The sequence below is a fragment of the Passer domesticus genome, chromosome 1, assembly GCF_036417665.1.
Source record: "Passer domesticus isolate bPasDom1 chromosome 1, bPasDom1.hap1, whole genome shotgun sequence".
NCBI classification, from domain to species: domain Eukaryota; kingdom Metazoa; phylum Chordata; class Aves; order Passeriformes; family Passeridae; genus Passer; species Passer domesticus.
The window spans coordinates 135,156,482-135,228,570 of NC_087474.1; the positions used below are offsets into that span (position 1 = coordinate 135,156,482).

Here is a 72,089-nt window from a genome sequence, read left to right on the forward strand (position 1 = left end):
GTTCTCGGTGTTGGAGGAGACTGGATAAAAAAAATCATTATTACGTTATTAAGAACTGCCCTTTTTCACTGGTGGCACTCTTTGATTTAATATGCACATTAATTATATGGTGGCACAATCTCACTGGCTACATGGTGCCTAAATGTGTGTTCGATAAGGTAAAAAAATCAGGAAGAAAGGAACAGAAAATAATTTTGTGAAGTACTGCAAGTTCATTAGACACTGGAAATGCAACAATTTAGTTTTAACTAAACAATAAGTTCATTAGCTCTAGAAGACCATATCTTAAAGCAATACATATAAGTGGTTCTGCCATTGGGTGTATTCTGATAATCTCAAGTTTATCTTTTTCACTATATTCTGAAGCTATGTAAAATAAACACACTTAGAAGTGACTGAATTTGAAAATAAGGTATACTTTGTAAACTCTTTATTCAAAAGAAAAGGGGTGGTAGCATTGGTGTGTTTGAGGTTTTATTGTCCTCTGCCTTTTAAATCTGTCAAAAGATAGGAAAGTGATACCTTTGCTCTTCTTCAACAGGAACAATTTTTATTTCTCCTGCTCTATTGCAAGCTTCTAAAGATAGATTTTCTTTTAATTTGCATGAGTATGTATAAAGAGAGGCCACCTGAATAACATTTCTGGGCTGAGGTAGAGGTCCCCAGAACCATGGCTTGCCCAGATGAGAAAGTTGTAACAACTTTCAGACAACTGCAGCTCATTCAGCCACTCATAAGAGCTTTGCTGCAGAGCGTTTATCACTTTCATTGTCCTTCTCTGGACCTGCTCCAGTCCTTCAATGTCTCTCTTGTGGTGAAGGGTCCAAAACTGAGCAGAGAATTTGACTCAGGTCTCACCATTGCCAAGTACAGGGTGACAATCACTGCCCTGGTCTTGCTAGCCACAATACTGTTTGTCACCATGATATTTTATGAAAAGTCCCTTCACCAGGATTTCTTCTTCTGGGAAGCTGGGAAGTTTTGTCTTCTCCCTGTTTTGCTGCTTTGGAATATGATTTGGAGAATTGTTTATCCCAGCATGTGAATTATTTTGATTTAATAGCCAATCACCATCCAGCTGTGTCGGACGCTCTGAGAAGTCATGGGTTTTTATTATTCATTCTTGTCTAGCCTTCTGATGCATCCTTTTCTCTATCGTTTAGTATAGTTTTAGTATATAATTTCTTTTAATAATATAATATAATATAATATAATATAATATAATATAATATAATATAATATAATACAATACAATACAATATAATACAATATAATATAATATAATATAATACAATACAATACAATACAATACAATACAATACAATATAATATAATATAATATAATATAATATAATATAATATAATATAATATAATATAATATAATATAATATAATATCTCAGCCTTCTGAAACATGGAGTCAGATTCATCTCTTCCCTCGTCCTGGGACGCTCTCAACCGCAACAACTGTTGATACAGGCCAGGATGCCATTGGCCTTCTTGGCCACTTGGGCACACCCTGGTTCATGTTCAGTTGCTGTCAAGCAGCACTCCCGGGTCATGTTCTGCCAAGCAGCTTTCCAGGCACTCTTCCCCAAGTCCCAGGGAATGGAATTCACTGTTTCTTCCCCACAAAAAAGTTGAATAGGAACATGTTAAGCAGAAATTAACAGTTTAAGTAAAAAATGTCTGAGCTCTAGATACATAATTATATAGATATATTTTCTTACTCTCCATGCACAAGAGAAATTACTAAGAAGAATTACTATTTCAGTCAGCCTGGTAAAAGCTGCACAACAGCTATTACCTGTTGTAAAGATGACTCTTCCAGGCATATTTACTATGTCCAGTTTCTATATTCTCACAGGGTGGAGGAAACACAATAGCCATATGGATCCATATGGTTTAAAACTCTCCTATAGCTTATAAAGTGTGAGCATGTGTTGCCACATATTCTGAAAGTCTTTGCAATTTTTCCCCATTATAAAGTACACATATCCATGGAACTGTTCACATATTTTTTTAAGGGAGGCTGAAAGCGTTACTGTGTATTGAATCTACTTGTCTCAGTGTTAAATACATGAAAATGTTAAATTTTATTAGCATGCATTATACATGTTTACTGATGTTCTTTAATAAAACAATAATTGTACATAGTCCATCAACACCATTTTGTTACTACCATGTCAGTGAAAAACCAATGCAAGAACCAAAACCTGTGATCACTAAGTAATTTCAGTTTGAAGACTTTTTCAAATTTCTTGTTTATATCCTAGCCTATTAAAAGAGGATCTTCTATTATTCTGTTCCTTAGGGATTCTTTTTCTTGTGGGAATTTCTCTTGTTTCTTCTGTTACACCATATTTTTGTGATATTTTACAATAAAAAAAAAAAAAAATATAATTCACTTATTTTTCTGTCTACAGAAAATAAAACTACACAAGACTTAAAACAGAGGCTGGTGTTTGCTAAAGAGAAATATCATGAATTTTTTTATCACATTTTCAGTAATACATATTGTGTATTTCATTTTCTTCCAACTTATTCTCTTAAATCATAGAATTTATGAGAATGATTCGGGTTGAAAGGGACCTAAAAGAATGTACAGCTCCAGTCCCCCTGACTTGGACAGGGACACTTTCTACTAGACCAGATTGCTCAGAGCCCCTTCCAGCCTGGCCTTGAACACTTCCAGGGATGGGAACCCACCATATCTCTGGGTGACCTGTTCCAGCATCTCACCTCCCTCACAGTAAAGAATTTCATCCTAAAATATATAAACTAAACCTACCCTCTTTGTGACTAAAGCCATAACTACCTCTCCTTGTAAAAAAGTCCCTCTCCATGTTTTTAGGTACTGGAAGACTGCTAGAAGGTCTCCTAGACCCTTCTCTTCTTCAGGCTGAACAATCACAATTTCTTTAGCCTTTCCTCATAGGAGAGGTGCTCCAGCCCTCTGATCATCATTGTGACTCTTCTTTGGACTCACTACAAGAAATCCATGGGGACCCCCAGAGCTGGACACCATTTTATAGGTGGAGTCACACAAGATCTAAGTAGAGGGAAAGAATCGCCTCTCTCAACTTCTTGGTCAGGTTTCTTTTGATGCAGCCAGGATACATTTATTTTCTGGGCTGTGAGATAGTGCACTGACAGGTCATGTTGAGTTTCTACACCCCCAATCCATTGTATCAGGACTGTTCTCAATCCATTCCCCATCCATCTTGTTTTCGTACTTCAAATTTCCCTGACCCAGATGCAGCGCCTTGCCCTTTGCCCTGTTGAATTTCATGGGGTTTGCACAGTCCCACCTTTCAAGGCTATTGAGATCCTTGTGGATGGCTTCTCTTCCCTCCAGCATGTTGATCACACCACACTGCTTGGTGCTGTCAGCAAACTTGCTGAGGGTGAACTCAATCCCACTGTCCATGTTGAAAAAGATGTTAACAAGTGTCAGTCCCATTACCAAGCCCCGAGGAATGCCAGGTGTCACTGATCTCTATTTGGATATCAGGCTGTTGACTGCAAATCTTTAAGTGCAACCCTGCAGCCAGTTCCTTAACCACTGAGTGGTCAGCCATCAAATCTATGTCTCTCTCCAGTTCAGAGCAAGGATGTCATGTGGAACAGTGTCAAACGTTTTGCCCAACTTTGGAAAGAAGATGTCAGTTGCTCCTTCTTCATAGACCAATGCTGTAACCTCCTTGTAGAGGGAGGCTACTAAATTTTTCAGGTACAATTTGCCCTTAGTGAAGCCAGGTGACTGCTAGCGGTCACCTCCTTATTTTCTATGTGTCTTAACAGAGTTTCCAGGGAAACCACTCCATGGTCTCTACAAGCCCAGAAGTGACACTGACAGGTCTGGAGTTCCCCTGCAGGGGTTATGTTTCCCCTTTTCCCATCAGAAGGAATTTCACTGGACTACCGTGAGTTTTCAAATAGGACGCATAGGATGCCTCAGACATTTCATTTGCCAATTGTCTCAGGACCTTCAGATGCATCTTGTCAAGTCTCATGCATAGTCTTGTGCAACTTCAGGTTCCATAGATGTTTGTGGACCATAGATGTTTGTATCCTGTGGTGGGTGGGTCCTCACTGTCTCATCTCTGCCTTTGCCTCCTTGACATGAACAGTTTTACTGGAGCACTTGTCAGTGAAGACTGAGACAAAAAATAATTTGAAAATTCTGAATCAAATTACCTTACAGCAGATGTTTGATTATTCTATTTGAGGTGTTTTATTAAATCATTGTTTAATGATGTTGTCTTAAACAATAACTGAATGTACTTGATAACAAGTATGACAACTGTTTCATTCTCATAACCACTCCTTCTTAGTAAGGTGATGCTGCCATGGAGTATTATGTACTTGCTCCCTGTGGTTTTGACTTTCAAGGAAGGTACTGCCATTCAAGGCAAGTTGCATTTGTAGCAGACCCATTTAGTGAGGAATTGTTGATCATAAGGAGGCAAGTTAATTATTTCATTAGTTATGAAGAACTCTGCTTAAATAGCATTCTTCCTGAAGCCAGCATATGAAAGCTGTCTAACCTTTACTACTTCTACCAAAACTCTTAAATCCCTGAAGTCAAATTATGCTTGCAATGATGTACTTAGCAGCCTTAATATATTGCTGTATGAGATGTGTGGTCCTTCCCAAAACAGTAATGCAATTTGCCTTTGGTATAGTTATGTGTGCTAGCTGCAATTCATCAACAGTACTTTGTGCCTTGTGGCTTTAGAGTGTACTAATTTCCATAGCTGTATGATAAAAACTTGCTCACTATTTAATTTGTACTCCCAGATTATTATATTAACAAAAAATTAATGTCTAATTTCTAAGACATGGTAAAAGAGGTTTGTTGTGAAATACTCATAAGTATATGCTTTTTATGTTTTTTCTTGGTAGTGGGTTTAGGTGTATGCTATAGTGGCAGGATAGAATTGCAAGTTATATATGGCTGTGTGTTCCATAACTTTCATCTAATTTGGTTAAATACTAGCAGCAAAAAAACTATTATTGGCCTAGGATAACCTTGGAAGCAAAACCTTACAAACTGAAGTAAGTTTGCAAGGTCAGGGTTGTTAATCTTATCCCTGGGGCCTTGCTTTTGGTATTTTATAGGACATTTATATGGTATTTTTTAGGGGAAGTTATCTTGAGTTTACTGACCCGTGTTGCAACAAATACGTGGACCAGACTCAAAATTGCTGGTATATTTTAATCATGCCTCCTTACATTATTTTTTCAGTCTTCCTATGTCTGTGATCAGTCAAATTAAGGAACATTTCCCTTTAATATCACTAGATTAAAGTATTAAAACAAATGGCCACTCAACTTCTGTGCATGGGAACCATGTTTCTATTTTCACCTGCTTTGCTTTTCAGGTACAGAACATGTGTTTGATAGTGAAAGAATTCCACTGCAGTTTTAGTAAATTCAGTGACACAGGATAGCAAAATATTTTAAAAGGTGTTATAGTATATAAACAATTTATATGTGGTCTGAAGCAGCAAGGTAAATTAAACTGGCATTTTCTTGCATATATTCTTATGGTATCTAATTCTTTAATTATACTGAATATTGTCCAGTTCCTCCACAGCCTTGATGAAATTAACAGCACTGCTTGAAGAATAAGGCATCATAAATATGACTGAGAATAAGAATGAAAGTGTCTCAGGGAAACCCAGGCTGGAAACATAAGGGTGATCTATACATAACTCAGTGGACCCTAGAGAGAAATACAACATGGGTGTGGGCTATGGTTGAGAGTGAACCTGACTGTTGAAACCATTGCAGGAATTATACAGGAATGCAAAACATGCCATAATTGAGTAAGTCAGATGACTAAAGCGTACATGGTAGAGGATAGTGGCTGTTGGACATCAGTATGTCACACTGCTGCAAGCTCACCAAGGCAAGCATCACGTGCATCATAGCGGAGCTCACCATCAGCTGGCTGGAAACACCCTGTATCCCATCTTACCATTCAAAACAGCATCCCAAGTCTTGAAAAGCAAGGTCTGTGTTGGTATGGCATTTCAGAAAGGGTCAGATCAACCAACAGAACTTTTTTATAAAACAAGTTTCAAGTTTGGGAAGCAAATATTTTGGTTGAGTTTACCAAAAGTATATCCTGGTGTCAGGAAAGAGATGACTTGAGAATGAAGAATCTGTACAAAACAAAAAATCTTGGAATTTAATTTTGTTGTTAATTGTTGCCAGTCTGGAACCTTGAGCCAATCACACAGGGCACACTAAGATTCCTTTAGCACGGCAGGTAGTTGAGACAGAGAGAGAGGTGTGGGAAGCATGCTCACATATTTGCTGCTGGTTATTGCAGTCCAGCTCCCTACGACCCTGAATCTGGTCCAGCTGGGGGGAATGTGACAAAACAGATGGGTGAGAATGATGGACTTGCCCCAAAATAAAAACCTTTAATAGCAAAGTAACGAAAGCAAAACCCGTGTATCTGACAAAGATTCAAAGTCCGGGGGGTGTGATGAACATAACAACATATGGGGATATTCTGAGGGCAGGGGTCCAATCATGAATGCGAACTCGGAACATGACTTTACAAGCGACAGGTTCTGAACCAACTGAGAACAAGAACCAGAACCACGACCTAATATAGAATAGTTCCATTAACATACTATTAACATACCTACTCCCATGACCATGCTCTTCTTGCCATGACCTGACCAGATACCTCTTTTAGTATCCTGTTTCCCAAGGTCTCAGGCTGATGCTTCCTGTATATGCTGCTGAGGCTAAACCACTATTCATCCCAGCCAGTTGCATTCCCACAGCTCCTAGTTCAGTCATTAGCATCATTTGACTCATCTGAGATGTTAGGGGAGTGGTTTCAACCCTTCTTCAACATCTCTTGAAGCAGAGGTTGAGGTCATGAGCTTTTGCAGTCAAACTGAAGGCAGAAGACAAGAGGATATTGGATATTTTAAGATGCACGTTTAATTTTTCTGTTTATGCGGATGAATAGTACTTAATTCTAAGAAAGAATGTGGCATCTGGAATGTGAAAGCTTCTGCTTTGACAAAATGTGGGAATCTTCTACCCCAATACAGTTGTCTTATGTCCAGGTTCATAAAACAAATGCTTTTACAATTTGTTTTGCATTTACTTTCTAAATAAACTTTGCTACTAAAATATTAGTTTTCTTTATCCCAGCTTTCTCTTCTAATTCCATATATATAGGTATAAATATATTTATATTTATTTATTTATATTCATATTTATATTTATATTTATATTTACATTTATATTTATATTTATTTATTTCAGGAAAGGGAATGAAATATTGGAATCAGAGAAGAAAGTGGATAAAACACTCTGGCAAGGAGATATGATAAAATAAAATCCAATTGAAAAAAACAGAAAATTTGGAAGTAGCCAGACTACAAGCAAATGCACTGAGATTAAATGAGGTGCAATGAAAAGCATCAAAACTTGCCAAAATTATTCCCATCACAATCCCAAAATCAGGGAAGAAAGGTAAGCAAAGAGACAGGAGAACATATTGAAGAAATGAAATGAGAAAAAAAAATTAGAAAATTCTGAAACACAATGAAAACAATAAAAGTGACTGTGATGAAAAGAAATGCAGGGAAATGGACTGAAGCTTGACCAATTGATCCTCGTTGAAATCACAAGATTTCATTCCCTTTCCTGAAAGGTACACGTAAATATATACATATTTATGTTTTTGTTTCAGAGAATAGTAGGCAATTTTTAAGATATCCTCTTGGAGACAACATAACTTCCTGTTTTAGAGAAGGACCCCTCAGGGGATTTTGTTATTAAAAAAGGCCTTCAAATCCTTGAAAACTCCAAAGTGAAAGAAAAATATGACTAAATGAAGGGTCATTGTGCGGAAAAATAACCAAGCAAATACTGAATAACAAAACACCTTTACTGGGAGATGCAAAAACTTTTTACATAAATTCCCACTAGTAAAACCCTAAATATATCTCTCTGCATAACACATTATGTTTTCTGAGTACTGGGCCAAAGTTCTGAAGCAGAATATAAGTATCTATGAAGAGAACAGTTAAGTTAAGCTCAAGATGTAAATTATATCTATTTCTGTAATAATGTGGTGTCATCTACTGTAACATTTCTGGCCATCTTGGCCAGATTTTTTACAATCCATCTGCAAAGACACAGTGGGACTGGTGCTTCAGGGAAGTGACAGACTTGCTGCACATGCCTGAGTTGATGGCACTGCATGTGGCAATAATTGTATGACATAAGGACTTCCCTGGCTTGCCACAGAAAATAGTGCATATTCCCACAGCACAAAAATTCACACAGCTTATTCCCAGCTACATTCCTTCCTGAGGATAAATCAGAATATGTGGTGATGTAATTGTAAGCAGCAATAATGACCCTAGCAGTGTGAGCAGGGAGGAAGGTTTTTTTGGTGAGAGTGATTTTCCATTAATAATTTTTAAAGTGTTTTTGATTTTGGCTTTGTTGTATGCTATTTACAGTAAATATTTGATGCTCAGCATTTCAAACAAAAGTTATACTGAACCGATCCTTTAATTAAATATGTCATCAGTATTATTTTTCTTATTTTGATTCACTTATAGTCAGAAATAATTGAAGAAAATAACAGTGTTTGTTTTTTTCTGGTAGGGAAAAGACTTTGTTAATAAAGAGAGATGAGAAGAAACATTTTTTAGATAATGATTTTAGTTTTGTTTCTCTGAATCACTAAACATGGAACATTAGTTTCATTAGTTTCCTGGAAAATTCTTAAAACAAATATATAATTCAAATTTCATTTTCTTCTGCTTCTCACATGTAGTTGACATATGCTCAATTACATTTCTGGCTGCAGGTTTTGTGGCCGGATCATTTTCCATGCATGCTCAGTCTGATTCACAATGTGAAGATTTCCTATTGGCACTAACAGGAGAAGCATTTCAGCCTTTATTGTTTTTATACTGGACATCTGAAGAACAGTTTGTAAACTGTTGTGGCCACCTGCTACATCTGTAAGCCATGTCCTGTCATATCTGAAATGTACCTATCTTAGACAAATATCAAAATAGATGAATTTGGATTTGCTTCCTTTATATTTTATTGCATTATTTTTGGGTCAATAGATGAGAGATAAGAAGCAAAACAAAACCAGACACCTTTTACATAATTTTAAATTAATAATGTTGATATTTAGAACTTAATTCATAGTATAAGGAAGTTACTTCTGCATCTTCTTAAGTTATTTTTCTATAGTATTTTTTTCTATAAAAGAAAGAAGTAAAATGTTTTTTTCTAAAAATTGTATATTTTTTAAAAAACGTGTTTTGAATTTCTGAGAAAAAATATTTGGTTAGCTGAATGTAGATATGTTAAAAGCATAATTTATAATTAGGATGAATTTCCACCATGTTATTTTGAAACCATTTTTTAAATTGCCAACAAAAAATAATCTTTTGTATTTTTAACAGAAATTATAAAATAAATTGGGAAATATAAAGAAGATTGGCACTTCAAAAAGAAAATATTTCAAAGATTGGAGCAGCAATGGAGCTGGTAAAGGGTCTGGAGTACAAGTTCTATGAAGAGTCACTGAGGGAGCTGGAGTTGTTTAGACTGGAGGAAAAGATGCTCAGAGGGGACCTTATCACTCTCACCAACTACCTAGGTGTCGGAACCCAGGACATCTCTCTGGATGTCCTGGATGTCTCAAAGCCCTGACAGGGGCTCGGAGACCCTGGCAGGAAGCCAAAGACACCTAGAAATTCGATCTTAATTCATGGAGCAAATTGCCAACCTTATATAAAGAATTATGGGCCACAAAAGTTTAAGTAGCATAGGAATCACAGGGTGAAGAGAAAAATTTTGGAGCACTGTACAGGGGGGTTTTGAACCTTGTACAGGGGGGTTTGAAATTCTGTACATGGGGGTCAGGAGTCCCAAGATGGAGGGATTTGGGCGTGCCTTGTCCTTTTTCTTTCTTCTCCTTGGCATCCATGTTCAGGGTGATGTTGGCATGTGTGGATTGGTTCATGGTGAAGGTACACTTGCCAACAAGGGTGAAAAGTATTGGAAATAGAAGGTAAATATCTTATACGTAGTTTTCACTATAAAAGAGACAACCGCCCCGTGGGCGGGAGAGAGTGCCCTTGGCTGTCTTGCTAATCAGACCTCGGCTGGACAGACAGAAAAACTTTGTAGATAAGGAACAATAAACTCAACTGAAGACCGAAAAGCAAGAGTCCAGACTCCTCTTCAAAAGCGTAGCCTGCCCAGAACCACCTTTTCCCGTGCTGGGGCAGAGACAAGTAACAGCCAGCACCTAGGGAATGGAATGAGACCATGCCATGTACCAAATGAAGGGATGAGAGAAAATGGCCTCAGGTTGTTCCAAAGCAGGTTTAGATTGAATATTAGGAGAAGTTTTTTCATCAAAACACTGCTTAAGCATTGTAACTAACTGCCCATATAAATGGTGTAGTCAGTATCCCTAAAGGTATTCAAATGATATGTAGATGTGGCATTTAGGGACATGGTTTAACAGTGGACTTGGCAGTGTTAGGTATGGTGGTTGGGCTGATGATCTTAAGGGTCCTTTATAAACTGAATGATTCTATGATTCTATATAAACTGATAAAATTCTGTGTTGTACATCATCCTTGGTTTGGAAACATCCTCTCTGGTGTCTTTGATAATGTCTGTTGTTCACAAACACTTTCCTATGAGCTTCCAGCAATGAAATCCTTTTAAACAAAAGAGACAATCAAAAATATTTGCTATGAGATCCTGCACAGAGGTTGTTTATCAACTACTGTTTCAAAGTGAACTTCATTATCATACTATTCTAATTTCACTATCCTTAATTGCCACATGATTACATGTTTAATGCATAAAATATCAGTCATTGACAAAGAGTACAATTTGTCTGTGTTTTGCAAAATCAAAATAGATCAAGAATCAGCATAGACAACAGCATTAAAATATTTGGCTGCTTAGAAAATAATCCATGAAAGTGGTGACACAAAAAAAATCTATTCGTTTATTAAATAGGGAAGCAAAGAATTTACCTTTGTTATATTTATAGTTTAATTTGTTGATTTCTGGTGATTTGTGCAAAGAAGCTCTTTTGGAATGCTCCTGTCAAAAGTGCAGTTATCAATTAATTGATAACTATCCAGTTATCAATCATTACAGAGAACTGTAAAATTCTTTAAATTTCCTGCTCAGATTATCTGAGAGTGAAAGATGTAAACTCTGGTAATACTATAACTTTAGAGCCTCTTCATATATATATATTTTATAGTTCATTTGTAAGCTGAAATATCTGTAACATAAATTATATTTTAATTTTTTTATATTTCTGGTTATAGTCTCAGACTTAAGCCACTCATCTTAAGTGTGTAGAAAAAGTAGATTTTAATTACATTACACTGTGTACTGTTTAAACCTAGGTCAAAATCTAAAATTACAATAATAACTTTCCTTCCCCATAATGTTAAAAGTCCAAACCCAGTTTCAAACTGCTTCATTCAGACCCCTAAAATACATTATCCAGTCCGTGGTGTATCCTCAATCATTACTTACTACAGGCTTTTCCTGCTGTGAATTTGTTCTGTTTCCCTGCCAAGTGCATTAACAAGACAGCACCTAGTTCTCAACCTCATCAGTACTCACCTGACACCTCACAAATTGTCAGATGCCAGTTGAGGCACTGAAAACCAGAGGTCTCTGTGGAGTTTTAACCTAAACTGAAAATCAGTAGTAATGTGCCTACCTGTGGCTAATCAAATGACATGAAAAATTAATTTTTATTGAGTGCTAAAAAAGGCTGGCTGAAAGGTTTTGCTAGTTCTTCATTCCCCAGCTAAGTTTGAACTTGTGAACTTTCTGATTTAGAATGTAGTTCCATGAACCTTGGCAGCAAGGTTGGAGACCCTTCCCCTTCTTTCTTCTCATGACTACCTCTTTCCCCTTTCCCCCCTTCCTCTTTTTTTTTCTCCCAGTTAATTAACCATTTATCTGTAAGATCCCATAAAGCATTTGTGCTGCCACTAGTGCCAGAAGAAGGTGTACATGGCATAAAATTGTAGTCAAGCAGGAGGAGCTAGAAGAAAGCAGGAAGTTTTGAAATGGGGTGCTAGAGGAAAAGCATCCAGGAAAAATTGTGTCCAGGAATTTGAGATATGTTTATAGTGACATTTTATTTAGGATTTAACTTGGTGTGCCACAATGTAGAACATAAGTTCCAGGCTTTCAGATCAAGGTTCAAAGGCCGTCAGAATTCTCACAGATGAAAGGCCTTTGGAAAATAAAATATAAAAGTCACTAAAACTGCAAAAAAATTATGTGTCATTGTAGTCCTTTAAATTACTAACAGGTATATAGTCGTCTTAGCAATAAGAGGAATTATTGCACAGTCCAAATGTTCCCCATGTTCAAATATAAGACCAATAACCAGAAAATACCAATTGCTAACATGGGAAATTGTGTTCAAGTATGCATTATATATCTTCAGTTTTTGTGCAAAAATATGTTATTTTCCACTAGGGTCTATGTTTCTACTAGGATACTTGAAAATGTGACAGCTCAGAAAAAGAGACTCCTTAGTCTCTCTGCTTCTGATTAGTTATAAGAGATATGACTAAGATTAAGTGGCTGTGCAGTCATGTACCTAAATGCTCATGGAAACATGACTACTGAAAGTCTTGTAGCTGCAGCTGCTGCTGAGACTCAGCTGAGCTGCTCTGTTCTGACCAGATTCCACCAGTGGGTGTTTCTCTGGTGAGTCCCAGGGAAGTGCACAGGCTGACTTGTCAAGACTGCACCAAGAAATTTTCCAGGACTTGGATTTCCCATTTTATTTTGTAGTTCCTTATGTACAGAGAGTGACTATGATCTTCTAAAAGTGCTCAGAAACTTAGAAGAGGCACCATAAATTTCCCAATGATGGCTATTATTCAGTAGAGTACACAGTTCAGATTTTAACAGTGATTGAATAGGTTAAAAATTTTATCAGTAGACTTGGAACAACCATATACTCCTGTAAAAGAAAGTTTCAAATTGGTAATAGATTAATTTCTTAAGAAAGAAAGTTTAAAACCAGCAGTTGCTGGATTTCCAAGTTACATGAATATGAATTTTATATTGATGATAGAAATGATGGGCCAACATTTCTTTGAGAAGGTCATTACTCTTCTCATTCTTTCTTCCTATATGTTCTACCAAATATTTTTTGATAGGTTTTCTCTCTTGAGTAAGGTAAGTTGTTGTGTGCTAAAAGGTAAGGTAATGAGTAAAGGAAATGCAGGTGATTATGGGGTATCATAGAGTGTAGTGTCTTTTTTGAAAGATCTCAGCATTCAGACATTTTATGCTGTGTTGAAATATTATTTAAAGAGCACCAAAGGACATTTTGTTGATACCTAGAAGTATCATCTTGTAGCTGCATGTCAGCTGTACTTGATTTGCTAAAGAAAACCTTAATACTTCAAAGAATCAGTAGCTCTGTACTGAAAATTACAAAAATTGGCTTTTGTATTTAATTTCTGCAGCAGGAACAGGATTTGAGAATAGTATTTTATTCACCAAGAAAAATGAACCCAACGAATTTCACAATTAGAAATATTAATATCAAATAGGCATTCCTCAGGTGGTATTTACTAACTCTTAATAGATTAAACTATGCTGTAGTAAATGTTTTAAAGATAAAATGAATGCTAATGAAAACTTTCTTTGCTACATAGAAGTTTTAAAAAGCAAATATTTTTTCTTTATTCTTTGGTATCCTAGCTCTTTTCAGTTTATTTTCTGTGTTGCCTTTATATGTTTTTTATGTTGTCTAATGTTGCTGCCTGAATATTTTTCTGGAAGTTACTAAGAGTTCAAGAGTTGCTAAGGAAGAATTAATTCAGAATTGCTCATGTTATCAGGGCCAAGCACAGCTGTATATACTCCAGTTAACACCTCATTTGCAATGGAGACAGTTTCCTACAAGCCATGGTTAGTTAGTCTCATTTTATTTTTTGGTTAGGCTGTAAATTCACAAAACAAAGTTAGTTTTGTGAACATCTAGAGTAAAATAATAGGCTATACATAACTGATAAAGGATTAATGTAAGTTTTTGTTCTCTTACACTATTTTTCAACTATTTCTCATCCTTACTCTAAGTGTGCAATATAGACATAATTAGGTAAGATTGGAATCTATTAAGTTCATATGAAGATTGAAAGAAGCCTTTAATCAGCTAGCTAGTGCTGCAATGAAATATATTTATAATCTGCACCAAAATGAGAAAGCACCAACCTTATCAAAAGATGTTGATAAATATGCTATTAAAAATGCCTATTCGCCTATGCATAGTTTCAAATGTTGCTCTTGAAGGTTATCAAATTCTCTATATGTGTGTACATTCAGAGTCTGAATGATTAGGTAAGAAAATAAATTTTAAATAAATAGCTTATAATTTCTACAGAGGATATGCAAATAACCTTATTAGAAATCATCATCCTTTTCATCTCTAATTTGATCTCTACAATTATTTTATTAGGTAAGTTCTTTGTAATGTTTTAGAAAGGCTTCTCTAGTTTTGAGACAAGCAATTACTCAAATGAGTCAGTGAAACCAAGTTAGATGTAGATGTTCGTGATCAGCATCATTGATCAAAGAGAACTTTTTTGTATTACAGCTATAAGATTTCCACACATGCTTTATATCACACAGAAGTAAGATCTGCAAAGGATGCCTGTGGTTATTTTTCAGGCTCTCAGCTGCACATTACTTTTAGGAATAAAAAGTGTTCATAACAGCATTCCTGTGTTAGTCCTATCCATCAGGTACCTTTTTTATAATGGGAAGGTAAGTCATTAATTTTGGTTTGTGATTACAATCAGTTAAAAATTATTAATAATCATGGTGAAAAAGGAGAACAAAATTTTAATTTGCAGGGTAGCTGGAGGAAAGCACATTACTACAACGCTCTCCATTTTTCTCCTGGCTCTCAAAGCATTTTCAAGCTTCCTTAAAGATCATGTCCTCTTCTCTACGAAAGGATGACGCATGATGCAGGGCAGTTCAATGATGCATCCCACACAGTCACAGACACTCACAGATGTATTATTCACAGACCTACATCCACTTGGACACTTGTTTTTCATGATGCTTATCCCACTCAGTAGCTCGTTTGGGTGCATGTCACCCCATGCTTCGGTTTCTGGCACTCCAGAGAGACATCCCCACACGGCCCCTGTGAGCCATAACTGCAGTACTCAGACACGCACACACAAGCACATTCACCAAATAGAAATCTTCTCACTGAGGGTATGACTTCCACCCCACAGAGATGATGACTCTCCTCTGACAGACCTGGGAGAAGGTGAGGCAAAGTGTTATTTCTCCGAATGGATTTCCCCACATTCTGTTTGCTATTTTGGAACCCTTAACATGTTTTGGAACCCTTAACATGTTTTGGTACCCTTAACATGTTTTGGAACCCTTGCAGGACTTTTATCACATAATCTAACAATATTTTCAGTGTCAAAAAAGCATGTAACATCATGCTGCAGTGAGCAGCATTTCAGGAATTTTTTATCTCCATGCCTTTTCAGCTTTGAAAATGTAGGAAAAGCTTGTCTACGGATGTCTACCCCAAAGTGAAGATCAGCTCAAACAAAGATTTAAAGAACTAGTCAAGCAGACAATATAGTTTCTTTCTATACATATATTTTAAGAAACAATTTTGCTTTTAATTTGGTATGCATACTTTTAGTTGTCCACATAAGCATTCAATAAAACTTTGCAGCTAAGAAGAGAGGGCATTGATTTAAACCAAACTTTTGATGCTGCGCATGCCTGACTGAGTTTAGAGCTTTTGTACAATACTCTCAGCCACGATGGTGTGACTCTTGGGTCTCCTGTGCAGGGCAGGGAGCTGGATTCACTGATCCTTCTGAGTCCTTTCCAACTCAGCGTGTTCTGTGATAATCTTGGCCAAATGTTGGTTTTTGGCTCCCAGTACAAGCTGTGTCTTACCACTAGGGCTCAGCAGTGCTGTAACAATAGTCTTAACCCCAGGCATCTCATTATGTTATGATTGCAGATCTTCCTATTAACATAATAATTTTTTTTCCCCCTGAAAACACACACCATAAAATTGCTTTTAGAAGTAGTTGTGATTGAAGCACTTGGCCTTTCCTTTTAGATGACTAATTTTAACAATATGTGAGCAATAGGATATATTTCCTGATGGAAGCTTAACTAGTAACATATAACATCATTAATTCGTGTAGGGGGCAAATAAAAATACCCCCTTATGTATGCCAAACAACAGCTTTAAATGATAATATATTCACAAGAATTTTTTTTTTTCCAAAAAAGGTGAATATCTGGAGAAGAATAATTGCACTTTTTAGAGAACAGGTACTGCAAAATCATTACCTTCTTCCCAAATACAAAGCACCAGACATAATTTGCAATGAATGGACCACACCACAGAAAAACACTGTTTAAATGTGTATGGTTTTATTTAGGTTTCATATTTCTGCATTCACTTGTCCTGTTCCTTTCCTAACCTAATTTCCATCTCTACCTGCTGTCTTTGTGCATCTGCCTTTCAATTAAACCTCACACCTGCAGTGGCTTCAGTCTACTGACCATAGCAATTAGCTCTTTCCAATTTAGCTGAGCTCATTGAGTACTTGTGTGACTTAGAAATAAAAATTTTAAAAAAGGAAGAAATTAAAATGAAATGGGGTGGTTCTTTTATTTTTTTTCAAATATTCTTGGTAGACAATATGCTTTGTTGACAAAACAATTTCTCAAATACCTTTACCATTTAACAATTCCATAACAGGATAAAACACATTGTTTTGTGCAATGACAGATCTTAAAATCATTAGTGTCATTTCTCAGTTAAATGGACAGAGAGTGAGCACACATATCTACAGATTAAGATTGAGGGATGCTTTTTTTTTATAACTGGATGCTAAATTTTGCTACTTTTTGCTGAGTGCATAGGAAGAACCTCAAAGATTTAATAAAGAAAAAGTGGGAGGGGATATATTTTTTTAAGACACAGTGTTTTTGAGTGATTTAAAAAAAACTGTGACAGGGTGCAGCCACAAAAATCTTTGTATTCTACTGGAGGTGTGTAACTAGTTTAAGAAACATATTTGATGTATTTAAGGTCCCTTCAAATTTGAGTCATACATTTTGGATTTTAGCCCCATTGTAGGCACTCCAGGCTGTATTTAGGCAAAAGAAACACTATAATGGATAAAATATTGAGGCTACTGAAGAGAATTCATATCAATATAATTCTGGAGTCATGTTGTTTTTTCTTCAAAATCTGAAAAATGTCTGTTGCATGATATGAGAATAGGACTTTGCCCACTGTTGTGAGAAATTCCCCACTGTGAAGTAGAATAATTTGACAGTTAGCTGCTGCCCTTTTTCCAAGGGGCCTGCTGTGATTTAGCATGGCTCTCTCAGCCTAATTGGTCAAATGCCAAATGTAAAGTGCTGTATAAATGTAAAATATTATTACAGAATACTTTACTTAATTGGAGTAAGTTTTTTATTGAATTCTTCAGTAGTAATTAATTTAACCTAGTGATAGTAGACTGTAATGACTTATTTTCAATTGGTTGATATTAGCATATATTCTGCAGAACAGCTACATGTACATATGTAGCTGATGTCAAGTAGTTAAATAGTACTTTGACAAAAAATGGACTTTAAGGAGATAGGGTGGAATCCTGTACCCTTTAAACAAGTGATGAATCATGCTGTGATGACCCATATTGTATCCATAATTTCTGAGCATCTCTTTCACAACTTAAGCTGGAAAGATCTTTTACAGGGCACATGGGTTCTGTTTTCTGGAAAAGTCCAACTAAATATCATTAATATTTACATACGTGCTATTTCAGGTTTACTCATTGGTATAAGATGAAGAAGTTAGGTGTTTTTTCCTGATTGAAATTAATCAGGCACCCTAGGTTCACTCACTGTAGTAACACTTCCATCCTTAACAATGCCTCTTCAGGCAGACCTTCAGATCTGTAGGGGGGGACCTGCAATCAAAAGTGCTAAGATGCTGAGCATTAATATGCTGTTCAGAAAGACGATGAGTCACAGCTGAGTTTCTCAGTGTGCTAGTTGGATGACAAAGCTGATTTAAAAAGCTCTTGCCACATGCTGCATTTCATTGTTCACTCAGTTGTGCTAGTATAATTGTGTATGGATCCCATTGTCAGCAAGGTTACTGAAATTGTTGAAGTTAAAGAAATCTGCAAAACGAATAGCTCGTAATAAGGATTAAGCTAGTCACCATCTCTAGAGTCCCATAAGTGTTGTATTGACAGAGCTGGCCTGATGATGAGTGCCAGTTCAGGCATGTGCACTTTTAGAAGGCTTTGTTCTCAAAATCAGTAGACTGAAGAGCTAATGAGTAAACTGCTTCTGAGCATTCCTTGATGCTAGTTATCAGTTTATGGATGAGATGAGAATCAATTATTAAAAGGAGACACATGGAATTGCTGTGGTGACTGTTGATTGGCTCTGTCTTTTAGGAAGGGCAAAAAAAAAAAAAGACTCACGCGGCTGTAATTTGGGCTCTGGATTCAGCTGGGAAGCAGGAACTTAGAGCAGGACTAGCTGAAGCTTTCTTCTCCAGTTCCATCCAAGAGGGTTAACAGTATATATTTTCCACTGAAAACAAAATTTTCCTGGCTCACCAAAGTCTCTGGTGGGAAGGAAGATCTACCTTTGAGGTTGTTATCTACTATGTGTTGTGTGAGACCTCCTTGAATGTTTGCATGACTGTGAAATCAGAAGTCTAGAAGAGTCAAATTTTAGGCTTAAACCCAGTCTGAGTAAAGCATAAGCTGAACCCTAGATTGTCAGTTCCAGTGTCCAAACAAATTGCAATAAGATGGTGTAAACATCTTCCACATCTTGTCTTTTCCCCAGTTTCTGTGTACTTTTGACCTGCATCTGCTCTGGACATGTGACCTTTTCAAGATGAAGACCACGCCTTTGTGCGGAAAAATGAGCACATCGTGGCTATTGCTGTGAGCAATGGATAGTGCCATTGCAGAAATCACAGCTCCTTAACGGCTCCCCCAGGGAGCTCCTAACTGGGAAAGTGCAGAAGGAAGTGTTGGAGACAGGCTTATCTGAAAAGATAGTCACATATTTGGCAGTTAAGTGACAGTTATCAGAAATGAGCTCTTTAAAAAAAACAGTCTGATCCAAACACAGATAATATTTATTATCTCTTTCTATTATGTCAGTTTGGATGGAAATGTATAATGGCATAAGTTTTCTTCTAATTAACATGGTAAATCACACACTGTAAACCAAGATTTTCTTATCAAATTCTATTTACAAATGCATGTACTTCTTCAGGCATGTTCTCGTTTCCTTTGATGACTGGGATTTATAATACAGATAAAGATAACCAAGAAAAGTCCTCAATCAACAGTTTTGAAGTATTCGGTATTTAGGTTTGAGTTTATCTTCACTGTGAAATGCTTCTGCAGCTAAGATGAAATTTAAATACTGAACAGTTTGATAATAATACATTTATAGAGGAAAATGGTCTTATAAGAAATGTAAAAGAATTGTATTCATTACTCTGGGGGCAGTTTTACCACCACATTATTTTTATTGTAGACATATTTCTCTGGATATTGAACCAGCTCAACACACAGAAGAGCCATAGCCTACTCTTGTTATTAACTTTCTTTTTTTTTTTTGATCAGGAAGCACACGTTTCCTGGTTAGGAAGTTACTTGATTCCAAATTCTATACAGAAATCATAAGCCTACGCTTTCATGCACAATACTTATCTATCTGGTACTTTTCCTTATTTTTTTAAGCAATTATTAATACCTCTCAAGGTCTTAAGGTAGTCTAGGTATCTGTGCATACAGATTTTTAAGACACATATTTAGTTAAATATCTCTTAAAATTATTGTGGAATAAGTTGAATTTTGTGGCGCCTTGAACAATGACAAATCTGTAGATTTCCTTTGAATACCATCTCCATTCTAGCCAGACTGAGACTTTGTTTTCTTTCACTTGTCTTACTGAAGATGAATTATATTTTGATAGCAGTAATGATTTTTTTCAATGTAAAGAACATGATTGCCCTTTTTGTCAGTATTTCAAACTATTCTCTTTGTAAAATTAATTAATTTCTGCATGCTTGTCTCTGTATTTTTTGTGATTTTTTTTCCTTTCTTTGGAAAAAAAGAATTCCATTCTTTGTTGTCTTTTTTACTTCTTTTTCTCTCAGGAAATTTTACCTGAGTCTCCATGTCAATGGAGGTGATCCCTAGGGAGACATCAATAATGTGATTCCTTGTGTCTTCTTTCAAGCTTTTGTACCAACATTTGGGAAATTGAACAAGACAGAGTTTCTGATCATTTCAAACTGAGGACTAGGAATTAAGGACATAATTATTGTCACTCTGCTTATTGGCAGAATACATTTTCCTGTAACTTCCTTTATCCTTGATTTTAGAAAGGAGCAGAAGTGTATGAATTTTTGTATCTTCACGTCCCCATACAAGAATTAAATAAAAAGATTAATTAATCAAATGAAGAAAGGAAAAGAGCCAGAAGCAGAAGCTAGACAAATTGCAATGATGAATAAAACTTTTTTTTCTTTTTGGACACCAAGAATAAATGAAAAGACACCATATTAAAGGAAAAATTTTCTCACTTATTCTTTTTCTTATTCAAGTCTGGAGACTTTTATTCTGGAGGTATATTGTAATTTGATGTATTTTATCATGTTCAGGATTAACTGGATGGAATTAAAAGACTTTTTAAAACTGGCTATTAACAGGGCAATGACAGCAGTGAATGGCTGAAGAAAACAACTGTAATGGTATTTTGTGTGGAATGGAGTCAAGTCACTGTGGTTTGAGGTTGCCTACTGGATTAATGCTTTTCACTGTAGATGAAAGGTAATGATAATTTTCAAATTGTGAAGGTGTTTATGGCTGAAACTTGCATTTATTTGCAATGTGATATTAAAGCTAAAAAACCACCTGTAGATGCATAGGAATATAAATTTAAAGACTGAAGACTTGATTGTTGGCAACCTCATTCTTAAGTATTTAAAGGTTTTTAAGTCTCTGTGTTCTGAGCTGATGTGCTTCCATCTGTCTTGGATATTCAGTAAGAAATATTTGTCTTATTTTTTATTCAGGTTATAAATTCACAGGTAAAGCAGAGTGGAATATCTTTCCCTACATTTTCTATTTTCTAGATCATTATTTATGTGACTTGGTATCCCTGAGTTCTTGATACGGGAGATGTGACAAGGGTGCTACTAGTGTCATTCTAACTCAGTTGAAAGTTTTTGAGTTTTCCTGTGGGCAATCATTTGAAATGTCAGGTTCTTTTTTTCTCCTGTTTCATCTCCGTAATGGTTGGAAACTAGAATTTAATGGGACTCTTTGAGGGAAAAAAGGTTTTGTTATCAGTTCCAATGTTCATCTTTCATTTCTATTCTTTTCTGATCATATTTTTCCTTCAATAACTTTTCTACCTTTGATACCATGTTAGGTCACCTTGTTATGTTAAGGACTGTAGAAGGGGTCCTCTTCTTTTTTAAAAAAGGAACCACTGAAACATGTAGCAACAGACATGGAATCCCTGCCATCCCAGTATATAAAAAAAAACTGGAATTGCCCCTAGCACCATTTTTATCATATAAATGTTCTCATTACAATAATACTTCATTTTCTGTTGGTTTTGTTGACTAATAATTTGCTATATAGGAAGTGTATGTACAACACATTGGAACATAAAAGGTTTGGTATAAAAAATAGGATAATTTTGATACATTAGACAACTGCCTAAATACAACTATTCTGCTGAATTTAGTCATCAGTTAGAAATGGTTGCAAATTTTTGTTGGACAATTTGACAATTTTATCTTCATCAACCTGTAACAGGATTAAGTATATATTTTTATGTGTGGGGAACCTGTTTTTACTTTGGTCAGTATTGTGAAGAGAATGGACATACTGGACCATAGAGGATATCTTAGAGAATTTGTCAACATCTTGTGCCTCATACAAATCCATTGAATTCACTTAGAATTAATCTCACCTTCTTCATTCACGTCATTATGATTAAATGATAAAGAAAAAGAGCAAAAAACCTCCTCATCAAGACCTGATCCTGCACATTCATTATGCAAATTGTAGCTTGTAAATTTACCTGGAGTATCCTGGTTTCCATGAAAGCACACAGCACAATTGTTCTCATATGCAGACCCACTTATGGAAGTAAAACCCACAGTAGTTTGTTCTGTGAACAATGTCAGAAATCCTAAGTAAAATGTGGTGATCTATTTTTCTGATAGTATATTTGTGGGCAAATATTAACCCCATGGAAACGGCAATGCTGAATAATTTTGGTTTGAGAGCTACTTAAGCCTAAATATGTTTGGCTAGCTTCCTATGTAAAACAGTCTCAGTATTTTTTTTTTTTACTATTTCAGCATCAAGGCCAAGAACAAGTGGTTGCAACAAACATATTTTCTACTAAAGAGATTTCAGTGTTCCTCTAAAGTGCTAATTCACTTTTCATACTCTTTAACAAATTTATTTCAGTGCCAGATTGGTCTCTATTTTAATTAAATTTTAAAATTCACATATTTAATTTCACCTTCCTCTACTTTTAGCTAAGTCATTGACTGCTAAATCCATATTCAAAGAATTTCCATTACTTTGAAAGAGAATATTAGTGTAATGCAACTGGAAGTAATAAAGAGTAGGAGTTTAGTTGTAATAGTATATCAGATTGTGGTTGCCAGAGAAATCAAACAAATGGCAACATAGATTTCAGCTGGTTGTCACAAAACTGAAAAATGACCAATATTAGATTTTTGCATTCTCACTGTAAGATTTTAAAAGAACTTCTGTCAGTAATGATGTAGTGCATTACTGCTTTCTGTTAAGGACATTATTAATCTGATTAGCAATCTTTCCATGAAATAGAAAGCAAACATTAAAAATTCATTCTTCCCCTTTTATATTTTGGTATTGACATTTGGTGTTGTTCCAAGTAAAAAAAGTGTGTTTCATCTTCTAAATAAGTGAAACACAATGAATTTTAGAAAACAACAGCTATACCCAAAAACTGAGTATTTCTTTGCTTTCATATAAAACATGTATTGCATATATAGAATATCTATTTTGTTGCTTTTGGATTGATTATATTTATATTTATTGAGAGCTAGATATTTTTCAAGTAAAACTATAATTTCTTTCCTGTGAAAGAGCTGGCACTCATGCTATCATTTTATTTGTTGTTGTTGTTCTCTTGCTATATCTTCTCTCTAGATTCCCATAAATGACCTGGAAACATTAGAGCCTTTGTCCTGTTGCTTTTAGAAACAAAGTAGTTTGCATGGGAGGATATGGGAGGATATCACAGTCTTCAGAGGGTATATAAAATGGAAGTAAAAATGTCCCACTTACACCAACATGGTGTATTCCAGCCTCAAAACTTTCAAATTTTAAACTTCAGTTAAATGGCTAAAAATGTGTTGTTTGGAGGCTTTTAGTTTTGTTTTATTTTTCCCTGCTTTAGATTTTATTGTTTGTTTTCTGGCTTTTTTTTTTGTGTAACTTGTTTAGGTTTGTAAGTTTTTAGAGCTTTTTTTTTTTAATGAACAGTTAAGAGAGTGAGTGGTGGGGGTCTAATGTAATCAACTTATTGAGAGTGAGAAAAGTTCAAGGACCAAATACATGTAGGTCTACTGAGAGTACATTTAGTGCATGACATATAAGTAAATAAATTGTTTCATTGCCTAATATTATATTTATAGAACAAGTGAGACTAGAGGTCTTATCATTAATGAAAGTCGTGAAGCTGGTTTCTGCTTTTCTTGAAAAAACATGAGAAAGAGAGGTGCTGAGATTAAATAAAACATTATTAAGGTGATCATCATCTTTCACAGGCACTGTTGCCTTTTGCCTAACCTGGAAATGAAACTCAAGATAATTTTAGTAAGGAGGTAGGAGGCAATCTTTACTTGAAGGCTTTCAGAGGCAGTTATGGAAAGATGTCCATAAAAGCCCACTCCCTCCAGAGATGACTACATATTTATAGGTTTTAGGAAATTAGCATAACTGAATAAAAACACGAATTAGGAGGACAAATGATGATGCAATTCACCCCCCAGTTCAAACCCCTTCTCTGGAGTCCCTCCCTCAGCACTGGCTTTCCCTATGAAAATGTATCTCAAAGAGTTGTTTTGAGCCTTGGTTCCCAGGAATAACCAAGATAGCACTGGTGCCTTGTACCCATGGGGCTTGGAATTTCTTTTGCTTTCTGTCTAGGGAAAGACTGTGAAAAAGTACTGGGAAAACTAGCCACTTTTATGATAGGCTACAAAGCTACAAATGTATGTGCAAAAATACAAAGAACATACAAAGGAAAAAAGGAAAATCCAAACCGGCATCACACTACAACTATGTTTACACTTTTCATTTTCACCACAGTCTAGATGGAATTATTAATGGATTTAGTGATTAATTAAGTCAAGAATGACTTAAAACTTTGCTCTCTTCTTATATTTATTTGGACGACTTATTTTGGTCATCAACTTAGCAATGGATGGCTGATTTCTGCCTTAGAAACCTCTCCATTTAAGTCTTAGAACACCTGATCTTTCAGCAGAATAGCACAGATTATCCTGTACACACTTGAAAATAAGCCCTTTTATGAAGACACAGTCACTGGAGAAGGTGGTCTCTCTATGTTCTTTATGGGACAGTTGATCACCAGATCAAGTAAAACATGGAGTAGTTCCAGATTCAATCCCTTCTTTTCCCTCAAACTGCAAATTAACTCCATGAGGCTATGAAAGAACCTTAACCCACCAATCACTTGGGTGTTTTGTGAGGTGGAGTTGGCCAGCATTTCTCTTTAAATTACCCATGTTGGATGGCAGCTTGAATGCTGACTACAGTTTTGTGAGGTGTGAAGAATTGGGGTGAAACTATAAATATTCTGTGATGGTGTACAGTGGTGCTGGCTGAGAGGCAACCTCTGTGAGGGCAAGTCAGGGCTGCCCTGTGCTTCACCCAGCGAAATCCAACTGGGACATGGTGGGCTTCTCCAGGAGATATATTTAAGAGCAAAATGCAGAGCAAGCAATGAGGAGTAAGGCAAAAAAAAAAAAAAGAAAAATAACAATGTGAGCACCAAGGCCAGAAAACAATCAAGGGAAGGAGTTTTCCCAGGCAGCAGAAGAGAGGTTGCCCAGCAGCCCATGGAGATGGCATAGCAGAGCAGATATTTACACTGCAGCCTGTAGTGGACCCTCTGCTGGAATGGGTGGATATTTCTTGCAGGGACTGATGACCATGGAGAGTCCATGCTGGTCTTTGTCCTAAAGGATTGCAGCCCATGTTAGAGCAGGGGAAGGAGCAAGGAGAAGTTTTATGGATGGATCCCATTTCCCATCTCCCTCCAAGTAGGGTTGATGGAATCAGAAATGAAGAAATGAAGTTGAGACTGGAAAGGAAGGAGAGAGGGGGTGAAGGAATGCTATTTTAAGTTTTGATTCATATAATTGAAATATACTTTTAATTGGCAATAAATAAAATTAATTTTTCCCCTAGAAAAGGCTGATTTGTTCATGTTGGTAGCCAGTAATAAATTATCTTATCTTTATCTCAACCTATGATCTTTTACATCCTAATTCCTCCCCCTTTCATTTTAAGAAAGTAGAGAGAGAGAGCAGGTAGGTGAACTTTTGGCAGCCAGCCCAGGTAAACCCATCACAGAATATTATGTCATTTCTGTCAAAAGGTTTCATTTACTGCTCTACAGAGCACTTATATGAAGTTGTTTGCTTTTTAAAAACTTTAGGGCCAATACATTTCGGTTTTCCTTTTGGAATGTATTTATTTATTTGCTTTTTGGCATGTCTCTTTGTGGAATGGGACAGACATAACTGCATTAAAAAATGAATCTGGGTAGATGGATATGGTGACTTTTTCTATACTGTTAAAAACTTTTATGAAATATGAGTTACTCTAGGCCTTGCTAGGCTGTGTTCTGCGACAGATCTTATTCACCTGGGTTTTATTTGCATAAGTTTCCTGAATGTAAATTATTTAAGACTGATTATTAAAGGTTGAGTGAACTGGATTTTTCCAGTGAAAATTTGGCTTGATCTCCAGTGCTTATATAATTACCTTAATCCCAAATTTGTCATAGACTTGACATGTTTATCCATATTAAATTCATTTATATGGGTAGCACTTGCACACCACTTCTGAAGCAGCAGACAGTAACTGACTGCTGAGAGGTACAGAGGATAAATGGCCTGAACAGCTTTTTGAACTGCTTCTCAGCTGTTTCCTGGCTCTTTGAGTACTCACAGTCCATTTCATGGCAAAATTAAACATTAGTTCAAACCACTACTGTAGGTAGTTTGAGACAACATGCTTTACTTAGCTTTGAAACAGTCACTTAGAGATAAGAGGAATCTTACTGTTTCTCAGATGCTAGATGGTACTGGGTAATTGAGACAGTTTCTAATTGTGTGAGAACATTTCCTTGATTCTGTAACAGCTTAAATGACCCCTTTCTTGTTCCAGCTCAAGCTGCTTCAGAGGAGGAGTACCCCTGCGATCAGATACCCATTCCCACTGTGATTCTGTGGGCACCAGCAGCTGCTGCTTTCTCTAATTGTCCAGCACTGGATGGTAGGGTTTGTGTAGTGCTGTGCATTCCCTCCTCACCTTTGTGCCACAAACCAGGAATGGAAAGAGTTAGAGAAGGCTGACATACACACTGACATCCACAGAGGGATCACAGATTAAGAGTGGTGGTTTTCTTTGGACTGGAGCTGATGGCAGATGGTGCAAAGAGTCTTCCCAGAGCTTCTGATCTTGATTTTTATGCCGGAGCTACTCAGAGCAGTACCACTAGCACAGCCTGTTTCTGATGGTTGCCTACTTAAGCAATACTAACAGATGAGAAATAAAAAAACTTCTTAAGAGGCACAGATTAAATTTACATTTGCCTGTCTCTTCATAGTTAGACTCAGCTGATTTTCTCTGTAGAGAAGGGAAAGGTGAAAATCATTGTTACATAGTAATCTCCTTTGAAGCATTGAGAGGTGTATGCCACATGTTAAAATGAGACCAGGACAGGGGTTTCAAAATGTAACCTTTATTCTAGAAAATAATTAAATCTATCATCACAGACATACAGATGAAATTCTAGTTGTGTTTGAAGAGTGGATGACAGGAGCACTGACTACATCTTTATGTGTACATCTTGTAGCATATGATCAACTCACAGTCAACCCCAAAACTGTGCAGGATCTGCTGCTCCATCTGAATTGTTTCAAATCTATAGGGCCTGATGGGATTCACCCAAGAATCCTCAAAGAGCTAGTTGATATCATCACAAAACCTCTCCTGATGATTTTTGAGTGGTCTTAGAAATCCAGAAATGTCCTAGCATTGGAAACTGACAAATGTGCTGATTTTCAAGAACAGAAAGAAGGAGGACCCTGGACGCTCCAGGCTTGTCAGTCTCCCTTCAGTGCCTGGTAAAGTTATGGAGAAGATTATTCTGGGAGGTATTGAAATTCACCTGAAAGAGAATGCAGTCGTTGGCCACAAACAGCACAGCTTCATTAGAGGACAATCCTGCTTGTCAAACGTTATTTTTACAAGGTTAGAAGGTAACCCACTTTGTTGACCAAGGGAAGCCAGTTGATCGTTTTGGATTTCAGTGAAGCTGTCAATGCTGTCTCCCACAGAATCCTGGGGAGACAACATTGACAAAATATCCAGCACACAGCTGGATAAACCCATCCTGTGACGGGTGAGCAACTGGCCCACAGTTACACAAAGGGGTGTAGAGAATGGGGTGACATCAGACTGGGGACCTGTCACTAGTGGGGTTCCACAGGGCTCCACCTTTGGCCCTGTGCTCTTCAACATCTTCATGAATAACCTAGATGTGGGACTGGGAGGGTCACTGAGCAAGTTTACAGATACAAAACTGGGAGGAGCTGTTGACACCCTTGAAGACAGGGAGGCCCAGCAGAGAGACCTCGATAAATCAGAGGGCTGGGCAATCACCAATTGTATGAAGTTTAACAAGGGAAAAGTGATGGATTCTGCACCTGGGATGGGCAACCCAGGATGTGCAGACAGAGTGGGGAATGAGATGCTGGAAAGCAGTGCAGGGGAAAGGGACCTGGGGGTTATGGTCCAGGGAAAGCTGAACATGAGAGCAGTGCCCTGGCAGCCAGGAGGGCCAAGGGTGTCCTGGGGGCATCAGGCACAACATCACCAGCTGGACAAGGGAGGGAATTGTCCCATTCTGCTCTACACTGGGGTGGTCTCAGCTCAAGTCCTGTGGGCAGTTCTGGGCACTACAATATAAGAAAGATATTAAGCAATTAAAGACTTCCCAAAAGAGAGCAGTGAAGATGATGAAGGGCCTGGACAGGGGGCTGAATGAAGAGCAGCTAAGATCACTTGGTCTGTTCAACCTGGAGGAGACTAAGGGGAGACCTCATTGCAGTCTCCAACTTCCTTGTGAGGGGAAGAGGAGGGGCAGACACTGATCTCTTCTTTTTGGTGACCAGGGACAGGACATGAGGGAAAAATCTTAAGCTGTGTCAGGTGGGGTGTAGTTTGGATATTAGAAAATGGTTCTTCAGCCAGAGGGTGGCTGGGCACTGGAATAGGACCCTCAGGGAAGTGGTCAGAGCATCAAGTCTGCCAGAGCTGAAAGGGGCATTTGGAAAATACTCGGAGGCACATGGTGTGACTCTTGGGAATGGTGCTGTGCAGGGTCAAGAGTTGGACTTGGTGATCATTATGGGTCCATTTCAATTTAGCTTGTTCTCTGATTCCGTGATATTTTGTTGCACTTGCTGCTCTATTTGACAAAACAGTCTTCCTCAGATAGCAGGCCATGGGAATATCGCCTATCTGTTTTTTTTTTGGGAAGTTTTTATGACATATCCTCTAACTGGCACTTAATGTTTTCCTTACAGCTCAGAATGTGCACCCTTACTGAGTTAGAAAGTTAATTCTCTGCTGTCCCTTGGAGAGAAGTTTGATTGTCAGATTAGATGAAGTGAACATTGAACAAAATGAATGGGTCTGCAGTAAGGAAAATTAGACCAGTGAATACTGGATTGATGCCAATGTCTCAGAAGTAAAAGTGCTTGGTAAAAAGTAAGGTTTGTTCTCTTGTTTTTATATCAGGAATATATTGATGTCATGTTTCTGACCTTAAACAGCAAGGAGAGGACTTTGATTTTAATGATAAGGAAAGGACTTGGATTTTAGTGGTGCTCAGCATATTCATCTTGGATCTTTTATTGGGATTTTGGTTCTTATCACCTGAGTTTAATATTTGATAAGTTTACTCATATGTTGTCGATAACATGTGTTAGGTTGACCCTGGAAGCCCAGAGCCTAAAGGCCCACTAAAGCTGATATCAGTGTCTTCCTTAGCTGGACAGGGGAAAGAAAATATTACAAAAGGCTCATGGGTTGAGTTGAGAGCAGGGAGAGTTCACTCACCAGTTGCCATCATGGGCAAAACAGTCTCTACTGGGGGAAATTATTTTAATTTATTACCAATCAAATCAGAGAAGGACAATGAAAGACAAAACCAAATCTTAAAAGCATCATTCTCCCTCTCTCAACTCCACCCTCCTTCTTCTGAGATTTAACTCCACTACCTTCTCCCTGACAGTGGCACAGGAGCATGGGGAATGGAGGATGCCGCCAGGTCATCCACAAGCTGTCTCTGCTTCTCCTTTCTCTTCTGGGAGAGAACTCCTCACAGTCTGCCCCTGCTCCACTGTGGGGTCCCCACCATGTGAGAGAGTGATCTGTGAACTTCTCCAAGGTGAGTCCTTCCCACAGACTGCAGTTCTTCATAAACTGTTGTGGGGTCACAAGTCCTGCCAGCAAACCTGCTCCAGTCTGAGCTCCTCTTTCTATTGGGACACAATTCCTGTCAGGAGCCTGCTCCAATGCAGGCTTTTGTACAGAGTCACAGCCTCATTTGGGCATCCACCCACTCTAGAGTGGGGTTGTCCATGGGCTGTAGGTGGATCTCTCCTGCCGTGTGAATTTCCATGGGCTGCAGGGCACAGCTGCCTCACCATGGAGCGCACCAGGAGCTGCAGAGGAATCTCAGCTATGGCGCCTGGAGGAACTTCTCTCCCTCCTTAACTGACCTCGGTGTCAGCAATGTTGTTGCTCACATATTCTCACTCCTTTCGTCATCTGCAAATGCTGTGGAAATTGAAATGCAGCAACTTCGTCCCTTTCTTATGTCTGTTACCCCAGAGCACTATCACTGTTGCTGATGGTCTTGGCCTTGGCAAGCAGCAGGTCCTCGTTCAAAATGTCCCAGTTAGGTTATAGTTTTTGGACTTATTTCAATGAAAATTTCTCCTGTCACAATAAAACTTTTAAGTACTGTCTAGTTATATATAAAATTTTGAAATAACATAATGAAATTGTTGCAGCTAGAGAAATTAAATACTTGCAATTAATTCACCTGTTTCTTTTTCTTTTCATTTTGATCTCTAACAGAAAGAAACCTTACTGAAGTCTTAAAATCAGGAAAGAGACCTGATTTTCAGTGGGCTCTTCTCTGTGATTGTTAAATTGAGATTTTAAAATATTGACATACTCATAACTTGAATACTAGTTTTAATTTTCCTTGTAATTTTTTGTTAGTGCCACATAAAATACTCTCTCTAGTTCTTAGTTAAGACTAAAAGGAACACTAGTGAGGACAAAGGTTGAATACATTGAAAATGGTACACAATTTTTATTAGTATTTAAAAATAAGGAACTCAAAATCACTAGTAAGAATAAGCTTATTCTGTATATAGAATACTGAAATTGACTAAGGTAAGTCTCTAAATTATACATTTAAGTCTGGAATATATTTTTGAGGAATAAAAATAGTAATATATTTTTCAGTATATAAAAATAAAAAAGGTTGTAGAAACAGACCAATTTAAGGAAATAGACCCATTGCTTAATTCAGTTTCTCATGAATCAAAATAAAATATATTCTGCAAGCCACCGGTGCTCTCCTAAGAAAACAGAAACTGAACAAAATCATATTAAAAAAATATTTTTCTTCAACATACTTACTTGTTTGGTGGCTGTTTATTGTACACATCTATTAGTGTTCCAATTTATTTCAATGGCCTATAAAAAGAAAAAATAGACAGGCAACATTTTTCCCTCCCAGACTCCTTCCTGTATTCCCAGCAGCACCCCATCAGTCTCCTTGCAGAAAAGCTCTCATTCATCAACATCTTTGGGAACACAGAACCACAGAGGCTTGAGTTTTTATCTGGCAGCTTCACAGAATGTGCGGCTAAAGCAGTATTTTAGAAACTCCCTAGCACTTGGTATATACTAATTTACAGGAATTTGAAAAAATTCCCAGCATAACACAGCTTATATAAATACTTTGACTGAAAACTTTCAAAACCAATTTCAGTCTGAGAAAGCAGCGTTTCTCTCCTGCCTCTGTATATGTTCTTTAATAGTATTATTCTAAACTTTGGCAGAGCATAAGATTATTTTTTAAAGAAGCTGAAGAAAGTATTTACTGAGTATTAGAAACCAAAGTGTTTGGGGAGGCTTGAAACAATTACGCAGTTTGATAAAAACGGGATAAACTTTTACTACTACCAGTGTATATATTAATAAATAGGAAATGTAAAGGAAAAAAGTCTTTTAAAACATTTCACAAGAGCAACAAGATATATTATGGGGAAGAGGATGCATGCTCCTGATCTTTCTCAGTTAAGAGGATCATTTAAGAGGAAGACTTTTTTGTGCTGCAATGATCACAGGGTAATCCTTGAAAATACCAACACTAGAGTACATGGCATTCTGCATTCCAGTATTCACTTCTATCATGGGATCTAAAGGATGCTGTTTGTCTAAGTGCAAACTGAATCATGTTCTGAACCTTCTGCCTGGGAAAAACAAAGAGCTGCCAGCCTCTGTTCACCACCTCTCAGAAGTTATAGGTATTCCATGAAACACATTTTTTCCTCTGACAAATTTGTGTACATGTTTCAGCCTATAGCACTTCAAACATTGCTGTTTGTCCAGATAATATTTAGTTTCTTGTATTTTGAGAACAAAATAGTAATAATAATAATAATAATAATAAAAACAACAATAAAAATAAAATACATTCTGCTTATTCAAGTAAAGGATTATTCCTAACACAATATGCAGAATTCAAGGATGTGAAAATGCAGCGATAAATTTTTCACAACTGATTTTTTAATCTGTTGTAACGTTTATCACATATTTGATTATCCAAAAGAACAAAAATATTCTATTATGTATTCTGGAGAGGAAAAAAAAAAGATAATTAAGACAACCTCTCATGTAATGCTTACCTGGTAAGTTTCTGATTGTTCATCTGTGAAAGGCCATCACTGTTAATAAAAATGTGCCATGTAGTACAATGTAGCTATGGGAATCTTGATTTAATTTCTCAATACACTATTAAATTGGAATTTATGACACCTTTAAACTAAATGAAAGCACAGACATCTAATAATTGTTTAGAGAACACCTGCTAAATAAAGATGAATCTTGAACATTGTCCAGATCTTAAGTTACCAAAAGAGTGCATTATCACTGATCTTGATGGCAGCTGAGAAGATCACTAAGGAACTTTATTAATATTAGCTGCAGACTCAGACAAAGCTTGGACTTTTATTCATTCAAAGCCCTGCGTAGTTCTGACTAGACTTTCATTTACTCTGATTTGGCTCTTTGCTCTAATCTTCAATGTCATTCAGAGTTTGTTTTCCACATTTGTCCTTTTACCCATTTTCATTGCTTTAATTTCCTCTAATTTCCTGTTTTAATTTCTTTCAGTCTATCTTCAACTAGCTTTAGGTACCCTTCACCCTATTGGAAATGTGAATTAAAACACTCTTGCTAGTCAGTTGTGTCTGTTTTTTTTCTTCTGCCTTCCTTTTTTTCAATTATTTTAGCTCAGAGCCCTTTTGGAAAGAAATCCCTTATATTTCCCCAAGAAAAAGAGCTAAAATACTGGGGCTCTGTGCTATGCTGATCCTTGGTTAAAATCCTAAAAGGCATGATTCACTTACTATCCACAATAATACTTGTTGTCAGCTTGAATTAAATACACCACAGTCTGTGTTTCATACATCCTTCCTTTTTATGTCTGTAGGTTTAAATTAGTCTCGAAGATGAGACTGTCACATAGGTAGAAGAAATCTGCTAAGTTATTACAAATTACTTACCCCAAAACCAACATTTCTGGTCTTATAAATATGGCCCAGAGCAAGAATTTTTTATTCCATTCTTAGACCTGTCTATCTGCATCTGCAATTGACACCTATATTTGAAAGTATAATTTCAGTACCAAGAAGATAACAAATTACATTCTCAATACCTTTCAATAGTGAAAGTTAACCTAATAGTTATCTGCTAAGGATTATTCTGGACTTGTGTTTTGTGTCACAGAACATGGGCAGGTAACTCAGTAGGTTAGATACAAACTAAATTTGTTAAGAGTCCAGAGTCCAATAATTCACTAAGACTGTGGACATAATTCCACTGAAATGCAGAGGAATTTCATTACAGGAATTCAGTTGATGTGGTGCTGTGAATAATGAAATGTTTCTGGGTTATATACATTTCATTAGAAAATTCATATCATGTTGTCCTTGTATGAGGATGTCACTGTACCTATTGTGATGCAGACCTAAAAAAGTGTTATCATTATTCAAGACATAATAAAATCAACAGGAGATCATGTCTTTTTTTTCATTTCTTTGTCATTAAGCATGGGGGATAAAAGAAATTCTCATCTAATGTAGGTATTTTAATGGTTAACATCTCTGTAATAGTTGAGCATGTAATTTGTGTACAGATTTAGGCTGAGTATCATTATATGGCACAAGAACTGTGTTTTGGCAAGAATAAGCCATTGTCTGGGAACACCTGTGAGAAGACCAGAATGCAGGCAGATCACAGTGGGAAACTTGGGCTTCTTTATAGCTTCCTTGGAGATTCTTTCACTGGGATCTAATACCAGTGATAGGCTGCAAATGTAATTCAAGTTAGTGTTATATAATTATCAGTGGAAGTAAAATAACAATGCATTAAATTTAGGCTAAACTATAACTGAAACCCTTTATTCATTATATGTGTACAAAAACTCATTGAGTATGTTTTACCTCTAAAATAAATCCCAAAGAAATTCCAGAAACAATTGTTAAACTGGTGTTTTAAAGTGTCATCTGTTGAGTCAGCCTCTGAAACTAGAGATTGTCCTTGATCCCTTTTCAAAAGTAACTAATCATTTAACTCTTATAGTGGTAAAACACTTCAACATAAAGAAGTAAACCTCCCTCCCTTTCCAAAATAAATGTATTTTAAATGTATTTAAGGTTTGGGTTTGCTTTTCTTTTTTTCTGTGAGGGTGACGGAGCACAGACACATGTTGCCTAGGCTGTACAGTTTTCATCTTGGAGATTTTCAAGAGTGTCTAGACAATGCTCTGGGCACTGCTCTAAATGATCCTCTTTCAGCAGATGGGGTTGAACCTTCCAACTTCAATCATTCTGTGATTAAATGATAAATTACATTTGTTGTTGGAATCAGCTTCTTATTTCCTCTCAGTGTTCTCAGGCAACATATGTGTTGCTCACTGGGCAATGACAAAAAATGCACAGCTGTAGATGGTGAGAAGAAAGGACCTGGGTGCATACCAGCTGCTGGCAGTATCCACACCAGAGTCAGTACTTACATTTCAGGAAATATTTTCTGTCACTAGAGATAAGAATTACTATATTATTTGAAAGAACTGCTATTTTACCACAGCATATGTTAAGATCTTAAAATATTAATCAGTGATCTTCTGTTATTTATATACAAGGTTGCAGTCAAAATTATTAAATAGAATGCGGGAGATTTAACAAAGACACTTTCTGTACATAGTTTCATGCAACAGTCAGTCTGACACTTCTCATGTATAAGCTCCTGCTGTATTTGACATTTATTGGTTAAAATCTTCACTTTGATATGCAAGAGAAATAGTTATTATAAAGAATCCCGGATTTAAATCTATTTTGCATATGACAGTTTCTATTTAGATAGTTCTTTATGACTAAATCAGACCTTCTTTAGTAGCATGATGAAAAGCACCCCTATAAGAAGCTTGTCTCTGCCAAATTTCAGCTTCCTAGATACAGCTAATTCTGTGCTAGATGTTTTCAAAAAGTGGCAATGAAATATATGATATTGAAAAGTTTTGTTCAGTAGTTGTAATTTCATTCAGGCTGAAATGTTTCAACTCCCCCTTCCCATGTCCACAAAATTTCCCCTGAACAGATACCAGATCATGATATTTGGACGGGCTTAGAAAGGATTACTGGAGGAAATGTCAGACAGCCTTTACTTTGTGAGAAATATTTTCACTGAAAATATCTGAGTATAAAATAAATGCAATGGCCAGGGTGTCTCCTTTTCCAAAATGAGGACTTGGTAATACAGCCACCTTTTCCTCCAGATGGAAGGACAGCACGGACTGTTCAGAAGCATCTCAACACATTCATATGTACAAATAGAAAGTTCTGAATGGTTTACCAGTGATCTTCTTTCTTTCCCACTGCACACAACTGCACAGAGGTCACTGCATTACCAAGCGAATAAGGTCCTGCTTTGCTTGGAAAACTGACAAGACATAGAAGGGTCCTTACATCTATAGCTGAACTGGTAGTGTAGGATGCATCTGTGCTCTGTATGGGACCTGATTTTCTCTAGATGTGCATTATCTACTTCTCCCTTCTTGAGAGAGAAGAAAAAAAAAGACAATGGTAGAAGAAGATATTGCACTGCACTTTAGATTAGAGTCTCATCTAAAGGAACATGGCACTGGGATGTGAGGCATTGAGACTGAGTTCTGGGAAATCTGTTTGACTTTGACTGAGACCTTGAAAGGTCTTTGCTGTAAGCACAGAACATTTTCTGTGTTCAGAAGTGTTATCCTGCTGCTTACTTCATCCTCCAACCACATACTAATTCAGGTTATCTTTACTGGTTTTGTTTTGTTCTATGAACCCTCTGCTAGGTCTAAAAGATTTGAAAGACTTGTCAGTATTCTCCATTGTTTGAATTTCAACATCCAGCCTATTTTGCCCCACAATACGATGCAATGTGAGGAACACCAACTGATGTCCACACAACAGTGAAAAAATCCCAATCTGACTACTTAAATCTCACTGATAAAGAAGCTTGGGAATGGTTGTATGCCATTTCTGTTAGGTTGACAAGAGCTGCCAAACCAGGACTCAGTGAATTATGTGAAGCAAATGAACATTCTGTCACATTGTTTATTTTGTCAAGTTGTTGGAATGGATAAACTTTTTTCATAGTTTTATAATTTTCCCATTTCAGACTGTGATAGTTTTTATGGAAATATTTGTCATTGCCATGAGTCATAGCCACATGGGTAGAATAAAACTGGCTTATATATTAGCAGAACATTTATGTAAAGGTTTGTGAACTAATAAAGATTTTTACAATATTTGTGGCTGTTCATATGTGTGCATGTTCAAAAATACATGTATATATATATATAATTCACAAAGCTGATTTATACAGCTTTTTATCCATGTGGGCTTGAAAGGAAGGTAAATTATATGAGTTGTCCTAAGAAGCACTCTGGTAATAATATTTTTAAAGTATTTGGACAACACTCTGGGGCCCTTCATGTGATTCTTGGCCTGTCCTGCCCAAGACCAGGAGCTTTGCTGGATGATCCTAATGGGTCCCTTCCAACTCAGGAAATTCAATGATTCTGTGATTTGCCTTATGACCACATCTTATATTTTTGATGTCATATATTTTGAAGTAAATTATTTTTGGAGATATTTTAGGGCTGTGAAAGATATGTAAGAAATACATTTATACATACCTAATTTTCCATATTGTCTTCTTTGTGGTAATTTTTTAGTGCATTTAGAATAGCAAATCCACAACTCTAGAGCTACACACTAAGTTGAATGAAAAAAAAAGTCTCTACTATGGGAAAACCTATGATATAGAAAGGCAGAAGACATTTTGCACCATTTTTCTGTGGCTTAAACTGATTTTTTCATGAGTTGAGGATATCTATAAATTTCACATATTTAATGTGAATAATCTGTTAAATATATGTAGTCCAATATTGTCTTAAAATATCCTTTAAAAGTCAGTGAAAACTCATTGATAACAACTGAAAAAACATCAAGGCAAATAGAGGTATAGAGGCATGTAAAATTAACCATAAAGAGTTACAAATTCTTATACTTTTGCTTTTGATCACCTAGAAGGAAAACCACCTGCAAATACAATGAAGAGAAGTGATCATCTGTTGATGAAATGGATTTTCATGGAGATACTGGCAAAATTTCTGTAAGCCAATAAGGAAATGAAAATGTTCTTTCTTTTTCTATTTTTTTTTTTTTCAGACTTTATGTCTGGGATAATTAGTTACTGTCACAGATATATTTTATGAAAAATCCTTTTGCCAGGATCTTTTCTCCTGGGAAGCTGGGAAGCTTCAGCTTCTCCATGTTTTGTTGCTTTGGAATGTGGTATGGAGAATTGTTTACCCAGCATGTGAAATTGTTTTTTCTTGATGACCAACAGCAGCCACCTGTGTTGAGGCTGTGAACAGTCACAAGATTTTGTTATTCATCCCATTCCCTTCCTTTCTAGCCTTCTGATGGATCCTTTCTCTCTATTCATTTTGGTATAGTTTTAGTATACAATTTTAATATAATGTAATATAATAATATAATAAATCAGCCTTCTGAACCATGGAGTCAAGATTCTCATCTCTTTCCTCATCCTGGGACTGTCAAACACAACCATAAGTTACTTTTAGTTTTTGAAATCTTCACTTGAGATTAAACTCAGCTCCTTTCTTAATTGGATAAAATCTAAGACAAGTTAAACTGGGAATTCTTATATAAAATATCTTCACAGATTAAAAATAATAGAGCTAGTATCTACTTCACATCCACAGTAATTCAGTAATTTAAAATGTGGTTTTGAATTTTAGCTCTGACCATGAATTTCCAGTCCCTCTTTTTAGTTTTTCTAATAGTTTGATTTCTAAAATGTCATATCAGGAAATCTGATCTTAAGTTCTTGAAAGTAAAAATTTGGAAAGGAATTAGGCTCATCTCTCCTACCCTTCACTTAGTCAAAGTACATTTTGAATAATAGAATTATTGTCTAGACCATCTTTATTGCTCAGAGGCTTCAGACTGGGGGGCAGAGCCAAGAACACCCTTAGTGCAATTATGGATGGGATGAATGAATTACTCCTCACAATTCTCACTTCTAAATATTGACTATAAGAAGAGCTGAAACAATGAGCATAAACTAGCTACACTATTACATTAGGTGAGAAGAATTATAGTTGTTTAGAAAATTCTGGTTTTGGTTTGAGACACTTTCTTAGCGAGAGATCAAAATATAATTGTATTTCTCTGAAAAAAAAAATCCTGACTGTGGTATTGGATGTCATTTTCTACATTACCTCAGGGTGTTTGTTAGCTTATTCACTCAAGACTTATGAAATGAAAGCTTAAAGTACTCTCTTTAGGTGTCCATTTTATCAACTTTTGCTTTAATTTGTATACTGTATCATTTTCACAAACCTGTTGTACTTTAACATGGTTTTTTTGGTTCTTTTTTTTCTGACAGTTTATATTTTCTTGAATGTTTATCTTCATGACTTTTATATCTTTCCCAGCCATTCATATCCCAAAATTGATGGTTTCCCTGTTTCTTGGGAGGGTTTTCTCTACTGATTCTCAAAATCATTCCTCTTTATTGGCATCATCACATTTAGTTCAGCCTGATGTTTTTCTCTCTGTACTGACTGTTAGAATGTAATTTAGACCATCAAACAAGATTATAGGTTGAGTTTTCAGACTTACTAAGCCTTATTTTATCTCTTGTCCCATTAAAGACAATGATAAACTCTCCCTAATTTTAAAGGAACAGAAATAGTGGTAAGATAAAGGCTTTCATTCTGTGAAAAGCAATTACAACTTTGACTTTTTCCTCTCTACTCTTCCTAGATATTTTAGAAAAGATGTCATCCAAAACATTCTTATCCTCTGAAACTTGAGAACTTAGATAACATTTTCGTATTTATTCTTATTTTCTTATTTTGTGGTAGCCAAAAAGACAAAGCTCTTTTTGCTGTAAAGAAAGTGTACTAAACCTAGGTTAGGTAGTTATTTGAACTGGTGTCATGGCTGCTGTACCCCACTGTGTGGCAAAACTAGACCAACAATTTATTTCGATCTGTGTCAGCTAATTTTGTTAGGTTTTATTTCTTCCTTGTATGGAAAAACAATTATTTAATTGTGAATTTTAGGATACAGCTACTGTAGGTTATCATAGATTCATTAGAATGTCATCTCTTTTCACAACTTTAGAGTTTGAATTAGAGAGGCTGGAATAATATAATATATTCCCAGGTTTTTTATGTCTTTTCTATGAGTTTTATAATTAGTGATCTAATAAAAATTAGTAGTAGTAGTGACAGCCTTGTTTGATCAGTAAAATAAGTAAACAAATAAGCAGTTGCAAGTATTTCCAGCAGAATTATGCAATGACTATTTTTCCAATGACATAAAAATGTGATGAAATAAACCAGAATTATATTGATAGGCAAATATTTATAATCACAGTTCATAAAAACGGAACCTAAAATGTCCTAAAAGTATTGGACTAGGTATTTTTATGTCTCAGGTTTAAATTAACCTCAAATGAGTTAAACCAGTTTGTGCCAGTTTAGAGGCTTGTTTGTGGATTACAATAGGTTTAACAGTCTTTGCCACTGTGGACATTAACAATTGTGGTGGGAAGCAGGGAAAGAATTTGGAAAGCTTTAGAACTCAAGATTTGTGTATTGTTAATAAAATGGTCCTGCCTCCAAGAGAAAAATTCTCAGTACTGTTGAAAAATGTTACTTTTTTTTTCTTTATTTTTTTGTTAGGAACATCCATTTACTTTGTTTAGAAAATGCTTAAACACATCATAATTTCACAGTAGTTGGTTAATATTGCTGTTTACTGTTATAACTTAACTACAGTATCCCCATAGATGCTGTAGCTTCCTGACAGTTGGCAATGTAACTGAAAAAGGCTTAATAGTGAATTAATGATTTAACTGGAGTGTACAAATGAAATGTATTTTTGTAATGCATATACATTCTTCTACAACTTTTTCCTTTCAGAAAAGTTCTTTCAATGTGCTTTTGTGTGTTTTGCTTTTCTTGTCACACAGTAAGTAAAGGTATGTGAAATAAGAGCATTGTAGGATTTATTAATTCTGGATTACATAATATTTAGTGTGAAGTCAAGCACCTGTGGCACTACCACTGAGGAAAAGGATAAGTCCAATAAAATTTTGGAATATCAGCAGTTTACTTGTGGGGTTTTTTTTAACTCCTTTTCCCAGAAATTTACAAGTGAGTTTATCCAGGCACCTATTGTCTATCAAAAAAAAAAAAAAATAATATTCTTGCTTCACCTTTAAGGTACCATCTATTAAAGGAATAATTAACAATACAGGACATAAATCAATAATAAAAACTAGTCTGTATTGTGTACTGAAGTGAGTTTATATGTTTTATAAGGCCTGAGTGGAAGCCAATATGTCTGCTATAAAGAGCATTAAACAAGAAATGAAAGGCAATTCTGGTAAATAGAAACTGCTAGAATGTTCTGGGGACCCCAGACATTCAGTTCAGTATTAGGTCCTAGCAGGAGTAGCAAGGGGTCCTTGACTAAATTAACAGAGTCACAGATATACCTAAAATACATTACAATTGTAAAAATTTTTGATGGTTCACTTTTGTTTTTTCATTTGGGGAATAAGTAGTTTCAAAAGGTTGTCAATGAATTACAAAGAGTCTCCCCTACGCCCACATCCTTAAAAAGCCCCAAAACTGCCAAAAACCCAAACGCCAGTGTAACCTGTTTGCATAGTCAGCATGTGCTAACACTCCTACCTTCTGACCTGTATGCCTTATATTGGGTGTTAGGAATTTTGAACTAGTGAGTTTACTCAAACATCAAACCACTGAAGCAATTATAAACTTGCATGAAAAATTTGTGACTGAAAATAATACCTTAACTGGTCACACAAACATCATTCAGGGAAGACTTGATTCAAATATTGAAAATTAAATCTAAAATATGGGGACAAAATTAAACAGGCTTTAATTACAAAGATAAGTAAATTGGAGCATTTTTTTTCAGAGAACAGGTGAACTGCACCATATATAAGAACTGGACTGCTCATATCAGGACTGTATAGTTTATGAAAGATGTGCTACAGACCAAGCCAAAACTTAGGACTTGATATAGTAAAGCTCATTATTCTTTTCCATGCCAGATATGCTCACATCTGTTTCCAATATTTGGAATTCTGGGTTTGGAATTTGCTACAATTTTGCTATTTGCAAGATAAGCATGGCCCATGAAAATAGCCATAGTGTATGGTACCGACAGCACTTCACATAAAACAATTGAGGCTGAGAAGACAACAGTGAAAATGGCAAAAAAACCAGTCCCACAAACAGAGAAAAAAACCAAAAAGAAAACAAAAGACATTCCCAAAAAAAGGAGCACATCTCTGTAGCTAGATACAGCATGGAGCTGGGAGGGCGAGCTGCATGCAGAAACTGAATGCTGTTTACCTCACAGTGGCTGAGATACTAAGAAAATCTTGTCAAGCCCAGAAATGCCACACAAACAGAGTAACTGAAGAGTCTGTCTGAGCTGGAGGCAGTCTGGGACTGCTGAATTCCTCCAAAGTGTAAGCTCACCTGGAAACACCTAGGCATGGATGATAAAGGTGAATTGGAGGAACAGGCTCCTTCTGAAGAGTGATATGTTTTAGGGGCCATTATTGCAGCTTACCAAATCTCATCATTTTTCTGAAGAAGTGGTTCTGTCTTGGATCAAACTAATAGGGGGGGAAAAAAAGGAGGTAAAATTTTTGTAGGGAATCAAAACACATACTTAAATATTAAAATTTAAAAAAATTTAAAAACTTAGGAATGCCTAGCTATCTTAATGTCCTGACTGTCTTTCACTTTTTAGGAAACACTCCAGGGTCCTTTGTTGATAGTCATGCAACCTTGTTACAAACAAATGGTGCAAGGTATATGGCCCATGAGACAGCAGGGTCAGATGGAATTCTGGTGCTCCTGTGTATTCTAGATATATATGTATACCTGAGGGTATTCTGAAATATAAGCCATCCAATCCCTGTTTTCCTTCTTCCTATTGGATCGTTCAGTATAGATTATCCAGAGCCAGCTTTTAGGATGCACTACTTGCTAAGCAAAGTCGACAGTTGGTAAATTTAATTTCAAACCAAGCCTGTAGGCCACTTCTGCTCTGTAACGTAGATGTGGAATTTAAATTTTATAATGCTCTATGCAGTACCTAGATTAGATTTGATAACACTAATTGCAGAGTGGGAATAGTACTCTGCTTGTGGGGTAGAGCCTCAGAGAACTTCTCATATGCCATGTTGCCTAGCATGCACGTATTTTTTTCTTTTAAACTCTTGATTTTTCATTCCATTCTCACAAATAATGTGTGGATCAGCATATGGGGGGAATTTTCAATGAATCAAGATGGGACACAAGACTGCAATATGACACTTTTTTAAACAAAATGTAGCATTTTTAAAAATTGCACTTAATTGTGCTTGTATGAACTGATAGTGAGACAAGGTATGTTTCTTAACAGAAGGTATGATTTTTAATAAGTTGATTTTTGTCCTCTGGTTTCATTATATCAGAGGTACATCCACATACTGCTACATAGTGCAAATGAAGTTAATTTGTCCCCCTCCAAAAAAAAGTACTGTAGCAATATGCTGCATTTTTCAGAAGGCCAAACTACATAATCTTTTCTCAAAATCATTTGTTCTCATATTATAATAATATGCATAGGATTTATCATCAAGAAAAGTAGGAAAGTATAGGAAAATTTGTAAAAATCTGAATTAAGAGTAAAACTCTAAAGATTTAATGCATGGTTAGTGCCCTTTATTGAACACATGAAATTAAATTTCCAAGAAAAATAATATTTATAAGATGAATGGATCTCTTGTACTTATAGCTCAAAATGTGAAAGTAAATTATCATTTGAATGTCCTCAGGCACTAAACCAGAAATTCATGACCCATTTTCTTGTGGAACAGAAATATTTGGAGCAGTGCAATCATCTCAAGTGAAATATCTTAAATGCCCAGAATATACATTTTGCATGTGAATACATGTGTGTGCACATGAATATATACATTAACCTTTTCTTGTGGAGTGGAATACTTTTCTGTGGCTATTATGTTGTGTTAAACATAAAAACTTTTATTTATCAACCAGATTTGTAGCATGAGGAGCATTGCTATAGGCCAGATTCATGGGATTGTACCTTCTGGTAAAACCAGTGTTCTCAGGTTCTTTCCACGGACTCAGATGTCACTGCAACAGCTGTCAAAATGAAGATACTGATGCTGATGACACTCTAAGTGTGCAGTGAGGCTTTCCTTCTTGGCATGCCCATTCATTCACACAGATGGAAGAAGCTTAAAAGATGTGACCTTTCTCAGTCCACACAGCTGACTTTAATCAAACAATTTAACCTAGTTCTTCCTCTTTCCAAGGTTATGGAAGACAAAGAGAAAAGACAAAAAAAAAAGACAAATCTTCCTTTACATTCTTCTTGTATTTAATATAAACAGTCCTGGTTTTGTATTTTTCTCAGTTTTATGCCACAGTGTATTTTCTCTGCAATGTAGGAAATTTCAGATTTGTTTGGAGTCCCAGAAAGAGATCTCAAAGCAGCAGTGGAGGAGGAATAATAGGCCAGTTTTCTCAAAGATGATAAAGCCTAATAATTAATGGTTAAACCTTGTGTGCTTTTCTCATATCAAATAGTTCTATGCAGACTTTCCTCATGATACGTGACATTGACCTGTCACTGTGCTGGAGGTTATCCCAGAGCCTGTGGGGCAGAGGCTTTGAATATTTCCAGATGAATATTTACTGGAGAGAAAAACTAAGAGTAGAGAGAGCACTCTGTCTGTCCTCTGTCTCAACACTTTCTGATACAATACACACACCATCTCATGTGACATGGATTAAGGTGCTCTGATATTCCTCACTCCATTGAGATTTTCATCTACCTATGAATCTGAAGAATGTAAATAGTGTCTAACAGTGTTTGATACATGGTTAATTGCACTTACAGAAAGTATACAAAATTATCTCTTCTGTGTTTCTGTCCATTGTAAAAAACAACCTAAATTTATTTTATGATTCATGATATTATTCATATCCCTAACTTCATATTCTCATCATCAGACAGCAGTGATGAAGGTCTATTATGAAAAGATGGTAAGTCATCTAAGAAATTTTTTCTTGTTAATTCACAGAAAGAGAAGAATATTTGAATATCTCTGCAATGTTGAGATTGACTTTTATTTACCATTGTATTGATAATGCTTTCTAAAATACAATTTTTTCTCCATACTAATTAGATAAATTGAAGCAAGACAAATACATATTTGACTGTTTTATATAAAACTAGCATTTCATGCATGAAGATTCTTTTTCTAAATATATGTTACCCTCTTCTAGACCATCTGGCAGATTCATCGGCCTAATAGGTTTGATCTGAATTTTAAACCTGTTCAGATTTTAAATTTCAAGTCTTATTAGGCTTACTCTTTTCTCTAGTGTGCTGTTGCACATTGCACAGTTACTGAAACAGATCCTGAAAAAGGAATAATTTGTTTTGTGTTTTATCTTAGCAACATATAGATACAGTTTCTTTCAGTGTAATTATGCCCCACATAATTATCAGGGTCAGAGAAAAATGAAGAGCATTAATGAGGTGATCCAAATGCTGGACAAGGTTCCCCTGCAGCCCCTGGAGCCAACCACAGGGAAGCAGGTGATTCCCTGCAGTTTATGGAGCAGATTATGCCAGAGCAGGGGGATATTTCTTTAAGAAATGATGGCCTGTGGATGACACACACCAGAGCTGGTTCATCTTAAGTGCTGCAGCCCATGGAGATTGCCCACACTGGCACAGAGGAAGTGTGAGAGGAAGGAGTGACAGAGAAGGAACTTTTACAGACTATCTGAAAACCCCATTCTCCACTCCTTTGTGCCACTCAGGATGAAGGGCAGTGGGTAGAGGAACTGGGAATGAAGGAATTCACTCAACCCTGTTTTTTCAATGAAGGTAATGGGTAAGTGATCTCACTGTCTTTGTCTTTGACCACAGGCTTTTCCATCTTATTTCTATCTTCCAGTTCAGGAAGGGGAGTGAGAGGAATGCTGGGTGGGCATCTGGCTCTTGGCCAGTGGTAAACCACCAAATGCTAAAATGGTGATCAAGTTCTCTTGAATAAAGACACTTTTCCCCCCTCTAAAATGTGCTGAGTTTTTTATAAGTGAGTAGTTAGTATATTATGGCTGCTGATCTTACATTATCTACATTTTTTGCAAATTGTGATACTTTACATGCTCTCTGGAGTTCAATCTTTATGTACTAACTTATCTAGAACTGGGTTTTGAAATTAAAGTTTGCTTTTGACCATGTCTAGATTTCATGCTTTAGACTTTATTAGTCACTTTGTATATAGCATAGTTATTTAATTTTACTATTAGAAATTTTATTCTTTTATCTGACCTTTTTTAATCACTGTTTTCTCTGGTTTAAATTAAAAAATCAGAATTCATAGCAAAGTACATTGACAATCTACTTCTGATGTGACATTTGCAATAGGTTGTTGATTATTACTTAATTTTTTGTCATCTTTGGCTTATTTTTTTTTTCTGAAAATGTGTTTTATTATAAGCAGAGCCCAAAAACTGTCCATTAATGTTTTCAAGTTACTAGACAGCTTAAATGCAGCAGCTGACCATATGAACACTCCTACTTGTACATGAGAGCTAAAACAAGTCTACTTAAGGCACTGAAATTTACTAATCACAAAAATTCATCAAACTGTACCTTTTGTTCACCTTTGATTTAAGGGACAAAATGTTCAGCAGTAAATTTTGATTACCATGTTTTAGCCAGTCTCATATTTAATGTCTTATTATAATCACCATTTTCAAACAATCCTTTAATGAGGATTGTGCAAGTACTTTGCCTTCATTGAATTTGTCATGTAAAATTAGCCCTAACTTTTTGGTAACCCAAATGAAAGTAAGTAAGTAAAAACATGGTATGGGAAAATCATAAACTCCCTCAATATGAACAAGCTTAACAGTCTGTTTCTATGGTAAGAAAAGAAAGACCATGGTATGCTACAGTTCAAGAGATTATACTTGAATATTTCATTAGCTTTTAACTTCAGACAACATACTGTGAGGCTTGTTCTTTAATGTTGTGAGAACACACCTGCACCTATGGTAATAAAGCCAAATTAATGGTTAGAAAGTTGCCATCTAAAATAATGATATGAGAAGCCAAAAAAAAAAAAAAAGAATCTTGGAATGATTAGGGCTGGGAAGGACCTTAAACATTTAGACATCATCCAGTTCCAAGCCCTGTGCCATAGGAAGGACACCTTTCACTCAATCAGGTTGCTCTGAGCCCCATCCAATGTGTCCTTGAACACTTCCAGGGATGAAGTGTATCTGGGCAAAACAGTGCCACCTTCAATCAAAAAAAGGGAGCTTTGTTCATACCTGAAGCAGAACAGATTAATCTGGGCACTCCTTTCCTTTCACATATTCCATAGGGTTTAGAAGTATACTTGAAACATGGTCCAACTCCTGCTGCTGCATCTAAAACTTGAGAGAGTACAAGGTGCTGTTCTGGATGCACATTGTTAAGCTGGATGGACTTCTCAGCAATCCTTTGTCTCTCTCAAAGCTGCTCCTGAAACACTTTGTACTAACACATCTTAGGACCACTCCTGAATCATATGGTCTTCACTGCAGAGTTACACTGGTATAGTCGTTGACTTCATGATTGACAAAACCATCCTGTCCAGTTCTTTGGAAAACCAGGTCGTCTCAGGTAATAACAAAACTAACTAAGTCTGATCTGTGTCTTATGTCAGTGAAGACCTAATTCCAATGTAAAATATTCTGCTGCTTTTCCTTTAGAGGAGCTCTAGACTGTCAAAATATTCAGACCTGATTCTACACATATTTTATTCCTGTTATCCCTTAGGACTGTGGTCAGTTCTGCAATGGGCTTTGCTGGAAAGAGTTTTAAGAGTTTGCTCAATGTCTGTATATTTTTAATACCTGCAAACTTTTGTAGGCCTATCAACGGATATAATTTCTGTCACAGACAAAAAAATTTGGCCGAATACTATTGCTCTGTGTAGGGATTACCTTTAGTTGCCAAATCTAAACTGCTGCAACCTGTTCTATTACACTTTTGAGTGGCAGTCAAGTGGAGGGATCTTATCTTGTATGATAACAGAAACTCAGCTTCTGTTAAGTAAGGTAGAAGAGTGTAACTTTAAGGGCCTGATCCTTAAAACAAATAAGTATGATCCTCATTCTCATAACTAACTATTAGAAAATGCCTTTTTTATTTTTCCTGCAACATTAAACTGCCTGAAATACCAGGTTGCTCTTGAATTTTGAAAAGCAGATAAATGTCTCTAGCTCTCAATTCTTCTGAAGTGCCCAGTTACAAAATAGTTGTCAGAGACGAGTTATCTCATTCAAAGATCCTAAAAATCTCTGTTCTCCTGCAACTCACTGGGCAATTTGGCAAGAATACTAGGTCAGGTTTTATTGGATACTTGTCTGTGTTTTGGCTAGTGTTAGTTGGAACAGATGTTTATGTATAACATTTTTATTTTTGCAGCATGCTTCATCTTAAAACTAGTTTGGTTTATTGCCCTTGCTACTCCTTTTGGAAACTTGTTACAGAGTATTCTGGCTCTGATGATTCCAATTTCAAATTTCCAACCCAAATGTATTCATTAGCCATGTAGAAATATTTTTATTAGGTCAACATTGTTGTTTATTTTAAATACCTTTTTCTTTTCTTTTGTGTTTATGCCTAATCACTCCATATATTTATACGGAACAATCTTATCACATCCCAGTTCATTTTATTAAATTAAACAAGTCCTTTTTGTCTTATTTCACATTGTTTTGGATACTCTGAGGACCTCATCACATAAAACTTATAATTGCATTTGCTATTTGATAAATGTGACACATTGTTGTCAACAATTATCCAGCTGCTCCACACTGTTTTTTCTCTTCCAGCTGTTGAGATTAGAACCTACTTTTGTTCCTTCTTTAATGTTTGTTCCTCCTTTAGTGTTATACAACCCCATATTATCCACTTCTGTACTATGCTGTGGTTTGCTTGATATTGTTTTACTAATATGTATCAGATAGCATTTACTTTTGTGTCTGCATGAAATGTAATGAAAATATGAAACAAGATCTCTATCATGGCTGATCCTTGACTAACTCTTTCAGTTATTCCCTTCTCGGGTGTGTCAGTTGCCAGCTGCTTTTCAGTCAGTTTATAGTGCAATTCTTGCTCTGATGTTCCCTCACTTGTTAATTCCCATTGGTAATCTGTCAGATGTTTTCTATATGTCTGATAGATTAACTATATTGTTATTTTTCCTTCTTATTTTATGTAATAGGCTATAGATATGAGGCTAATCCAAATCCAAAATTCTTAGGTAATTTATTTTAAATTTTGTCACTTATCTACTTACCATGGTGTCCTGTATTACTTCAGTAAATAAATACATTCTTTCCTTTAAAATAACTCAGTTTTTACCTGTAACTTATACAGTCATTACCTTCAGATAAAGAATGGATTTATGTAGTGTACTGAACTCTATAGGTCTATGGAACACATATGCTTCAATTCTTTTTTGTCATAATAAAGACTTGAATTATGTTTTATTAAGTCTTAAATATGTCCATTCCTTGTCCACTTCTTATACAAATTATGCTAACCAGTAAATCTCCTATTTTCCTCCTTCTGAATACTTAGTCTTTCAGATAAAATACCTAAATAGTCACTGGAATACAGAATGAGAGAGTGAGAATGAGTCCAGGCTGATACTTTTTGGAAAGAAGAGGCCTCTTCTTAGAGTTCCTAATATAATGCATATTCAATTTTTTGTACAAGACAGAAGAGACTAGACATGGGAAATTAGGGAGATTTTGTCCCTTGGTTTCCCAATGTGCTTTTAACCTGTTGGGGCTCCTGGGAAGTGAGAGCTAGAGTTTGAACACTAGAGAAAGAAAATTCAATTGGATTAATTTGACTTGTAAGCAGTTGATAAAATAGGACTATAATTTTTTTTTTCATCCTCTTCTGGCTGCTTTGTGAGTATGGCCTTATATTTTTATCTAAATTTCTCAAAATACCTGAAAAGAAATATAGTGTTTTGTATGTGAAAGAGTTGACTGTTTCACTTATATTTGTTTAATTGTGGGGGGAAGTGGCAGTGAAATGAAGGTTTGTTTCTTTTGGCAAAAGATTTAGAAATAAAAGCAATTTATATCTCACAATTGAGAGTAAAGGGGGATATTTTGTTTTGGCTTTTTTGCCCCCTGAAATAAAAAATCCATTTATACATGGTTACAAACAACTGATTTCTGTTTCTTATTCCAGCTTCTTGGTTTTCATAGAAATACCTAATACGTTGAATTGGATTAAATACTTCTTACACTAAATATCTAGGTAAATATATAAAGAGTAGTTCAAGGCTCTCGACGCAGTCACATCTGCCAGGAACTCTATGCACCTATGGATTGTAAATGTGTTACTTACACAATTTGTACTTGCAAGTATTATATTTTAGTCATCATCTTTTAAAGTCTAGGATCACCAACAAGGACATTTTAAGGACAAAATCTGGTTGTATGATTGAATAAAATTTAGTGGACTAAGCTTTTTATATGACCTTGTATTCCTGAATAAACAAGGAAGGAGATGTTTCCAAAAATAGCTATGGGACAATCTGCTCTTATATGTATATAACAGGCATGTATATAAGTAAAATTTGTTGATTCATTAACAATAATACCTTTGATGTAAAAGAATCTTTGACTCATGCTAATTTACATACTGAGAATGCTCCCAAAACTGTATAATTTTATTTCAATATTTAGTTACTACTGTTTGGGGAAAATATTGAATATGAAAAATTAAGATAACAATATGAGAGAATCAAGAAATCATTATACTGTAATAGTATAATTTATTTAAAAAGTTGTTTTACCTTTACATAATCATGAAAAGCTAAACAACAACTAGATATTGCCTTGTAATGAAAACACCAACTTGTCATCAACAACTTGTAATGGCTCATTATATTCTTGTATTGCCTTTTCATCTAAAGTGATGGGACCCATATATGAGACTATTACTTCCTTTGCAATAAATTGAATGAACCATCAATTAGTATAAGTTAATCTTTCTTTCTCTAAGATCTAATAAATCAACAATTTTTCAGCATGTAAAAAGAAATCTCTTTTCAGAGCCGCTCCTTAGGAAAACAACCAGAAAATTATGATTGCATGACTGTGACAAAATTAAATCTGTTTTTTGCAGATTTATCACAGAGTCATAATCTTTGGTTACCAGTCATTACAAGGCCTGAGCACTTGCTGTTCACCAAACTCCAGTTTATAGCCTTGGACTACTTGCTAATAAATGGCTTTATTTTTATTACTTTATTGAATGCCCTGAATTAACATTTTTTTTAGAGTTTCCTTGCATTGCCTTGGCAGAAAAAATTAGACTTCCACAAAACCCTTAATTAGCATTTTAAAATGCCATTTTAATTGTTTGAAAAGATATGTGGTGTATTTTCAGACTTTTTTTTCTACTGCCACTACGTTCTTGTTTATTTATTTCAAACATTGTACTGCAGAGTTAATAGCATTTGGTATATTTTTTGTAGCATTTAAAACAGCACAAAGGAGACAGTGTAAAACATGCAAAGTTTTATGTAAGACTGATTTTTCTGCACCTGCAAAAAGGCATATTATTCTGGTAAAGGAGGAGCAAAGTACTATAGCTTCCCATGGATACAAATCCTCTCTAGGAGCTGCAACAGCTGGAACCCCATCTTGGAGATAAGTGCAAAATGTTGCCATCTACATAAAATCCAATGTCAGTTTTAGCCTAAGAAATAAAAGTCAACTGGTTTATAAAGGAAAAAGAAAAGCAATATTCCTTGACAATGTAAGTCTCTAAAAGTTATTGACTGAAATCAATGTGTGTGCTTTAATGGTTCTGTTGCACCAAGATACAAAGCTTTTTTTTTTTTTTTTTATTACTGTCATCCCAACCAGCATTATTAAGCTGGATAATTACATTGACTGCATGAAGCTGTTGTAACATGATGTGGTTCTATTGCTCCCTAGCTGTGCAGGTACCCTCTAACTATATGAAATACAAAGATGGGTGGAAAAAATCCCATACCTTTTATCATTTCAGGCCATTTTCCAAAGAGACAAGAGATAATTACGTACATTTCCATGAGGAAAGGTTTTTCTTTTCCCAGAATTTCAGGATGTCTTTGGGAAAACAGATTCTGATTAAATATAGGTGTCTTGTGCAGTGAAAAATAGAGGAGCTTTACTTGTTGTGATAGAAAATTATGTGCCTGAATGTAGTGCCTGAAAAATGAAAAAATGTTTACATTTTTCCTAAGGCTCCTGGATAACCTTTTGCCACAGCAAATCTCACAGGTCCCTCAAAGTTTCAAGGAGCAGACAGCTAGGAGACAATGTGTTTATGAAGAAAGGATATTTCAAAATATCCTTTAGTAGTTTTTTTCTCAACTCTGGGAAGAAAAAAGTCAGAATTTCTCCTACAAGTGTACATAGAATGGAGCATGCAAAGAATGCCTCAAAATGGGTTCTAAATTTTTATTCACTGTAAACCTGACAATTGCACAAATGGCATTTATTTTGAGTAGGAAGATGAGAATCGGTGCTATTTTTAGCTAGATTTCAGCTTCTAAGCATTTTTAGGTTTCTAGAATTTTCATTGATTTTTCAGGAGCATGAAGTTACATTTACTATATAAGTCCTAGAAATTTCTGGTTTCAACACACTTATTACACTTTATTTTTCAGGCTCCTCCCTAGAGTGGTTCAATGTCTTTTACTGATATTTTCCTGTAATTTCCCCATTGTATCAATATCAGAGGTTTGAGTTCTAATCCTCTAGTGATTTGTAGTTAGTATATATGTTTATTATTCATTAAAGGCTTTAAGAATGCTAATGCTCAGAGACAGCATGTTTTGTTATACTTTTAACAAAGTGTAACAAAAACAAGGGTTTTTTTCCTTCTTTTTAGCTTTCAATTTCAAAGATTGAGTCAAATATGAGTAATGAATTAATGTTAAGTTTACAATTCCTTTTTTTATTGTAAAGATACCTTTCTTTTAAAGAAGTTTTCTGCTTTGGTGCTTACTATGTCGATTTCAAACCTTCGTAACATAGCATTTCTCAAAAATTCCTTTGAGGATCCCATATGAGAGCTGAGCTTCTCTGCAAATCTACTGTTAAATATCAGACAAGATTTATATGCACACTTGAAATTCACTATTTCAGCAAACAGACTTCAGAAATCAGTTTATGTGAACTGGTCTGGAATTAATCTCAGACAATAGAATGTCTGCTGACCATGGATTGTTATTACTAGTTTTACAGTTTTATTGTGGTCAACACTAGCTCAGCTAAATTGGTTGTAAAAGTAGATCAAAGATAGATAACAGGATGGACATTGCATTCTTTCCTTTTCTCATCCTAACAGCTTTTTCCTAATTTGTCAAACTACTGTGTTTTTGCTTCATTTATGACTCAACACTCATTGACTTGTTGTCTCTTCTCCCTTCCCCTTCCTCTTCTCTCTCTTCTTTCTCAAATAAATAAAATAGGGAGTAGCAGAGATCCACATTTTGACAATTGCTTTCACATATAAGGCAAAGTCAGAAACATCCTGACTATCAGCTTGCATCTTTTTCAAGAAGAATTGAGGGAGGAAGGCAGGGAATTGTGTTTTTGTAAATATGAAGAGGTGGATCCACAAGAATTCTACCTCATACACAAAGACATTTATAAAGAAGGTTTGATTCAAAAGCCATGGACATCAATAAAAAACATTCTGGGAACTAGCCTGAGTCCTCATTTCACAATCCATCCACTTTATTGTAGTTTCACTTCTCTCAGTCAACATTGTCCACATGATTTTCAAAGTAAATTTTTGGTTCATTTTCAATCCTCCTTATTAAACAGTCAGCTTTATATAAACATAAACAATGTATTTTAGTAAAATAAAATTTTCACAGGAAATTTATATTCTAAACAGCCTCTTTCGTCAACAACACCAAGAGGTAAACAAAGGCTTAATTGAGGAGATTGTACAAGGTTGTGAATTAACTAATGATGGAAAACACAGACAGTGTTACAAAAGGGCAAGTTCTAGTTCTTGTACAACATGTTGAGTATTTAGAAAGTTTAATACTTATAAAAATATCATGAAGGTATATTAAAGTGGAATAAGGGGTCTAATCCTAGACTGCATTAGGAAGAGCATTGTCAGTAGGCAAGGGAGCTGATCCTACTCCTCTCTTCAGTGCTGATGATGCCTCACCAGGACTTCTGTGTCCAGTTCTGGCTTCTTCAGTACAAGAGATACCTGAAAATATTGGAATGAGATCAGAAGAGAGCTATGATGATGATTAAGGAATAGGAGCACCTCACTGAGAAGGAAAAGCTGGGTTATCTGGGCCTCTTTAACCTGGAGAAGGGATGACAGAGGGGACCTCATCAAAGTCTATAAGTATCTGAAGGGAGAGTGTCAAGAGGATGGCTCTTCTTAGTGGTGCAGAGAAATAAGACAAAAGTAAATGGGTAGAAACTGATGCACAGGAAGGTCCACCTGAATACGAACTTGTTTACTGTGCAGGTTGCAGAGCACTGGGACAGGTTGCCCAGAGAAGCTGTGTAGTCTCTCTCACTGGAAATATTCTAAAGTTGTTTGGATAAGTCCTGAGTGATGTGCTCTAGGACACTGCAGGGAGGTTGGATCAGATGGCCTATGGAGGTCCCTGACAACCTAACCCCTTCTGTGATTCTGTGAATATAGAATAAAGCATTCCATAGATCATAGAATCATAGAATCATTAAGTTTGAAAAAAGACCTCCAAGACTATCGAGCCCAACCATTGACCAAAAACCATCATGTCAATTAAACCATACCACTCAGTGCCACATCCAGGTGACTCATCAGCTCTTCCAGGGATGGTGACCCCACCACCTCCCTGGGCAGCCCATTCCAATACCAAAACTTTAGATGTAATGGATGTAGCTGAAATAAGTGGTCTGTTTTGGAATAAAGGATTTGTAATTTGTTTAACATCTCTAATTTGGTTATACATATAAAAACCCCGAATATTCTCTGATAGTAGTTTGGAATACTAAATGTTGGAGGCAAGCGTAATAACAGGTTTCTTCTCAGATAATGAACTTCTGCTGTAGTATAATTAACCTTTGACACAGAATGGAATTTTTTAATAGAAACAATTAATTGGAAATTATTCTCTTTTACAGGTCATCACTTTTTAGCACAAATTTCCACTACCAGCATTTTGTTGTTGTATTTCCTAGTTGAAGATTTTTGGGTTTTCTTTTTCCTTTTTGGGGGAAAGACTGAATAATTACAGTAGAGAAAAAGATTGACAAAAAGAATCAAAAATTCTTGAACATTCTTATGAGGGTGGAAAATTTTTCACCCAAGTTCATTGTAAATCCATTGCTTTCAAATTGACACTTAAGGTTCATAATTCCTATGCATGAAAACTTATTTGGAATAAGGTAAGTCAATTTAAACTAAGTCATCTTGATTAGGTTCATCTACAATTTCTCTAATTCCAGACAAATGTCTCATTCCAGTTGTCTCTCATTCCAAAAACTGAAGGTTTCACACAAGGAGTGAATCAGGAAAATCACCTGAAAAACAGCTGTACCAGAGTAATTGCTCACATAGAGAAGCCTTAATACACTGGAAGGTAATAAGATTGAGTTGGTGGTAATGGATTAAAATTTATTAAACAATGAAACCCAACTCATTCCTTCCAAGATACAGGGCTTTATAGACCTAGTTAGCAAACAACAGCTATTTACAGATCTACCTATTTTGTAAGCACTTCTTAGGCTCCATGGTTGTGTTCAAGGGTCCCAGGATGAGGGAAGAGATGAGAAACTTGACTCCATGTTTCAGAAGGCTGATTTATTATATTATGATATTATTTTATATTAAAATGCTATACTAAAATGATACTGAAAAGAATAGAAAGAAAAGATCCTTCAGAAGGCTGGAAAGGAAAGGAATGGAATGAATAACAAAATCTTGTGACTGCTTACAGCCTCTACACAGGTGGCTGTGATTGATCTTCAAGTGAAAACAATCCACATGGACCAATCGAAGATGCATCTGTGCATTCCACAGCAGCAGATAGTTATTGCTTACATTTCTTTCCTGAGGCTCCTCAGCTTCTCCGGAGAAAATCCTGGCAAAAGGATTTTTCAGAAAATGTCATGGTGACACCAGTGCATTAAGCTGTTGCTCCAGGGTGACTTATTTCATAAGTCTGTCACCTGCTCTATAGTAAATGTATTTGTACATATGCTGGACAGGGGAAAAAAGAAAGCAACAGAAACTGAGATTTCTCCTGGTGATAACTGGCTTTATAACATAAGCAAGCACATATCTGATATTTTTAGACCCATGGCCAGCAACTGCACTGATGGTACTTCGTAATTTAGGCATATATCTAGATCTCCAAAGTAGAACAAAACTGTAAACATTTCTATTTGATTTCTTTTAGATAAGGCTTTGGATTTCATTCTCATTTTCCATGTAATCTATTCTGTGCAACCTTGCCCTTTAATGTCATTGATTGAAAAATTTAAAAAAAGAGAACCCATGTTCAGCTAAAGTGTTTTCTAGACCAGTAATCCAAATCTCAACTTTCTCCCTTCAGGTTACTTCATAAAATTTGTAATAATTCTTGAAATTGGCAGAATGATTTATGAAGTAAATATTTTTCATATTTTTAGTTGCCTGAATTTTCCAGAAATGAAATATTGCATTTTGAGCAGAAGTGATAATTTCAGATTAAGTAAACTGCTGCTGAAACCTCTGTTGTGGTGTAATTGTTAAACTTGCTTTCTATGCTAGCACTGTAATCAGTTCCTAGGTAATAACAACCGTACTACAAAATAACCATCATGAGTAAAAGACAGAAACTGTTTTATTGATGTGTTTACAGCTGTAGGTGGAAAAAAGGTAAAAAAAACCCCCAAAACATAGTCAATCTACATCTTGTTCATGTGTATTCGTATTTTCCCTTTAATTTATATGTAGAAGCTTTTCATGGTAAAGTGTCTTTTTGATACAGTTTTTGCCTGAGGCCCTCTTAGCAATTGGCTCATGATCAATCTGATCTATTTTGTCAACATCACAGAGAACATAGTCAAAAAGTCTTAGTGTTGCTTGAAAATACAGTTTTCCTTCACTGTTTTTTTTTTTTTTTAACCATCATTACTTGGTAATGCTCATTTGTGCTGTATAGCAAACTCACACTATTGGTATATGACAGTTTGTCTACACAGAAAAGAATAATTAGCTTCAAATCTAAAGAGAAGAAAATTTTCGTTTCACACAGGAAAAATGATGATTTATTACATATTTTACTGACAGAGACAGATAGGAGTTTGCTTATATGATTTGCTTGTAAGACACTCCTTCCTTTGCACTGAGGATAAACTGCTTCTTTTGGATCTCAGGAAGGCGTATCTCGAATAGTTTATTGAGCAAAGCATGGAAATAGTAGAAAATATATTATCAATCAAATGGTAGAAAAGGTGATAATAATCTTATGACCTTTCTGATGTTAGCAGAAGCAATATAAGAGGTAAGAGCAATCTGACATTCCTGGTGATGCTGGGAAAACTGGTTGCTACAGCATCAGACCAGTTCTTGCATGTTAGGTTTATGGCTGGACTCAGTGATCATAAAAGTATTTTCCAACCTCTGGTTGAACTGTTCACATTAAACAGATCTCTTCCATAGTGAGGTGCATTATCATTGTAGTCTTTACAGTTTAGCAGGGTTTTCTTTGACGTTAGGAAATCTATGAATAATTTCTGCTGTCGGGTAAAGGACTGTTAAGTATAAAGGTGTGTTGCTTAATCTCAGCATTAAATAAGATTTGTAGATGGTGTTATCCACATGGACAAGCTTTGCCATTACAGGTAATCAGTCAAATTAATCCAGCAGTCCCTGAGTGTTGCTTTGAGCATGTTACCACACATTGACACAGGGACAAGTCTGGAACAGCTAAAACACGGGGTATATGTGGTTCCTCATTGCTAACACATAAGCCTTGATAATCAATTTGTTTGGTTGTACTCTGAGAAAATTCTGCTCAAAGACACCATGCTCTTCCAATACCTTCTGCAGTGACCCACTACATAAACAAACACAACAAGACACACTCTTCCAAGACAAACTCCTTAAGAGGCTGTCTTTCCTCTTTTCTTTGCAATCATGCACATCATACTCCAAAATGACATTAGATTCCATGGCTGATTATCTTTGGCAGGATGCAGCTGAGAGTGCTTGTGATAGCAAATTGAAAAGTGCAGCCAAATGTTCCTGGTGATCCAGCAAATATTTTTCTTTGCTCTTTTCTTTCCTTAGGCACTGCAGATGATCAGAAAAATAGACCATCCAAGGGGATGCTGCTATACATGAAATAACACTGGGGAAAACCAAGTACATTATGAACAACTCTTACACTGCAAAGAAAACAGACATATATTTCAGGAATTACACGACTTTAAGGCAGTCTGAATGTTCGAGTTCCATAGAATATGCTAGAAAATATTAAACAGATTCAAATTCAATCTTTAAGCCATCCTAGGCAGGAAATTGGGCTGAGCATTTTTGATAAAGATGAAATAAATTCAGAGCTAGATAAACCAGTGTCTAAATAGGGATATCTGAACATGAAAGTTATCCTTTAAAAAAAACATAGCTAAGCAAGGTATTTTTAAATGGACACATATTAAAAAAAAAAGCTTTCATACTCTACACCTTCGAATATTTGTACCACTTAAAAGTGGAATTATAAATGTTATATCTATAATAGAAAAAACAGCAATCAATCCCAAAAATTAATTTCAGCCTTCAATACATGATTTTTAAAAATTACATCAGGCAAGGATTAGTATACAGAAGAGAAATTCAGAAGTTAAGTCACAGCCACCCTTTAGCCCATGTACCTGTACCTAGGATGCTGATGAAGTCATTTGTCTTCTGACCTCATTGAGAGTACTGACATTTCAGAGGAGAATACTTCTAAATAGTGTGAATATTTAGATGGGAAGGACTGATTTGTCAGTGAATATATCAGGTCAACATTTCTCATTTTTCTAATATCAAGATTGATAGATAGATACTAAATATATTTTTTATTCTTTTGCAGATATTTTCTAGTGAATGTAGCAACAGAGTTAATGTCAGACCCTAATCTTCTGAAGTGTCTTGTAGATAATCCTTCTGCAAAGAGAGCCTGTAATTTCAGTTCTTACATGTAACATCACTCATTTGTTAAACTTCTGGATCTTAAGGTGTAAGACTGCTGACGAATGCAAGCTGCTGCCTTTCATAATAATATAATGTTCTCTCTGTGGCTTTTCAGGGCAGCAGTGCAACAAGTTTTGAAATCGATAGAGTGGCTGTTCATAACTCAGTATGACATCCTTCCATCAGTGGGCATTAGCAGATGCTTTCTGAAGAAGAAATTACATACTTAAATGGAGAAAAAGAAAGTGTCCTAGTTACCAGTTGTGCGTTTTTAAGGGCAATTATAAGTAACCCAGAGTTTGTATTATTGTAATAAATCTTTCATGACGCACAGTGAGTAAGAAGGATCAAAGACTGTGAGATAAATTCTTTTTGCTCACAGTATTTTACTGCTCATATGCAGAGATGATACTTAGAAACAAATTACTGGTGAATAAAATTTTGAAAGTCAAAGCCACTGAGAAAGACCATAGGATAAGATTATCAAGGAACTTGAAGCTAACATAAAAACCTACATGAAAAGGCATGTTTTAAAACATCACTGTAGCAGTACAGGTATCTTTGAAACCAAATGCAGAAGCAAGTTTCATTATAAGAAATATTCAGAACCATATGTGAAATTATAAAACTGTGATGGATTTTTACTTTTTTACCCTTGACAAAATTTCTCTATTATTGCTGCTAATTTTTATTTTCTCCAATATAACATGCCATAGCACAAGTGATATATACTTTGCAGAAATTTTTGTTCAACTAGATTATTATTTTTTCTCCTTGTAACTAAGTTGATTATGTTCTAAGTGCTATAAACTGCTGATGTTTTTTTGTACTGGGATGAAATCTACCATAAGTTCAAGTTAAAGAAAAATAGCTGTCATTAACTTCACAGGATACTATTTCCTTCTCAAGTAATTTTTTTTATTTGATTATGATATTTTTGTGGTGCAACCTACTTGATTATTTTATGTCTTGCTCTTGTTCAGTTCAAAAGTTGCACCTTGCTGACTTCTAAAAACTTGAAGCAGTCTTTCATCTTTGTGCAATTTTATTAAAATTAGCCTTGATGAATAGAATCTGGTAGAGTGGTTTTGTCTTTTAACAGCTAAATATCTACTCAGTAAAAAAAATTCAGTGACATCAGGATATGTTTTAGTTTGGAAGTGTTTACACTAATTATAACTAGTATCTTGCCATTTGAAAAACACAGGTTATATATTTTAAGGATAATTTTTTTACTTTTGCTTATGGGTGGATTCATAAAAACATATTATTTTTTCAATGGATTTCTGGTCAGTAATTAATAAATATTTCAGTTACTACTCTTTCTTGTTAAGTTTATTTTCTAGTCTAGAAATATATGAACGTAACAATTCTTTGATGCATTCTTCAAAACTTTTTTTAGAAAGGAAACTATATTTGTATGTTCTGATTTTAGTTTTCTTCTTCATGTTGTGCTATTTCATGACTAAGAGCTAGTTTAATGTAGTTTATTCTGCTGATTGAAGAAAAATTGTTGAAATCTGCAGTAGTTTCTAGACTTAGCTAAGGGTTTTTCTCCATACTGTTAAATATTTGTCATTTTTACAAGGCAGTTTTTCTTATGAAATCATTAAATTTTCTACCAGCTGTCTTTGCTACTTGAAATAAGACTTATTTGCCACTGTTTAGTAAAGTTTTTGCTTAATTTTTTTTAATGGCATGATATTTTGGCCAGTGAAGTGGTATACTTATTCATTAAATTCTGTTTACTTTATAACTGACAGGGAGAGGAAAGTGGAGATCTTATTTGTCAGTCATCATTTATTGAGAACAGCAAATCATCTTGTCAAAACTTGTAGTTAGTGGAAAGAGTACACCCAGGCACTATTACCAACAGATAAAAAAATAATTGAGTAATTGCAAAATGCAAGAGCCTGAGCTTAACCAGAGCTCATCATTTAGTCTGCTTCTGCAGGTACAAAATTTGTCAAAGAATTGCCGGTAGTGTGCATTCTCAAGCACTCCTAATGATGGGGTTAGAGCAGTGTTACAGCCTCAGAAGAGACAGACTTTGATCTTGGGCTGGCACGTGTATGACAAGGCAGGGAGCTACAGAGGAAATACGGTGCTTGCAAAAGAAAGGGTGAAAGCCCTTTGGCCTGATCTGCCTTGAGATAACTATGTTTTTGAAGTCTTTTCCTCTGAGAAAAGAAGTAGTTCACATTATGTGTCCTTGATGCCAATCTGCCTACACTGGTATTTCTAGGTCAACATCACAAAGAAAGATTGAGAAGACGCTGGCTGTAGCTCCCCATTGATATTTCTTCACTTGTTCAGCCTCTGCTCCATCTATATATTTTGCCAGTCAGCAGTTCAAACTGGACAGTGAATTCCCATGGCCAGGGGAAACAAAGATTATCCACATTTAGCTTTGCTCAGAAGTGTGACTACTGGTAAGCTACAGTTCCACAAGAGTCATAGAACATCCTCTACACAACTGTTTGTAATTCTCCTTGCCAGGGGCAGATTATTTCCCTCTCACTCAGGAAATGACCCCTGACAGTACTTTTGAAAGCCAGAAGCCAATTGATCCATTAAACAGACCTATATTTTATACTTCGCATCCACTGTGGCAATATTTATTATTAGCTACTTTCTCCTGCATTATAGGGCAAACCAGTCTGTTTCAGTGGTTTTGGTTTTATGGATTCATGATTTTAGAAGTTACATAATGAAAGATTTAGTCCTATAGACACACACGGGAGTAAATTAATTTTCCACATAATTTCATTTACCTCCATGGGAAAATTAGCTCTTATAAAACTATATGTACCTGTTTGTGTTTGCAGGATTAAGCCCTGAGCAACCTGACAGCATTCTACAGTTACTTTATTGTCTACTTAATGTACTTAATGCACTTTGTGCTGTAAGTCTGATTTAACATCGAGTCTTGTACAGAAGAGATCTTGGGCAAAATTCCATTTTCTGTCACCCTCCTTTAAAAGCGTAAAGAGGATATGGCAATAGGATGTTTTCTTAGCTTTTTCACTTTACCTACCTTTTACCCTGGGGTTTCATGCCTGTGTGCACATGTCAGAAGCTATATTAAGAATTTTATGAGAAGTATTACAAAGAGTTAAAAAATCAGTGAGGTTTATATAATTCCAAAACAGTTTTAGGGGCAGATATATGCACTGTGTAAGAAAGAATCCAACCTTTCTCCAGCTTTGGAAAAGCAGATAAATTTGGCAGTGGACACATTCCACTATTTATTTTCCCTGAATCTTGAGGGAAATATTTGGGGTGTGTCAAAAAGTTCCTGTCAGCAAGTTGAAAATTCAGGACCATTAATTTGCTGATGTAATAGGTAAACTGGATCTGCTAGTACCAAACTTCAGAAGAGACCTTTAGCTTGCACCTTAGACAAACTTGGTTATGCCATCACAAAAACCTGAAAATTTGTCAGTCTGAAAATTATTTTTAAAATAAATTATATCTTTGTGAAAAAATAAAACAAATCAAAGGCATTGTTTAAAGGAAAGCATTTCAATGAGTCACAGTAAATTTCAGCATTTGTACTACAGAGTGGGTAAAATGCACATTAAGAAACACTAGCCCTGGAAACTATTTGACTGTGTTTATTTTTATTATTTTTTTACTATTTTACTCTTAGGTTTGTATTGGGTCACTCAAATGCTTTGTCTTCAAACAGCTAAGGAAATATTCAATAATATCGCACATGCAAGTGAATCTGTAGATTCCATGTATTTATAAATGAAAGGACATATGTTAAACTCAGTGCACTTACAGTAGTTACACCAGCTAAGGATTTTCCCCAAAATGTTCAAGAGGAAATTAGATTTGAACAAGATTATGATGAGAGTATTTATTTTACTGCATGGCTCATTGCATACTAACACATTAACTAAGAATACAAAGTAGTATAATACTCTAAAAATGACGGTAGTAATCAATATTTTTACATTTGTCTGGGAAAAAAATAATGCAAAGTGAAGCAGAAAGTGAGTGAACGCTATTATGTCAATCCATTCATCTACTAATGAATATATATGGGGATTGCTTGCAGCCATGCTTTATGACAGCACAAGTATTTACAATAGATTCTCAGAGCTGTCACAAGCTAGTCACAACAAAAAATACTCAATTTAGTATTTTTTAAAACATTGTAACCATTATCAGAAGAGGCTTGCTAAAATAACCCCCATATTAAATTACTAAAAATTACATTTCTGTCTTTCACTGTATGTGAATATGGGCTTGTTTCCCTCATACTCTCTTTAAGCTAATCTGTAAATTGAATTTAAGGAACTCAATTGTATCTCAGAATAGCTCTCAGAAATCACTGTATCAAAGGTACTCACCAGAGTGGAGAGATCAGGAAAAAAAAATTCTTTTATTTAATTTGAGCTTTCTGGAACTCTGTTACACTGTTATAACGAGATAATGCTAAAATACCATCACTGATCCAAGAGACCTGCAAAATAAAGAGAGAAAAAAACCCAAAGAACTTTTGATGTGATAGCAACAGGAACCATAAGAAAGTGTTGGGCAGTGGGATTGGTAGTGATTTCTGTGAGGTTTTTTCCCACCTGAAGTGTCTCATGGGCATAAAGATTGGGTTGATTTGCCATTGGGTGCATGGACCCCTGTGGGAATGAGAAGACTTGAACCAAAACCATAAGACAAATGAAACAAGAATAAAGAAAAATCTGTCTAAATTTTGCAAAAAATATTAGCTCAAAAAAATAAATTTCCAGTCCTGACCAACTTGTCTATAAGCAGAAGAAAGGAAATTCAAATCTCAAGTACTATTAGTCCAATACATTGTAAGACAAGAGATATTATGCAAATTTATAAAGTCAAACATTTCTACGTAGTACCTCAGTACATGAATATACAATAATTTTCTCTTCAAATTTCTGCATTTGTTTTGTTACCAAACTACACCTGATGACACTTCTGTTGTAGGCATGAGATCCAATAAACAATTCAAGCATGTGTTTAATATTAAAAACTTTGGCAACTCCAAAATTTTAACAAATGTTTACCTGTCTCCTTGGATCTGGAGTAATAAAAAAATGAACTTAGGTATTTGAAAATTATTTCTTTCCCCCTCCATCATTATAACATTCATATTTTTTATTAATTTTGTGAGCAGCATTTAAAAGATTGGAAGCAAGAGTATTTTAGGGAAAAATACAGTAAAAATAAAGTGCCAAGCAAGCAAGCAAAGTTGTTCAGAATTATTTATATGATTAATTAAATCTTATGTCACCATTCACTAAAGCAATGAATACATTTATTTTAAATCGCTATTACAATATTACATTTAAATATGATTGCTAGTTACTTGAACAAAATACAATTTCTTCCTCACCGATAGGATTTAAAACTAATGTTGCTACTACAACTTTTTCTTTCTTTTAGGTTTTTTTTTCCCTTGACAAGAGTAGCTCTGATCTACATGCAGTCGGTGTTCTGACCTCCTGGCCTAAGCCAGTGGCTTCTCTGTTTTGGTTCATTCATTGTCTCTGGTACTTCATAGAGTCCCTCTGAATACTGAGTAGAAGGCAGGATTTGTACTCTCTATTGTGGTAATAGCACCGATAACATTGACAAATCAATTAAATCAATTTTTTCAATCATTTAGTAACGATTATAATGAATCACCTTGAATCAGTACTGTTGTTTCCATATCAAGAAACTGGAACCTCAGTTTTAACCAACTCTTTTTTTCAGAGCTCGAAGTTTCTAATTCCATCAATTTATAGATGTAACCTCATCCTGTAAATCCTGAAGAAAAGTCTCTGTAGAAGCCTAATTTAGGGGCTAGAAGATAGGTGAAGATTAGCAGGAAAGTGCATATCTGTTGGCTTCCAAAATCCATAGGTGTTGAAAGGCTCAGTTCTCTAACATGTGTTTAAGCAGGCTTCCCATCCTCCCTTAAGAAGTGGGTGGGTGTTCCCAGTTCAGTGACACTGTCTGTGTGCTGCAGGCAGTGCATGCAGTGGTTTGGGCAGCCAGGCTGCCCCCTTCATGAAGTGACAATGGACATGTAGCTGCACTTCAAGAGGTCAGACCAGTGTGTTCAAGTTTGAGCAGAGATTCAGTGTTTCCTTTCTCCAAATCAGTGTGCCATAAAGTTAATATAGAGGCAACCAAGAGCAAGGAGGCTTTGCAATTAGATATTTCAGTTAAAAACTCCAGGTTAGATTAATCTGCTGGAAAAATAATTCAAGTTGTCATGGAAAAGTTAGCTGTGCAAGGAAAGGACTATCTTGTTGCATCATCTAAATTTAAATGAAGTGCTAGAAATAAAAAAAGAAGTTTTACTGACTAGAATTGGATATTCAGTTCTTGTTCTGTATTCAGTGTAGGACAGTTTCTGGAACCATTCTCAAAGACACAGAGGCATTTGCTGACTGCACTGAGGTGACTCATGCAATACAGTACCAAAGTTTAATATTAGTAAGTACAAATGGTGGCCCATGGACATCTGTAAGCTCTAAGGAAGTCAGTTCTCAAAAAAAACCAAGAGTATTTTCCATTTTTCATTCCCCAGGCCAGGCCCAAAGGTACTGAAGAGGCCAATGAAGAACAAATGTCATCCACCTAACACATGTAGCTGGACTGATGAGTGCTTATGTCAATAACTCCTTGATAAAAGACAGTCACCACAGCTCATCTGCGTAATGTAGGATTTCTCCCCCCATGTAATCTTTCTTTCTGTATAGCTCCTGCCTCCAGGACTACAATATTTCTGTTGAATGCAGATTATCAAAACACTAAAAATCCATGTTCTACATGTGATTCTGCCATTTAGCTTAAATTTACACTGATGTTTCAAGTGTTGTTTTATGATTGTCAATGATAAAAAAATCACACTTGGAAAAGAACATATCTTTTTTTTCTGTTCAAGACCTTGGAATAACTAGAGCAATCTATCCAATAATATTTTGATGAAAACCTACACTGTTGGACTATGCAATTATATTTAAACTATACATTTTAGTTTATTCCTGATCTGAAACTTAAAGAACCATTTTTTTTCAAAATTGCTTTACAAAACATATTGAAAGTAGAAAGCAATGAGGGTATTTAGAAAGATAGTAAATGTATTCTCCAGTCGTTTCAATCACCTGAAGTTGAGAGATGTGGGGTGGTGGTTTAATTCCAATAGGCAGCTAAGCCCACAGAGCCACTCACTTCTGCTGCGTGAGCAAGCAAAGAGACTCCGGAGTTCTTTCACGACTTCTCATGGGCAGGCAGGTGTCCAGACATCTCCAGAAAAGCAGGCCTTCATCATGTTTATTGCTTACTTGGGAATACAAGTGTCTTCACTCTGAACTTCCTCCACCCACCCTTCCTTCTTGTTTCCCCAGCGTTATATTATGAGCATGACACTACAGGATCTGGAATAACCCTTGGGTCAGTTGGGGTCAGCTGTCCTAGCTGTGTCCCCTCCCAAATTCTTGTGCACCCCCAGCCTCCTCAGCAGTGGGGTGGAATGAGAAAGCCTTGCTCCTTTGTAAGCACTGCTCTGCTGAAACATCCCTGACTTGTCAACACTGTTTCAGCAATTCCAAAATGCAGCCCCATACAATCTGCTATAAAAAACCTAAAACCAGTACACTAGTTCATTGTCCTCTTTTACTCAAAGTCAATGCTCTGCTGCTTCAGTATGCCTATGTATTAAATAAAGTTGATAACATTATTCTGTAGTTAACAATGAACTAACAAATATAGTTTAAAAGTACTTAGAACAAAGGAGAAATAATAGTGTAAATAGTAAAATATAGTGTTATCGTGTGCCTGCTTATGTGTTAAAGAATTTTATGGTATTGAACCAGATCATGAGGTTTAATAGAAGGAAATTGTCCCATCTGATGTTTCTGAAAGAAACAAGAGCACAATCAAAGCAGCTTCTACCAAACAATAAATGTCATCCAAAAGCCCCCACATTTTCTGAGCTGATGGAAGAGAAATGTACATCAAATTAATTCCTAAAATCAGTTACATTAAACTACAGTTATGGATAACATATTCCATTTCTTGTTTCATTTTTCTTTGCAGCTTTGTGATATGAATTCTCATATTTGGTCATGATATTTATTATTACCTATGCAGAAAAAGGAAAACCTGGAAAGTATCTTTGGATTCATATCCCTTGAACATGCTGTGCCAAAGTAAAGGACAGTTTGAATTGATTTACCTACCAGAAAAGGTTGCATCACTGGTTTTAGTGCTGCTCCTAAATAAGGGATACATAGATACATAGATTTCGATTCAACTGAATTAATGTAATTGCTGTATTTATGCCCCCGTAATAGTGCCACTCATTTCCATCACAAAGTATGCTGATGAACAAAACAGAAACTGTCAGAACCACAGTGGATTCAAACAGAATGAGAGACCTGATCTGAATGTCCATCGACCTGGCATGCATGTCTCATGATAATGCTTAATCTTGAGTTAAGATCATAATTCTGTGTTTTATCAGTTGCTTTGGTAGATTAATTAGATTAATTTATTATGACTAGTGCAGCTGCATACTTATACATATATGCTGATTCATAACTGACCTGCAACTCTTCTAATGCATTTGGGAACTGATATTACTGTGTTTTACTGAGTATTAGGAGCAGCATGAAACTAGTTAATACAACAGCTTTTGGTGAAGCAGTCTGAGGTACCCATGGAAACAGAACCTCAAAAAACTGAAAACAGATTTCTTTTTTCTTGCTCCATCCCATTTACCTTTTAATTATTTTCTTGTCTATGCACAAACTTGCTGTTTTACATGTCCAGAAAAGCTGCTAAATTAGAAATTTCAGTAATGTACAAATAAAAAAGGTTAAGTTTGTGTTAAGAAATTAGTAAAGAAATGTTTCTACTGTTTTGGTCACTTGATAAAGAAGTTTTATTAAATGTACTACAATTTAGCTGACTTCACTCATGTTTTGAAGATAGTCTGGTGTTTAAAATGTATCTTTAAAAGCATATGTTTCAACTGAGACAAAAGTATGGTCCAAGAATGGGCCCCAAAACAGAATTCTTTTTGTAGCATATGCTAGTGTTTATACACAGTGTAGCACAAAATAGGTGACTATTACAGTCCCTCAAATAACAGGTCTTACAATAAGACATTTCAGCAACTTTCCATTCAACTACTTTTAGTAGAAATTCACTTATCTGAAACACTAAATCAGTGAAAGGTGTTAAAATTAAAAGTAATTTTCAACCACATTATATTAATACTAGCAAAAACTTTTGAGAGCAATAGTGTTTAATGGGGACAAACAGATATTAACTGTATATGTTTGATAGCCAAAAAACCTCTCCTAGTGTTAGAATGCACCATTTGGCAGCAACATTGTTTTAAGCTATAAATAATATATCTTAAGATTTTTTTTGTGATGCACAATACTACTTGAAAAATATCATACCTGCTATAGGGAAGAACAGGGTGTAGATATTTAGTTCCATTCTGAAATAGAAATTATTTAACTTTAAAATTAGTATAACACAGGAAAGTTACTAAGCTTCAGCAAGGCAGTTGCAAAAGCTTGTCAACATAGGTTTTTTGTCAGGAGAAAATTTTGCATGCATGAGAATAAGAGTTCATGAAAGATTTCTGATTGACATCCTCAGAGACTAAAGTCTTCAGCTGGGAGAACTTACTTGACCATTACCAGTTTTGTACTCCATTTATATAACAGTGTTAAAAAAAGGTGCAAAAATATGCAGTTATTTCTGGTGAAACTAAACCTATATGTTAAGGGATGAAACAAATCTTGCTTTTTCACTACACTTCATTAAAGGTAAAAATAAGTTGTTCAACTCAGAAACTAAGTGGGAGCAAGGTTTTAAATGGTGATTTAAGCATAGTGAGTGAAACTAGGGCCAGTTTAAGTATAGCAAGCAGAAACTAGGGCCAGTTTCTGCTCACTACAATAATTAGCTGGAAAAGGAGATGGGAAAAGTTAACAGGAAAAACTGTCTGGAATACACTACATGGAAATGTCTGACAAGTCAGACTGTAATCTGGTACAACTTTAATAGCTCAGAAATAACCAAGTCAGACTGTAATCTGGTACAACTTTAATAGCTCAGAAATAACAATAAGTTAAGCAGGTATAACAACTGTATAATGAAACAACATTTGGTAGTCTCAGACCAGTGTCGTTGTTTTAGATGTCACTACTGATCTAAAGATATCAATGTAAAAACTGGATAAGTCATAGCAACACAATGTCTGTATGTGGGTCAGCAGAACAGGAAGCTATTGTAAGAAAGAAATTCAGCTTTAGAGAATTATATTTCAGTTTAGCAGAGAAGCAATTATTGAGAGAATTCTGTTTGAAAGTGCAAACTTTGCAAGACTTTTCATAAGAGCTTTACACATCTTGCATTTTTCCTTATTTGAAAAATTTGATTTATCAGTTTTTTTTGTCACTCAAACTGACTTTTGTATTTTGTTTGCATAGGTCAGAATAGTGGGATGGGATGTTCTGTTTCAATGCTCTGTGGTTTCTTATTTTTTCAAAGAACCACTTGTTCTTCATGAACTGAAAATGTAATCAGTAATTACTTTCTATATTAAACAAATTTAAAAATATAAGCTATTCATAACCATTCCCACTACTAGGCATATATTATGGAGATGATGAATGGAAATAATTTTGCCATCTTGTGTAAGTCTGTGTTAACTGAAAGCTATTTTTTTCCATATTAAACAATTACAGCTGGAAAAGACAATATATGTTGGCTTGTAAGGATGTGAAAACATCTTCCATGATCTTTATAATTCCCCTCAATGTTTTATGAAATCACAGGACTTGTATTTTTGGATCTACTGCTTGATCCAAAGGGTCACAAGATTAAGGAGTTTTATTTAAAATGATGAATAAATGTCATACTAGTTTTATATTACAATCATTAAATATGGATAACCTAAAATGTCCCACCTATGGCATTTGAATCCCTTATAAGAGGATTTTGGTTGCTACTAGACATTACTAAAATGACATATGGAAGTTTACCATGCAGAACAGAACATCAAAGTCCAATAATTTTTCTGTAATTATTTTATATAAATGCTCTTTCCTTGGAGATATTTTTGTAAATCATCTAAGAAGACATGTAAATCTAAACTTCTGGCTAAGTTTATTGAATTTATTTCCCAATCAGTGTCTCTTCTGAATATGCTTTTTATGTAGTTTTAAGCATGATTTGAAATACTCAAAATATAGCTGGTAGACATTTTATGGGAATAATTAGGTTAGGTCAACCCATTTTTCTTGTCATTGTGTACACTACTTAGTTATTCTGTAGTATACCAAATACTACAGTTTTTTGCCCGCTTTCTGATGTCTGAAAAAGATAGGAAGAAAAGAAAGTGGAACTTCTCTCCCTAAAAGACATTTTCATTTTTCATTCATTTTCAAATTAAGAAAAGGGATAGAAAATCTCTAAAAGTGCCATTCATCAGTAGGACTGTGGCAGTTTTGTCCATGTAAGCTTGTCTGAAGTTTCAAGATACAAGTATACTGCTGTCATTATATCTAGAATAAAACTTTAGTGACTAAAATCTCTTATGCTACCAATTCAAAACTTCCTTTCTGTAGGCAATAAACAAAATGCTCCTTGTTTGAAAATGCTCCCATTGCCACATTTTTTTGACACAGAAATGTGAATAACTGGGTACATTTATTAAAGAAAAAAGAACCCTCTGTAATGGTTAAGTTTTATTTTGGTGACTTTTCTAGGTGTTGATCCCATACTTTATAGTCTTGAAATGTTAGTAAAAAAAAAAGCATTTTGAAGGACTGATTGTGTTAGATAATTCAACATTTTGGATAGAAAAAATTTGGAAGCAAAATATTTTACCACAGCTGAAAATCAGTAAACATTTACTGTTCCCATTTGACAGTGATTCAAAAGGGATCTTTCCAGACTCTAGAGACAGCAATGAAGCCAAATGCTTTCACTGTTTCCAGGGACTAGAGCCCTGAACTGTTTATCTTTATTTTTAAAGAATAATGTCAAACCCTGTGCTCGGTTCAAGTTAGAAGAACTAAGTTCCTGTCTGTCTCATGATATAAATGGTTATTACAATGTTAACTTAAGCCGAGTTATTTTCCCCTCCCTTTTGAAGTTTTGGAAAAAGGATTCATTAATGTGTCTTTCTTTTGCTGATTTGGTTTCTTGTTCTCTTCCACACTAAGAGTAATTACTTTCCCACAACCTGGCCTCTTTTGATGAGGACTACTGTTTTCCAAATGTAAATGGTTATTGATTTGCCAAGAATGGCCTAATTTAGAAGTCTAAGAGTGTTGCACAGCTGGGAAGAAATTCTAAAACTGGCCAAGTCATTCATACTGCTCTTTGCAGTCACAAATGCAAAGCAAAGACTGATTTTTTAAATTAATTTTCCAGTCATTTATATTTTCATGATTCTGTATGTGTTTAATACTGGATATCAATTACAAATATATTTTAAATTTAGAGTATAGATTTGTATTGCAATATTAACCATCCACAGTGCCATTTCATGTTCAAAATCTTACAGCAACAATATTAATTAAGTTAATATTTGTGTCTTTCCCAGATTGGTGGACTTGCATGTTATATAATTTTGTGAGAGATTCCTACTTTAGTGGCCTTATTGATACCATTATGAATATTTTTGAAGGAAGATTAAAGTACTGCTTTGAAGGAATAAATGTGGCACAGTTTCTTCATCTCTGATTTTAGATTTAAAAGTCAAAATATGTTTATTATTCTATTGCATAGAAATGAACTCTTGGAATAGCACAGTTAGCTCAATGTGCCTCTTGGGAATTTAAAACATTTTCAAGTAACGGATGGTATCAGAATATGGTCACTAGGGAATCAAAAACACTCTGATCTGGGATCCTACAGTTGTGATCTATTCTGAAATAAGACAGATCTATGGAATTTTCTAATTCTACTGTTGTAGTACCTATGCCTTTTTAAAATTGTATAATGATCAAACACAGGTCATAGAAATGTTGTGGATAAAATTATGAAAACATATGAATCCCTCTTTCAAGAGTGATTTAGAGGAGATAATAACTGATATGTACATAAAAGAAGACACTTCAATGCACATTTTGGAGGATATTCATGAGCATCTGTTTATGTCTTTCCTCTTTTAGAATCTGGCAGTTGCTTTAAATACAGTTAGGTGCCTGATAATGCTCTAAGCATCTAGCATGTCTGAAATGGTGTCCTTCAAAACCTGCCCAAGAAAAATCAGTGAAGCTGGGATTCAAAGGATAGAT

The 72,089-nt window shown here is 35.5% G+C and overlaps 1 long non-coding RNA gene across 2 annotated transcripts; it reads left to right on the plus strand.

The window, feature by feature from the left end:
- Nucleotides 1-27,603: 27,603 nt before the first annotated feature.
- Nucleotides 27,604-43,771, plus strand: LOC135281757 (uncharacterized). Of its 2 annotated transcripts, XR_010348278.1 has the most exons (4): nt 27,604-27,730; nt 29,068-29,251; nt 29,778-29,933; nt 43,604-43,771. It is a non-coding gene; the product is annotated as an uncharacterized LOC135281757 (long non-coding RNA). The 2 variants fall into 2 exon arrangements; XR_010348276.1 differs by lacking the exon at nt 43,604-43,771 and having other exon boundaries at nt 29,778-33,719.
- The last annotated feature ends 28,318 nt before the right edge of the window (nt 43,772-72,089 follow it).